The 72089-nt window shown below is 36.8% G+C and overlaps 5 protein-coding genes across 6 annotated transcripts; 3 read left to right on the plus strand and 2 right to left on the minus strand.

The window, feature by feature from the left end:
- The first annotated feature begins 18014 nt into the window (after positions 1-18014).
- On the plus strand, positions 18015-19025 carry LOC141680676 (uncharacterized). Its single transcript, XM_074486838.1, has 2 exons — positions 18015-18362; positions 18435-19025. Exons 1-2 carry the CDS (start codon positions 18015-18017, stop codon positions 19023-19025), a joined length of 939 nt encoding a protein of 312 aa, XP_074342939.1.
- Positions 19026-21870: 2845 nt separating this feature from the next.
- On the plus strand, positions 21871-23294 carry LOC141678009 (1,4-dihydroxy-2-naphthoyl-CoA thioesterase 1-like). The gene is made up of 3 exons (XM_074484188.1): positions 21871-22097; positions 22192-22383; positions 22834-23294. Exons 1-3 carry the CDS (start codon positions 21966-21968, stop codon positions 22987-22989), a joined length of 480 nt encoding a protein of 159 aa, XP_074340289.1. The 5' UTR covers positions 21871-21965; the 3' UTR covers positions 22990-23294.
- Positions 23295-23856: 562 nt separating this feature from the next.
- On the plus strand, positions 23857-39681 carry LOC141677182 (uncharacterized). 2 transcript variants are annotated; one of them, XM_074482955.1, is made up of 24 exons: positions 23857-24109; positions 24992-25055; positions 25155-25246; positions 25335-25390; positions 25677-25752; positions 25919-25985; positions 26256-26322; positions 26465-26531; positions 27639-27722; positions 27811-27852; positions 28101-28256; positions 32195-32272; positions 32553-32621; positions 32711-32776; positions 32879-33007; positions 34159-34215; positions 35521-35610; positions 36444-36509; positions 37643-37711; positions 37797-37901; positions 38067-38192; positions 38907-38965; positions 39056-39092; positions 39293-39681. In XM_074482955.1, the coding sequence occupies exons 1-24, from the start codon at positions 23975-23977 to the stop codon at positions 39479-39481; spliced, it is 2046 nt and encodes a 681-aa protein (XP_074339056.1). In that variant the 5' UTR covers positions 23857-23974; the 3' UTR covers positions 39482-39681. The 2 variants fall into 2 exon arrangements, with proteins under 2 accessions (XP_074339056.1, XP_074339057.1); XM_074482956.1 differs by having other exon boundaries at positions 25158-25246.
- A 22756-nt stretch (positions 39682-62437) lies between these two features.
- LOC141680677 (uncharacterized) lies at positions 62438-63746 on the minus strand. The gene is made up of 2 exons (XM_074486839.1): positions 63222-63746; positions 62438-62629 (listed from the first exon to the last, which is right to left on the minus strand). The coding sequence occupies exons 1-2, from the start codon at positions 63744-63746 to the stop codon at positions 62438-62440; spliced, it is 717 nt and encodes a 238-aa protein (XP_074342940.1).
- Positions 63747-65089: 1343 nt separating this feature from the next.
- On the minus strand, positions 65090-65530 carry LOC141680678 (uncharacterized). Its single transcript, XM_074486840.1, has one exon. It carries the CDS (start codon positions 65528-65530, stop codon positions 65090-65092), a length of 441 nt encoding a protein of 146 aa, XP_074342941.1.
- Positions 65531-72089: the final 6559 nt, after the last annotated feature.

Here is a 72089-nt window from a genome sequence, read left to right on the forward strand (position 1 = left end):
AGCCCTTTGGGATTGGACTTTGGTTTGGCACCGAATAAGATCAAATCTTTACCTTGCCTATCCACTTTCCTTTCCCATTTGCATTCCATGTGTACATCATCAATATGGACGTAATTCATGCCTTTACCGTGTTATTTTCAGCAGTTCTAAACATGCTTAACAACTCAGTAAATGTTCTGTCTATCTCATTCCTTTTGTTCTTAACAAACTGAGAATATAATTTGTTCAAAGATCGTTTGATCAAATCAAGCTGAGTCTCTAGACCATTCTTGAAACCCAAAATATCAAGGTACATATGCCTATCACCTTTAGAACATATGGTCCAACCGGATATGATTCTCCCATTAATGCAAAATTATGATGTCTTATTATTGTTAAATCTTTCTAACGAGCCTATCCTTCAAACATCTTTTGAAGGTGCTCAATCATATCATAATCATCATTATGCTCTTGTTGCTTCTAAAGCTCAGCACTCATAATTACAAGCATGAGACATGAAACATCAGTTGCATAATCAATTTGCTTCTGGTAAGCATTTTGTTCAGCACATGTTTCATTCTCAGCTAGAAGAAATAAGGGAGAGGTTTGAGTGGCATCCTTGAACCTGAGGACAATCCTCAAGTTTCCATGTCAATTGAGGAAATTATTTCATGTCAGCTTGTCTTTTTCAAGTACTATTACATAGAGAAGTTATTTGTGTTATTTGTCACTTGATATGTACATTATTAAAGTGCATAAAAATGACTTAGTCTACAGATGATCATTAAATTATGTTCAAGTGATTATTCATATATATATATTCATAATATATATCTCCCACTATTTTTATCAAATCAATAGACCTAACTATTAATTCGGAAAGAATATCTTCTATATCCTTTCTAGTGAGCCAAGATCCATATTTCACCATGCGTTAGGTCAGCTTTGGCTTTTCTCCTAAAACATGATTATTTAGGTAGACAACATTTGTCAATTATATCAACTATATAACTCGTGGATAGCTTGGTGAAACAATTTTTGTTCATATTTATCTAATAAATCTCGCCAAACTCTATGCCTCTAAGTTCACAATCCTATTGTGGTAACTTAGTTAAGTCAAACCCAATAGTCAAAAATATCAATATACTTCAACACATCTCCTACGATAGATGAGAGTACTTCACTTTGGCGAACCCACTCCTTATCGATCTAGGGTTAACGCATTAGACTTATTGGAAGGCATCCGATCAACTTAATATTAACTTTAAGGTTTTGTTAGTTTTAAAACGATCATGATCCCATCATAAAGAGATTCCCAATTTTTCCTTGAATAAAATACTTCAAATCAATATTCATCAATGGTTTGATTTCCAGATAGTGTGGGAGTCACAACGGTCTCGTTTAAAACCCACAACCTTACAAGTTTAATGAACTCGCTTTTGACAAAATTACCGCATGTCAGAAACAAAGAAAATTTGTATTTTATTCCGTTTTTCATAGACACGAGAATCCCATAATCGTTTTTTCACTTTAAAAACTTAAGTATGTTAGATATATTTGATAATGTCATGGCTAATATGATTTATGTTTAGTTTTCAGATCTTACTTAACAGGACAAATCAGTACTTATACTGGAAGTCAGGACTTAAGGATATCAGTACTTATATTATCAGGAGATAATCATCAGAAGTTGGATATCAGAACTTAAGTGCTGAAGGACGATCAGATAAGGACAGTAGCTGATTAAAGGAAGAAGATCGAGATAAACATAAGAAGAGATATGCATGAAGAAGGAGCTCCGTGAAGAATGGAATACTTGGAAGAAAAGATATCTGATTGATATATTTTGGGAAGCAGAATTATATTCCATATCAATTAGCGATTATCTTGTAACTGTGTAGTATATAAACACAGACATAGGGTTTACACTATAAGTGTTATCATATTCGAGAAGATTATTCATTATAACCCTAGCAACTCTCGTGATATTTGTTTATCACTGAGAGGTAACAGTTCCATACTGTAACAGAGTTTATTATTTTAATAAAGTTTGTTTTCTGTTACTTAAGATTTTAAAGTTCGATTTGATTGTATTTTACACTGTATTCACCCCCTCTACAGTGTGTGTGACCTAACAAGTGGTATCAGAGCCTATCTGTTAACACACATACAGTTAAAGATCCAAACACAATCATGTCTGACACAGAAACTCCAACTAAGCCTACCAAAACTGAAGAACCTCCAAAGACACAAATCCAAAGTCGGTATGAAACCATCACAGTTCCCATACTGAGACCATCTGAATACGCCATATGGAAGGTGAGGATGATCATGTTTCTGGAAGCTACAGATCCAGAATATCTTGATAGAATCAAGGAAGGACCTCACAAACCAACCAAGCTCGCAGTTGCAGTTGCAGGTGAAGCAGCAAAGACCGTACCAAAGGAGAAGAGTGATTATACTGCTGAAGATCTAGCATCAATTGCTAAGGATGCTAAGGTACGACACTTACTGCATAGTGCCATTGATAATGTAATGTCAAACAGGGTAATTAACTGCAAGACTGCTAAGGAGATATGGGATGCTCTGGAAACAAGGTGTCAGGGAACTGATACAATTAAGAAGAACATGAAGACAATACTCACTCAAGAGTATGAACACTTTGACTCAAAGGCTAATGAGTCATTGACTGATTTATATGATAGATTTGTCAAACTCTTGAATGATCTGTCACTGGTTAATAAGAAGTATGATCTTGAAGATTCAAACCTTAAATTCCTGTTAGCTTTTCCTGAATGTTGGGATTTGAAGGCAACAACAATAAGAGACAACTACAGTCTTGATGAAACAACTCTTGATGAAATTTATGGAATGCTCAAGACTCATGAACTTGAGATGGAACAAAGAAGCAAGAGGAAAGGAGGAAAGTCAAGGACAGTTGCTCTTAAGGCTGAAGAAGAATCCCCCAAGGAAGCTACCTCAAGGAAAGATAAGGGTAAAGCTCTTTTCACAAAGTCTGATACTGAGTCATCAAGTTCTGAAAGTGATGATGACTCAGATTCTGAAAGCTTGCATGAGACTGATGCTGATGAGGAGATGATGAAGCTGTGTGCTCTTATGGTGAAAGGGATCACAAAGATTGCATACAGGAAGTTCAGGAAGGGAAAGAAGCTTTCCAGAAAAGGCATAAGTTCTGATAAGAAGAATTTCAGAAGATCTGAAGGCAGAGGAGGAAAGTCTGATAGAGGAGATTATACTAATGTCAAATGCTATAACTGTGGTGAGAAAGGCCACATATCTCCTGATTGCAAGAAGGTAAAGGGTGACAAAGGCAAGGTTCTTGTCATAAAGCAGAAAAGCTGGACAAACACCTCAGACTCTGAAAGTGAGGAGAACTATGCGTTGATGGTAAATGCTGATAAAGAAAGTGCTGAGAGCAGTTCTGAAGCTACTGAAACAAAGGTACCTCAGACTACTTATGCTTTTCATACTGATGATATTAATGAGTTGAGAAGATATCTTAAAACCATGTTTGTTAGTTATAGAGATCAAACTATAACTTGTGAAAGATTAACTTCTGAAAATCTTGCTTTTAAGAAAAGAAATGATTTCTTAGAAAAAGAGTTAGTTATGTTCCATCAAACTCAGAAGGATAGAGATGATGCCTTTTATGTTAGGGATGAAGTGCTAAAAATGAATGAATCTCTAAAAACTGAGTTAGAAAAGGAAAGAGAGATAATCCGGACTTGGACTAACTCTGGCAGAACAACTCAAAATTTGCTAAGTAGTGAAAATTGGAAAGAGGACTTAGGTTATGGAGAGGATAATAATGATAAAGGAACTGTAGAAATTAAGCCTGTTGTTAAGCAAAAGCCAAAGTTAAAACCTGTTAAGTTTGTAACTGTAAAGTCTGATAATGATAAATCAGAAGTTAGAGAGGGATTAACTTCTGACAAACTAAAACAGGAAAAGACAGCTGAAGTAAACATAGGCTTAATGACTAAGAAGCAGCTTAAGCATAAGCTGAAAGATGTTAAGAATGTAAACAAGGTAAAATCACCTAGGAAAAATAGGAATGGAAAGGAAGGTGTGAATAAAAGCAATGATTATAGACCTGTTCATGATGCTCCTAGGAAAACATGTCATAACTGTGGAAGTTCTAACCATCTGGTTTCTTTTTGCAGGAAGAATAAGAACATTAACTCCTTACCTTCAAAATCAGGAGTTAAGAGTCAGTCTGTTAGATATAAACCACAGAATCTTTGTTTTCATTGTGGTAGTTTATGGCATTCCATTTATACTTGTAAGGAATATCATAGCTTGTACTATAATTATTATCAATTAAAACCTTCTTTGAAGAAAGTTTCCATTGTTCCTTCTAGTGTAAATTCTGATTCAAAGTCTGATAGTGTAAGTTCTGATAAGAAAAATGTTAACATAAACTCTGATGCTAAATCCGCTGCAAATATTAACAAACTTGATAAGGCCAAAGGATCCAAGCAAGTTTGGGTCATTAAAACTAATCATTAGTGGTCTTTGTGATTGCAGGGCAACAGGAAAACTATTCTAGTTCTGGACAGTGGATGTTCAGGACATATGACTGGAAATAAAGCCCTGCTATCAGACTTTGTGGAGAAAGCTGGCCCAAGTGTTTCTTATGGAGATGGCAATATTGGAAAAACATTGGGATATGGCAATATCAATCTTGGGAATGTCATCATTAAAGAAGTAGCTCTGGTCTCAGGACTTAAATATAATCTGCTGAGTATTAGTCAAATCTGTGACAGAGGTTATCATGTTGATTTCTTTGAAGAACACTGTGAAGTTGTGAGTAAATCTAAAGGCAAAGTTGTTCTGAAAGGATACAGGCGTGGTAACATTTATGAAGCTAAGCTTTCAACAAGTACTGATGGTTCTGCAATCTGTCTGATGAGTAGAGCATCAATTGAAGAAAGCTGGAATTGGCACAAGAAACTCTCTCATTTAAATTTCAACAATATAAATGAGCTGGTCAAGAAAGATCTTGTGAGAGGACTGCCAAAGTCAGTATTCGCTCCTGATGGCCTTTGTGATTCTTGTCAGAAGGCCAAACAGAGAAAATCTTCATTCAAGAGCAAGACTGAATCATCAATTCTTGAGCCTTATCATTTACTACATGTTGATCTATTTGGTCCAGTAAATGTCATGTCTATTGCAAAGAAGAAATATGCATTGGTCATAGTGGATGAGTTCACTAGATACACATGGGTGTATTTCTTGCACACAAAAAGTGAAACTGCATCTATCTTGATTGATCATGTCAAACATCTGGATAAATTGGTCAAAGATTCTGTGAAAACCTTAAGGAGTGATAATGGCACTGAGTTCAAGAATTTGATAATGGAAGAGTTCTGCAAAAACCATGGAATAAAGCAGGAATTTTCTGCTCCTAGAACTCCACAGCAAAATAGAGTTGTTGAAAGGAAGAATAGAACTCTCATTGAAGCTGCACGTACAATGCTTGAAGAAGCAAAGCTTCCAACCTATTTCTGGGCTGAAGCTGTGCAGACTGCTTGTTTTACTCAAAATGCAACACTCATTAACAAGCAAGGAAAAACACCATATGAGATGGTGAAGAAAAAGAAGCCAAATCTGAAGTACTTTTATGTATTTGGATGCAAGTGTTTTATTCTCAAGACTCATCCTGAACAGCTATCCAAGTTTGATCTAAAAGCTGATGAAGGAATCTTTGTTGGATATCCACTTTCCACAAAAGCCTTCAGAGTCTATAATTTGAGAACAAAAGTGGTCATGGAATCTATCAATGTCTCCTTTGATGACAAGAAGATTATTGGTCTTGAAGATTTTATTGACCATGATCAGCTGAGATTTGAAAATGAAGACTCAAATTCTGATACTGAAAATCCTGACAGTCTAAGTCCTGATACTATAAACTCTGATGGATTAAACTCTGATGTTATTGAAACTGTGGTGACTACGCCAAAGGAAGATGCACCTATGCAGGGGGGGCATACTCAAGTTCTTACCACATCTCAAGAAACATCAGAACATACATCTGGCTCTTCAAGTTCTGATTCGTCAAGTTCTGATAATCAAGTTCTGATAGTGCTGAAAATCTAAATTCTGAAGAATCCAACTCAGAGAGCATAGTTTCAGGGGGAGCATCAGAAAATGAAAATGAAGACAACATGGATCATGGGGGAGCATCCAGTTCTAGAGAAAACCTTCCATCTGCAAGGAAGTGGACTAAATCACATACACCTGATTTGATAATTGGAAATCCTGATGCAGGTGTCAGAACTAGAACAGGTACTTCAAACGAATGTCTTTACAATTCTTTTCTCTCTCAGACTGAGCCAAAGAAAGTGGAAGAAGCTCTTCAAGATGCTGATTGGGTGCAAGCAATGCAGGAAGAGTTAAATGAATTTGAAAGAAACAATGTCTAGATCCTAGTTACAAGACCAAAAAATAGATCTGTTGTTGGTACAAAGTGGGTATTCAGAAACAAAACTGACAGTGATGGCATAATTACAAGGAATAAGGCAAGGCTGGTTGCAAAAGGGTATTCTCAATATGAGGGAATTGATTATGATGAAACATTTGCACCAGTTGCTAGGTTAGAAGCCATAAGAATATTTTTGGCTTATGCTGCTGACAAAAAAGTTTACTGTCTTTCAAATGGATGTGAAAAGTGCTTTTCTCAATGGAGAATTAGAGGAGGAAGTATATGTTGAACAACCTCCAGGTTTTGTAGATTCCAAACATCCAGATTATGTCTAAAGGCTTGATAAAGCACTTTATAGACTTAAGCAAGCTCCTAGAGTATGGTATGAGACTTTAGCTCAGTTTCTTCTGGAAAGTAGATTCAACAGAGGAACAATAGACAAAACATTGTTCTACCTCAACCATGGAAAGGACTTACTTCTGGTCCAGATTTATGTTGATGATATCATTTTTGGGTCTACAAATGACAGACTTTGCAAGAAGTTTGCCAAACTGATGCAGTCAAGGTATCAGATGAGTATGATGGGGGAACTTAGCTATTTTCTGGGCCTTCAAGTCAAGCAGAATGAAGAAGGCACTTTTATTTGTCAAACTAAGTACACCAGAAACTTGCTGAAAAAATTTGGAATGCAAGATTGTTCAAGTGCATCCACTCCCATGCCCACTGCAACAAAACTGGATAAGGATACTGGTAAATCAGTAGATATTACTGATTACAGAGGTATGATTGGCTCTCTACTCTATCTAACTGCTAGTAGACCTGATATCATGTATGCTACCTGTCTTTGTGCAAGATTTCAAGCAGATCCAAGAGAACCTCACTTAACAGCTGTGAAAAGAATTTTCAAGTATCTTAAGGGAACAGTTGATTTGGGATTGTGGTATCCTAGAGAATCATATTTTAAACTAATAGGTTACTCAGATGCAGATTTTGCAGATTGCAAAATTGACAGGAAAAACACGAGTGGAAGCTGCCAATTTCTTGGAGGCAGATTGGTTTCTTGGTTCAGCAAGAAACAAAAGTCAATTTCCACATTAACTGCAGAAGCAGAGTATATTGCTGCAGGAAGCTGTTGTGCACAGATTCTTTGGATGAAGAATCAGTTACTGGATTATGGGTTAACATATTTCAAAATCCCTATTTACTGTGATAATCAAAGTGCTATTGCTATGACAGGTAATCCAGTTCAACACTCTATGACAAAGCACATCAGTATCAGGTACCACTTCATAAGGGAACATGTGGATGAAGGTACAGTGGAATTGCACTTTATTCCAACAGATCAACAACTAGCAGATATCTTCACAAAACCATTGTGTGAAGCCACTTTTATAAGATTGGTAAATGAACTTGGAATGGTTTCAGGTTCTTTCTCTAAATCTGCTTAGTTTTGCTCTGTTATATCAGACTTTATGATCAGTATTTACAGAATTTAATCTCTTTGTGTATTCTGTGCTTAATTGACAAATGTGTTTAAGTACTGACTGTTGTCTGATATATGGTTCTAAACTCTGATAAGTGATATGTCTGTTTAAGTAACTATTCAATCCTATGACAAAAACTGTGCTAGATGCTGACCCAGTAGTCTTCAATAAACAAGGGATCCCATGTAAGAAGTAATTATTTCTGTGGAAATCTATTGACACAAGCAAATTCTGATAATTGAGCTTAGATGAGTTTACTTTGTCTATCTTATTACTAAGTCACAAATTAGAATAATGCTACTCATCTGTTAAGTTCTGATACTAGTAAATCTGTTGAATGCACTAAGTGCTGATAAACATCACTTATCAAAAGAAAAAGCAAAAGGATCAAAGAATAAAATCATGTACTCCTTTGAGATCTAGAGTAAAAATATGGAAGGGACGACCCAAGTGCATTGCTGGTATTAAGTAAATATGCATTAGAAAAGCAAAATATTTTCTTGGTGACTTTTCACACTCTATGATTACTGGAGAAATACTCTGATAATAGCATAAATTCTGATAAGCAGTCGTGACTCACTTACACTGAGAAGCCACTGTGAAATGGAATTTAAAAAGATGCATAAAATTAGCACAAAATAGTTGAGGTGGACTCAAGCATGAACTCATTCAACAGTAGGTTTCAGAATAATGACAGCTCTTTAGCAAAGTTTTAGTTATGCCTTATTTCTAAGATGTACTGAAGTGAATCAGACATTACTCTGTATCTGACATTTAGCTTTATGCACACACTAATCACTCCATATGAATGATGAAAATTACTGTGGTGATCTATGTTATTTTAGATGAACAGTCATTGTGTCACATTGCACAAATTCTGAGGACAATTTCTGGATGCATGTTCTGATGATTAAGTTCTGAAGAATATAAATCAGAACTTATTTGCGGACTTACTAAGATAGGCATTCCTTTTTCGAGTTAAGAAATTATGTTCTGATGACCGTTAAGTTCTGATATAAGTCTAAGTTCTGATATTACAGTCTAATTCTTTACTTGACTTATCTGTGGATAAAATTTGATAACAGTCTCGGTTCAAACTAGAATATGTTGAAGTGGAAGATTAATAGTCACTATGGTTAGGGTTAGTGGTACTCGTACTTGAACAGTCAACTTTTACTTGCTTCTTGTGCGCATTAAACCATGTTTTCTCTTTCCAATGAATGTTTTTCTTTTTCCAAGTTTGGGGAGACGAGGTAGAATTAATTATACCTGTCAACATTAAATTTCTTTGCGTCTCCTGGCATTCTCTTGCCTATATAAGCAACCACTTCCCTTCAGCCTTCTCATCAAATCTTTTCTCACAAACTTACCTTCATACTTTTTCTTTCAAAAACACCATGGTCAGATACAACATGTTTTTGAACTACGAAACCTTCAATATGGAGCTAAGCTGTGCTGAGTGGCAGCAGGAATGGCACGTCACTGCCATTTCTGATGAGATATGGGACTCTGTCCCACAGGAGGTACTCACCCACCTCCTGTTCTTCTATATGGATTACCATCGCCATCTGGAGCGATTGGAGGAGGAAAGGCTGGAAGCTCTCTGCCAGCAAGAGCGAATCATTCAACTCGCCATTCTGTTTGTCGAGAGTAGGAAAAAGAAATGATTTATTTTCTTCTTCCTGTTTTTCTTCATCATCAGCCTTGCCCTGCTTCTTGAGCTAGGACTAAGGCTGTTGATGTTAGGTTTAGCAGCTTAGAGAAATCTTGTATAAATTCTGATGTAATTTCAATTTCATGAATGCATTCTCTTGATATATTAATGAAATTTGTTTTTGTTTCAAGATTTTATCTCTGAGATATTTTGTAAAGCATTGATAAATCCTGATAAATATTCATATTCTGATGACCATATAAATTCTGTTTTAATTTAAGTTCTGATTTTACTTTATCAGTACTTACTCATCTGATTTATTTTGGTCATTTTCACTTGATTTATTTTCAGAATATTAATATTGCAGTGAAAAATAATTAAATAAGTGGGAACAGTTTCAATTTTGAATTAAAACTATTTCACCTTGATTAATGGAATATTTGGGTAAGTGGAACGGTTTTTTCTTGAAAAACGGCAAGTGGGTAAGTAATGATTACTGTTTTCTCGAGCCCAGTAACTATCCGTTATTACTGCATGTCTGACAGGTGTCCAACGGTAACATTTTTTTTCAGAGTATAAGTAAGAGAGAGAGCGGATTTTTTTTATCTTTTATTTCCTTTCATACTTTTTCTCTACTTGCTTTTACTCTCTTTCTTCTTCTCACGTTGGTTTTTCATACAGACATTTTATCAAACACCTAACCGGCACTCTTAAATCTCAATTTTTCACATGGCACCTAAGGATTTAATCATTGATGGAGCTAAATTTGTTCCAAACAACTATGCTGCAATTCTTGCTCATGCTGATGCTCCATCTGAATTGCATTTTGTGCAAGATCTTCTTGCACACAGTGAGATTGGGTATGCATTGACCCAGCCTTCAGTCTTTTCGAGCCAACAAGTTCTGACATTTTGGCGGACTGGGCACTTTGATAATGGTGGTACACATGGCACTCCTAGTATTATTTTCGAAGTGGGTGATTCTTCATATGCAGTCACTCCTGGTACAATACGCAGGGCTCTACATCTCCCAGAAGGATGTACCTTTTCAATTCCAAAGGAATCAGCTCTTCAGGAGTTAATGGCCAATTTGGGGTATGAACAGAGTTTGGCAAAACTTGGGCAGTTGAAACGGGCTCATATCAGAAGAGAATGGAGCTTCTTCTTCGACTGCATCACTAAAGCTTTTGGGAACAAGTGTTCAAATTTTAATGTTCTTCCTATAATGAGTCAGCATATCGGGTATGCTATTATAAACCAAACTCATTTTGATTTTGCAACTGCTATAATTGGTTTTATTGGGGATAGGATGACAGAGGATAGGAATGTTGTGTACTTTGCTAGATTCTGTCAACTTATATATACTTTTTATACTGATGAACCTCACTTAGTCAGTTCCTCAACTCCACCTTTTAAGGTTGCAAAACGTTACTTTAATGACCTGATAAATGCTGACACTAAGAAATCAGTGGTTAGACCTTTACAGATTCCTCAATCTATAAAACAGATCTTAGTAAATGCTGATCCTGATACTTATAGATCTGTTTATTCTAATGTCCAACCAACAACAACCTCCCAAACACCACAATAACCATCAGCACCTACCACCCATTTTACTCAACCAACCCTCAGGCAATATATCAAATCCTATCTCTCCACTTCACAGACAGTTCAACCCTCAACCTCAGTACCTATTGTAAAGCCTTCATCTTCCAAGCCAAAGCGGACAAAGACTGTTCCTCAAATACCTCAAAAGAGAAGGAGGATTGCCTTGAGAGATGAATCTGATACTGAGGACCAGGTTCCTTCTTCAGAACCTGTTATTGCTGAAGCTGAGAAAGAGACTTCTCAGAAGGATTCTGGAATTGGGGGATCTAGGCTTCTCAAGAGGCTTAGAAGAATGACAGTTCCTGAAACTCCCAAGGAATCCAAATCTACAAAGAGATACAAGAAACAGAGGGCAAATAGGCCAGTTTCAGATGATGAAGAGGAAGCAGCTAAGGAAGGGGATCAGGAATCTCTGGTCTCACAAGCAAAGGAATTTGCTAAAGTCACTTCTTCTCCATCAACTCCATCTCAGGAAGCTGTTTCTGAAAAGGCCAACACACCATCTGTATCTCCTGTTGATCCAGGCACAAGTGCTGATATTGATGTTCAAAACTTGGTTGTGCCTGAAGTAATTCTCTTAGAAGCTCCAACATCAACTAATCCTTCACAAACACCTGTTACTGATGTTGTTCAAACTCCAGAGCTATCTACTACACCTTCTCTGCATCTAGATGGTGATGATCACAATTTAGGTGAGCATCAGGATATGGCTGTTGATCAGAACTTAGAACCAGATCAGCAATTAGAGGATGCTGAAGCCTCCATTGCTACTCATACTGTTGTTTTATCAGAAGATACTGATTCTGTAAGTTCTGATGCTGCAAATGCTGGAGATACTGGTGATGCTGCTCCAAATGCAGATGCTGATGTAGCAGGTCCTTCAGGACATGCTCCTCAACAAACTATTCTTAAATCTGAACTTGTTAAGAAGTTTGTTACCAGAGAAGCACCAGTGCCTTGGAGTGAAACTCCTGCAGGACAGGAGTGGACTAAGGAATGGAACTCAGTTTCCTGTGTTCCAACTGAGAAGCATCTTGCTGAGCACTTGACTAAAGCTGATGAAATGTTAAATTCTGATGATTTCAAAACCCAGCGTAGAGTCACTGCATTGAGTACTAAACATCTACAAGGTCTTCATTCAACTACTCATGCAGAGCTACACAAGATTCAGGAAGAATTTATCAAACAGGAACAAGTTCAAAAGATTGATAAGAAAAAGTTCTTCCAACCTACCTTTGACAGGATTGCTTATATTGAGAAGACTCAAGAGAAACAACAAGCTCAGATTAATGATATTCTGACAAATCAAGCTTCTCAGCAATCTCAACTTACTGAAATCCAAGCCTCAGTGGAATTGCTTGTCTCTCTTCTACTACCTGCTGATGCCAAAAAGGGGGAGAAAGTAATTAAGTCCAAATGCAAGACTGACAAGACACTGAAAGGGAAGGATGATGATCAAGGAAACTCTGGAACGGGTAGAGGTCATAGTCAAGGTAGAGGATTCACATCAAGAAAAGCTGAAATCACAAGTCACAGGACAAGTTCTGATACTGGAAAAAGAATTAGTTCTGCTACTGGTAAAAGAATAAGTTCTGATGAACTTTTAGATCTTGATGAAGAAATGTCAAGACAGTTATTTCTTCAGGAAAATCCAGGAATGGACTTGGAGAGTTTAATGGAAGAAGAAGCCAGACTTAAATCAGAGAAAGTCACATCTAAATCTGAAGCTTCTGGTAAAAAGCCACTTCCAAAACTCAAAGGCATTGTGATCAAAGAAAGGACACATACTGAAGCAACATTGGCTAAATCACAACCGCAGATAGATCCAAGATCCAAGGGTAAAGAAAAGGTTGGTGAACCTATCAAGATTTATGTGCCTCCTGAGGATGAAGAAATTACTGATGAAAAGGATGATCTTGCTCTGACTTCAAGAAAAGTTTTTAAGACAACCTCTGACATGACTCAAGTTGTTCAGAGTCAAGAGACAGTAAGTTCTGATATTTCGAAGAAGCAAGTAACCTCTGACATAGCTCAAGTTAACTTGATATCAGAAGATAGACCAAAGACACTCCTACCAGGATTCACTAAAGCAAAACAGACTCAACCTTTGAAGACTACTGCAAGTGGTTTTGAAGCTAGAGTAGTTACTAATAAGGAAGCAAGAGATAAAACTGGATTGGGAAGTGCTGATGAAAGGAGAATACAGAACACTACCAATGATCCAACTTCCTTGAGTGAACCAGGTATTGGAGCAACTCCTGAGAGATTGAATCAACTGGAATCTGTACAAATGGTTTACCATACCTACTTGAAAGAACACATCTTGTTGTACTTCATGACAGATGGTAGGGTTTATCATATAAGGCAAAATGCCATTCTATTGAAGTATTTTGAAGAATTGGAGCATGTACTATTCTTACTTCAAGTGGATGACAGATTGACAGGAACTCCTGCAAACTATTTGAAGGATCAGATTCAGAGACAGAAAAGGCTTTATTCTGTTAAGTCTGACAGCACATATGTTCCAAAGTACAGAGATCACAAGGGTGATATAGTTGAAATGAAGCCCAATTCTGCTCAAATTATAACTACCTTTCTAGGTTACAGGGTTGTGGAATTCAATCTTGAGTCTGATAAAGCTTATTTGATCAGACTGGATCAGGATATAAGAAAAGCAAAGATTAATGATCTCAGGGCTGCAATCTTTCAAATTGGTGAAGATACTGCAGAGCTTAAAGATGCTAAAAAGAGGATGATTGATGAACTTAGATATGCTGAGAGATGTTTGTTGAAGAACTATCTCTATTCAACTCCTGACATCAGAGAGATCAGAAGATGAAGCCAAGTCGAAGAACTACAACTGCTTAAATTCTGATATTTGTACAAACTGAAGTTGTTATCAGAAGTTAAATATCGGTAAAGCTTTAAGGACTGTAAGTTGTAGTTACCTAGTCTAATTCTCATGCATTTGTACTTAATGTTTTTGACATCATCAAATATCTGTTAAACTTGTATATTATGCTAATTTACAAGTTGGGGGAGATTGTTAGATATATTTGATAATGTCATGGCTAATATGATTTATGTTTAGTTTTCAGATCTTACTTAACAGGACAAATCAGTACTTATACTGGAAGTCAAGACTTAAGGATATCAGTACTTATATTATCAGGAGATAATCATCAGAAGTTGGATATCAGAACTTAAGTGCTGAAGGGACGATCAGATAAGGACAGTAGATGATTAAAGGAAAGAAGATCGAGATAAACATAAGAAGAGATATGCATGAAGAAGGAGTTCCGTGAAGAATGGAATACTTGGAAGAAAAGATATCTGATTGATATATTTTAGGAAGCGGAATTATATTCCATATCAATTAGCGATTATCTTGTAACTGTGTAGTATATAAACACAGACATAGGGTTTACACTATAAGTGTTATCATATTCGAGAAGATTATTCATTGTAACCCTAGCAGCTCTCGTGATATTTGTTCATCACTGAGAGGTAACAGTTCCATACTGTAACAGAGTTTATTGTTTCAATAAAGTTTGTTTTCTGTTACTTAAGATTTTAAAGTTCGATTTGATTGTATTTTACACTGTATTTACCCCCTCTACAGTATGTGTGACCTAACAAAGTCGTTACAGATTTTATCTTGTTTAGCAAGCATGACATGGGTGTCGTATCTAATACATACATCTTTAATATAATTAAGCATGCATCTAAATAAACTACTCTACACATACATTCATCATATGTGCATATATATGTAAAGTGCAATAAATAAACGTGGTTGGTTATGGCTTCATCCTATGTGATCTTTATCAAGCTAATGACAAAGATCTAGGTCAATCTAAGGTGGAAAATAAATACAGGCTAACTATTGCATGTCTTCTTTCTTGTATTGCTTCCTTGGATGGCCTGCATATGGGATTACCCTTGATCTTCAAATCTTAATCTCTTCATGTACATTATAAGAATGAAATATTAAACTAATCTAATAAACTTACAAGAAGAACTCGAGTTACATTCGAGATTTAATAATTACAAGATTAAACGACATACAAGCCGTATTTGAAAAACCAAAATCATTAACATAAGGTCATAAGCTATAACCATCCATCATGCTCAATTAACACAAAAGAACATGTTAAAATACATAATCTGATCTTAACATATCATACCCATCATTATTCTAATCATAAAAACCAAATATTGAAAAAATCAGAAAATTCGAAATTAATTTTGATAACATTAAATCGCAGGTTACAGGGCCTAAACAACGTCAAACGTCTTACAAATCAGTCACCAGACACCAGACACAGATTTCAGTATATATACAGATTATATAATCATCATATGATTATACAACTCTCATGAATATCATATATTCAAAACATATATATACATACACATATATAAACATAACAACATGTAAAATATAAAAAATCGCATACATAACAGTCATGAAATATTGTATACATGTTATCATCTAAAAGCAGTAAACACATAAACAAATTAAACATTTTTTGCAAGTAGCTCTGATGCCATTGTTGGATTTCAAGCACATAAACGCAACGGAAACAATAATTAAAAACGTAAAAAAATCAGAATTTTTCGAAACCCACCGCAGGATCCATGCGAAAAATATATATTTAATTCGTAGATCAGATTATTTACCTTAAGAAACTTTACCAATTGGTTGACTAATGGAGATCCAAAGCTTGTTCAATCACCACGCATCCCGCTCTCGTGATCTACGCTCTATCGGTATCCACACGAATGCTTGAACTTAAGGATTGAATGTGTACTAGCACAAACTCGTTTCTTCTTGCTCTCTCCATCTTCTCCCTTGGTGGCTAGGTTTTTTTTAGTAAAAGCCTTTTTCACACACAATCAGCCACAAAGAGATATTATATAGAGAGTACAATAAGAATTATAACTCTTAACTAATTAGGAGTTATTATTAATTCGAAATTTCTATTTGTATAATAATTAAGTCACACTTAATTATTTAACAAATGAATTTCATAATTAATATTAGTAAATTCGAATATCAATATTTATCTAATTAATTAAGTCATACTTAATTAATATTATAAATAATTCGAATTACTTTAATATAATTTAAATCCAATTTAAATTAAATAATCCTTCAAGCATTCTTAGTGTGTAACCCTATAGATTATTATTACATTGGCAACGAATTTTATATCTAATTTAAAATCGTAAACAGTGAGCGACATCTAGTAATACATCATTAATACCCAAGTAATAATAATTAAATCGGTGATCGATTAAACCTTTCGTGAATAATGTACAATGTAATATAATCCCTTTAACTACATATTATAGATTAAACTAGAGGCATATTATGTGTCATCCTCATCAATGTTTAATCAAGGTTTCCTTGATCAATGAGGAGACTATCATATCAAATCAATATTTGAGCGTGGCCATGCATTTCATACTCTAACTCACACAAGAGGCCCATAATATCACTCCTAAAATAGGAGGGTTAAATCCCATCTAGATCATTCATAATATACCCAATGTCCACTTTTATCATTACCCGGTCAAGGATAACTTTTAATTGAATCAATGTATATTAATTCTCGTATAGAAATATAACGACTTCAGGTCTAAGGACCATTACATCATTATCATTTTGAGAATTACTTATGACACGACAAACATGTAGAATCTCACATTGGGTCTGTCCAGCACCATATACATATACATCTGCCTGTGTTTTTGACTTTGATATCATCAATACCTATGATCAATGAGATGTGATCATCAGTCAACAAATATACCAGTTTTAATGCATTATTATTGTCCCTTAATAATAATACTCAACTAGGGACCTTTAGGAATATTGATACTATTTTCATAATCTCATTTTCACGTACTTAGAGATATAGAATTGCATATCATATTCCAAGGATATTTATTAATCTAACATTTATATCGCGGTAAATTAATAATTAATAAATTATAAAGGTAATAATCTATAGAACATAAACATTAATAATCCAAATGTCTTAAACTAAAACATTATAATGTTTCTCTAGGGCACAAACACTAACAGGAATCTGGAGCACAATCAGTTATGGTGATTGCGTGGATTTATACCGATGGTAATATATGACAAACTCAATTAGAGGGTTACGTATATGATAAACCGGTTTCTAAGCAAGCAAGTCTCGACTCTAGTATGAATTTTAATAATTTGTGCGACGTATTATTTTTGAAATTGAAAATTGATAGGAGTTTGTATAATTTTAAGTTGTGTTATCGATGGAAAAATGTCAATGATATGAAATTTGATATTATTCCGGTTGATGATGATGACGATGATGATGTTGAGATGATGTTTGGAATTATTATTTCGAATGGACCTCCTTTCTTTGTTGAAATTTATTTACAAAAAAATTTCAACTTGTGCATTGATTGAAACAAGTTTGAGAGTTGTTGAAACTAGTTCGAGAGTTTTCGAGAGGAGTGGGAGTAGGGGTTTTGATTGTCAAACTATGAGTACTATCTATATTGGTGGTGATACGGTTAGTAGTAGAAGATTGGATGCGTATGATGTTGTTGAGTCGGCTTTGAATACACGGGAGGAGACATTGGAGCCAATGGAGTTGAGGGATGGGATGATATTTGACTAAAAAAAAGTGTTGATGCATACGGTTAGAGATTTTCATATCCGGAATCATCAAGAGATTAAGGTGGTTAGATCAAGTGATGTGTATTGGATTGTGGTTTATAAGAATAAGGATAGTGGTTGTGAATGGAGTTTAAAAGCTAAGTTGCAAAACTCACTTGGAAAATTTCAAATTATGGAAACTTCGGGACCACACACATGTTTGCGCACCACCGTTACTCAAGACCATCCTAATTTGACATCTTATGATATTCTTGAACTAGTTAAGGATCAAATCGTAGTCGATCCCACGGTTGAGGAAAAAATGTTGATGGCCACGGTGAAAAGTATTTTTAGTTACCAACCCGGAAGAAAGAAAATTAGAGATGCGAAAAAGCTAGCAATGGATGAAAAATATGGATCTTGGGAAGGATCATATGAAGACCTCCCTTTTTTGATGGAAGCGTTGCAATGTTTTAATGTGGGAACCAAGGTTGATTGCGTTTTTAAGGAGGATGAGATGGAAGATCGTGGGAGCTTAGAGGTATTCTATCTTTTTATACTAGTATCAGATATATTTTTAAACGATTTTCCATATTTATGTAATGTTTTGTAGTTAACGAATATATTTTGTCTTTATTTGGAACATGAAGTGACATTCAAGATACTATTCTGGGCTTTCAAACCATGCATTGATAGATTTGAGCATTGTATGCCTGTCATACATATAGACGGGACTCACCAATACGGTCCATATCCGGGTGTACTATTGAGTGTTGTGGCAGTGGATGGGTTTAGTCATATTCTTCCACTTGCATTTGCTATTGTCGAATCCAAGAATGTTTCTAGTTGGGGGTGGTTCATGGATAGATTGAGGAGGTTTGTGGCAGGTAAGAGACATGAGATTTGTGTCATTTATGATAGACATGCTGGTATTATTGCTGCTATGCAACAGATAGGATGGTGCGAGCCCCTTAACCATCATAGGTTTTGCATTAGACATTTGGCTGCAAATTTTTGTACTGCACATAGGAGAAAGGGCTTGAAAAATAGGTTAGTTGAGTTGGCTTCTCAGGTGCAAGAGAAGAAGTTTGAATTTTTATGGGAACAATTGTTGATTGTGGAGCCTAGGACGACAGAATGGTTTGAGGATAAACCATTAAGTAAATGGTCTTTAGCATATGATGAGGGAAACGTTATGGCATGATGTCCCCCAACCATGCGGAAAGTTGGAACAACGCGATCCTTGATGCTAGAAAACTCTATATTAGTTCATTGGTTAGAGCATTATTTCTGAAGACAATTGAGTATTTTGATGAAAGGCGTTTGGAAATTGCAACCGATATATCTAAAGGTCGATTGTTTACTAATCATGCGAGCAAGAGGTTGAGTCAGTCCATTGTGCGTGCTAGGGGTCATAGTATTAAAGTTTATGATCGAAATTCTTTGTTGTTTGAAGTAGTCACTAGGAAAGTTGACCAAAATGGGGGGGGGGAATAAACATACCGTTAGGATTACCGAGTACTTGTGTTCTTGTGGGAAATGACAAACGTATCGTATTCCTTGTTCTCATGTTATAGCATGTTGCACGCATTTAAAATTGAGTCATGAATCGTTGGTTGACGAAATCTATAGGTTAGAGAATGTATCAATGGTTTACAATGGTGTTTTCGAACCCATTCCGAGCAAAAGAGATTCTCGTTGGCCGACGGGTAGGGCTGTCAAAAAAATTCAAAAAATCCGATATTCGTCCGAAAAATCCGCATTCGTATCCGAAATAAAGCGGATATTATCCGTATCCGAAATAAAGCGGATATTATCCGTATTCGAATCCGACGATTGCGGATACGGATACAGATATAGACATATTCGTATTCGATAATATCCGTATCCGAATAAATATATTTTATATTTAAATATTTAAATAATTTAAAAATATATTATATTAAATTTATAGTGTGTTTATGTGTTATATATACATATATATTATGTTTATAAAATTTTATAGACATATTGGAAAAAATCATTTGAGTTCAACAATTTAAGGATAACTATTATATTGAAAAGATAAATAAAATTAATTTTTTCAAAAATTAAAATATGATTAAATCACTTTATCTCTTATTTTAATTTTTTAAAATGAATTTTTAATTTTTACATTTTTTAATAATTTTCCATTTTTTTTAATTTTTAATATTAAATAAAAAATCTGATTGAAAATCGGATTCGGATACGGATATCCGGATAATATCCGTCGGATCCGGATTCAGATGTTATTCTTTATATATTTCCGGATTCGGATACGGATATGGATTTTCGGATTCGAATCCGGATACGGATATAGGCAGATCCGTATCCGAATTATCCATTTGACAGCCCTACCGACGGGTATTAACTTTCCAATCGTGATCCATGATAAAGATTTTGAGAAAAAGAAAGGAAGAAGGAAGTCGACAAGATATCAAAATGCGATGGATTTTGTGGAAAAAATGTGTTGTATTAGTGATTTGTTTAGGAATAATGTTTCCAAAAAAATGTATTGAATTTGAAATTTTTTATTAATTATTTTAATGTATTTGTGTGTTATGTTATTGTCAATTTAATTATATGGTTTAATTCCTAAAAAAATGAGTTGTTTTATAATGTTTTGATGTATTTTAGTAAAAAATTTAAAAAATTCCAAGTAGATGGTGAAAAGAACAGAGGCTACTGAAGTTCAGCAGGCAAAACAGAACTTTAAATAACGTTTAGCCTCAAACGACACATCGTGTTTCGTTCTGTGTCTAAAATATTCGATAAAAATGTTTCTTCAATTCCCGTTTTACATTATTATTTTTTTTTTTAAAAAGAAAAACGTTTATAATCGATCGTTTAAACGCTTTTTAAACCGCGTTTAACTTTTTAAAATACAAGAAAATGATATTTTAACCTTCGTTTTAGTCTAAGTATTCCAATTATGTTTTCTCTTTTATTTTATTAATATCATCAGCATAACGGTGTATTAAGTTCCGTTTAACGTATTGATAATTTTTTTAAAAACACAAAACGGTGTCGATACCACGTTTTACTTCCTTTCTTGTAAGCCTAATGGTTCAAGAAGTTTCATTTTACTTTTTTTTTTTAAAAAATTCAAAACGGTAGACGAACTTCTGTTATGAAAGTGACAGATAAAGCCTTATTTTTCAGAAATGACAATTTGGACCATTTTTTTTACCTTAAAGTGACATATAAGGCCACCACCCTTTTTTCATTGGATGTTCAAAGAAAGAAAAAGCCAACCCAAACTTCAAGCTTTCTATAATGTTGAACCGTATATAACTTCAACAACTATAATTATATCGATTGCTGCTAGTTGTTGCAACAATATGTGATTAAGTTTGAATTTCAACAAATATAATCGTATCGATTGCTAAAATTATATTGATATAATTATAATTATAAGCTTCTAACAACTATAATCATATCAATTGCGCCATATAAATTTCTAACATTTATGATAAATATCGATTGCTGCCGGTTCTTACAACAGATATGCGATTAACTTCAAGTTTCTTCTAAGTTGTATCAGCTGGTGTTCTTTTTTACTTTCATTTTTAAAGTTTTCGTAGAAGCGTACGAAACAGAACCTAATGCTCTTTATTTTGGCTGGCATGCTGTCTGATCTTTATATTTGTATTTCTTTAGTTAAATTTGCCCTAATATAATACACGTTTATGTTTACTTTCGGAGAGAATGATACCTAAAGCCATGTATATTTCTGAAATGCATACCAAGAAATGATCTGCAAAAAGAAATTACACAGTGGAAGAACCACACAAAAGACCAGTCAGGTCTACTTTCTTCACCAGAAAATTAAAGAACAACTACCGAAAAAATAAATTAATACCTAGCTAGGCAAAATAAAATTAAACAAGAAATGGAGTATTAACTTACTAATTCTTTTGGTTTTATTTCCGCAATTCATTCAGTTTTTGTCTGAATTCTTTTCAATTTACATACATTTTTATAAAGTCAAGACTCGAGAATTTAACGGGAAAAGTCCAAGACTCGATAGGTCTAAAGGATAGGGATGGACCATTCAACATAACATCAAAGCAGTTGAAGTTTATGTAGGCTTTTTCTTTCTCTGAACATCCTAGGAAAAAAGATGGAGTCGACTTCACAAACATTCAAAACACAAGAATTAGATATACCTCTTCACGCATTTGGGTTCGAGTATCAAGAATTGTCGCCCGAAAAAGTCACCGGACGCCTTCATGTCACGCAAATATGTTGCCAGGCACGCCCTTTAACTTGTCTTTAATATGCAGTTCAGCTACATCCTTGGTTTCTCATTTGGGCTAACTTTTTTGTTTTGTTTTGTTTCTGATCAGCCATTTAAGGTGTTACATGGCGGAGTATTGGCAGTGATATCCGAGTCATTAGCAAGTGTCGGAGCCTACATGGCATCTGGTTTGATAAGGGTTGCTGGAATTCAACTCGATATCAACCATCTCCGACGTGCTGATCTCGGTGATCTTGTCTTTGCTCAGGCCACCCCTGTTTCTGTCGGGAAAAAAATTCAGGTACTTATTTAATTTGCACTGACAATATAATTCCCCCTCCCCCTGCGCGATTAAGGTGGAACCATGTAGAACACAAATGTTATTAAGGCGTGGTATGCTTAGGTTCAAACTCGTGAACTGCAGATAGCAAGTAGACAGTTGACTATCGCAGCATATGCATACTTCATGATCCATCTTTGTATTTGATCAATTCTTTAGTAATTATCTTTCAATTATTTGAACTGGGAGCAAATTTAGAAAGATAAGATAAGTGTTCTTTCTCCTGATATCGGATAAACAGATAAACCAAGTTGTACTTTCAGTGCTTAATATATTTGAATCTAGAACATGACATGACAACTACCAGCGTCCAGTTCTTAAAATTTGCCACATGCTTATTCCTAGTTGCATTTGATCCTGCTAATAAAGGTCAATAACAACGCAAGCTCTCTGTTTGACATTCTTGAGCAGGTGTGGGAGGTGAAACTCTGGAAGCTGGACGATCCCTCGGATTCTGAGAGCAAATCAACAATATCGTTATCACGTGTTACTCTTATATCAAACTTGCCTGTGCCGGAACATTCCAGGGATGTTGGTAAAAACCTAGCGAAGCTTGCAAAACTATGAACCTGTCAATTCTCTAATCCTGCACAATACCTACTCTAAGCGTTGCAAATTATTATTTCATGATTCAGTATATACCAAGTGTACTTATTTAACACAGTTAGAATGCTTCGTCACTATACAACAGCTCTGCATTTCAGTTTTTCACAGATGTGTGTGGTTATTATACGCGTAACCTGTTGGCTGTTGCAAAGACAATTTGATGAACATTTTTCGCACCAAAGTGTAAGTGTAGAACAGATTGTTAGCCAATGTAACCTAAATTTGTTGAATAAAGTTGATGTCCAAAATGCGAGCCGCAGAGACCAGAGAGTGTGTTATGTGATCTTTTGAGTTACAGTTTCTATTCAGTGATCCAGGTGAAAATAAATCATGGATTGAGTACCACTATAAATGAAAGAATTTGCAAACAAAGTGCAATGTGATTTGATGGCACCCACGTGGATCTTTACAAGGAATTGTTTTAGCAATGGTTGGCTAGATATTTTGGAAAGTTACCTTCTAAATAATTTTAAAATTTATTATTTTTTTCTAATTTTTCATTTTTAGGTACTTTTTAAAATATTAAATGTTTAATAAAATTTTAAAAATTATGTATATAAATGTACAAGATAATCGAATAATAAATGTCGGGTATTTAAATAACAGATTCCATTTTACGAAAATCATATTCCGCATTTCTGCCTAATATGCAATCTATATATTTATTATCTTTCTTTTTGTAACTCAACAAATTTAAAAAAATTCTATGATTTTTTTTCTAATTTTAAATTAAATCTATAATGTTATGCCCATAATAAATAGGCAATAAATTGGCATTATACTTATACCTATTAATTAATTCACGTAACACCCATTTTAGTTAGACATAAAAATATGAGAGAGAAAAGAAGAATGTTAAAGAGTAAAGTGTAAAACCCATTGTTCTCAAACAAAACAGAACCCTCGCAATCGAATTCAAATCCAAATTTCAAGAAAACATAATTCAATGGACGATTGGGATTTGAGTGCAGAAGATTTAGACAAACTCGAAAGAGACGCTTTTCAACAACTCGCTCAACGCCATCTCTCCTCCTCCTCCTCCTCCTCCTCTACTCCCCCAATTCCTCTTAACCACAACAAGGTCTGTTTTTATATAAATGACAGAGAGAGAGAGACAGAGAGAGAGAGAGAATGAGAGAGAGAGAGTGAGTTTATTCATTTTCTCTCGAAGCATCCCACATTAGTACAATTAATCATACACACAGGGAGGGAGGGAGGGAGGGGGAGAGAGAGAGAGAGAGAGAGAGAGAGAGAGAGAATATTCTCTTTTTTTATAATCTTGCAATATTGATGTTTTAATTTATTGTCTACTGTACATGCTGTGTGTTCATATGTACATATTACATAGATGTTAGTGATTTTTAGCCATCTATTTTCGATTACATAGATGTTAGTGATTTTTAGCCATGTATTTTCGATACATTCTAATTAATGCATTAGTTTTGAATGTAATTTATCTTGCCCTCCCGCGCTTTTTGTATGATTTAGTTTAATATATAGTTGTCCGTAGATTAGAATTATAAATTTTAAGTTACTTTGAAGTCCAATACATATAAAAAACGAGTTGAAGGTTTGGGGACAATAATATGGCGATGTTGAAGTTCTATTCGACGATTTACTTTTTTTTTCTGAGTTTACACACATGATTATGAGATCCCCTCAATTAAATGCTTTATAAAGTTTTTAGAGAATGTTGTGGTTAGACGTCTATTTTTATTATAGCAGTGTTGATTTATTTTGGAGTTTTATATATTAAGCGGATCGCATGTCGCTGGTTTGCAGCCACTATGATTCTTTTAAATAATCGATTTACCTTTTTTGTTTGATTATTACCTTAAGAATTTGAACACACTAGATGAAAATGAATCTAGCATCATTATGTCGTCAATGCCAATGGCATCGGTAGACCGATATCTTTAGTTAGCAAGGACCTCATTTCATACTTTTTTTCGATATAAATCAGATAGATGATTTGGCTACACCTACAACATACAGAAAATTACCCGAATCAGCATTGAAAGTTACTGGTGAGTCTTGTAACACTTTAAAGTCACCATTAGACATCTTTTTCCTTAGGTCTTTTTAATATGAATTTTTACACTCTAAAATTTTAATCCTTTATTAAGAAGGTGATGGTTCAAAACAACATACAAAGTTCTCTGTCAAATTTTTTCTACATGCTAGTGGGAATATCGCTGCCAAATTTGTGTATAATCAGGTATATATAAAATGTGCCTTGTTTCAGTTTTCTGCTAAAAATATCCGATTGCATCTTAGTTTATGCAGTGGAGTTGATTTTCACTCAGGTAATCGTTGATGCTTTCCGTAAAATTCCCCGAGCCAGCTGGAATGGCAGTGAAAGGTCCTTTCAACTTTGTCATCTCTCACATATTTTCGAAGTACACATGAAAATGCATTAAGTGGAAAAAAGCATAGATATTGTGGAACTTTATATTTTTTTCCCTTGAGCAACATAAGCTTTTTTTAATCTGCAAGCCTAGCCTAGCTAATAACCATCTTCTCTGGCTAATAAGAGGTCGAGGGTTCAAGTCTTAGTGGAGACGTGTGTGTCAGTATCTAAATTCTTGTAAATTACCATAACTAAAAGAACAAATACTGTCTTCTTATTTCTATCTGTTAATTTGCAGATTATGGATGTTCCCTGTTTCATCATTATCATCTGCAGAAAAAACACTCAGTGACATATCTGCTATGAACATTGAGGTGAAAGGATATGCTATTATAATTAAAAGCTTGCTCTTATTACCTTCATAAATCCTGTTTCTTGTTGAAAGTGCATATGGCTTGTCTAAAATTGCCTTTATAATTTTGAATTAAGTAATCTGTTTCTGGCTGACAAGACGATTTCAAAGTCACTTAAATGTTTCAGGTAGAAAACCTAGATCCTTTGGTGCGACGTGCTATGGCTGCAGCCTCTGCAGTTGCAGATCTCCGAGGTTAATTTATTTTGTAGAATTTACCGTCAAATGTTTGAATGATTAATTATACGATTTGCTACGTTTTGCTGTTATGAACTGCAATAAGTCTTCATCCAACCTTTATTTGGATTTAATCTATGGTATAAATACTAATTCAGTCTTCAGAGTACACATGTGATGCATGATCTGTCTTTTATATATGCTCCTTTTGTAGCGTTAATTGTGTAACTCCATGCCATGGTCAATTCATTTATTCAGATATCGTTGTTTCTTCAATTCTGTTACCAGATCAGTATAATTGCATTCCGAGTTATGTTGAGTCCAAGCTTCTACCTTTTCAGCGCGACGGAGTTAGGTATGTGACATAATAGTATAATAAATGTAAAGCTTTTTGTCTGAGATGAATTTAGTTTATGCAGCGGTCACTTTGTTTTATTAGATACAAACGTTGATTTCTTATTTACTTACTGTCGATATGATAACCTTATTCATTTCAGGTTTGCACTGCAGCATGGAGGACGTGTCCTTTTGGCTGATGAAATGGGGTTGGGAAAAACTCTGCAGGTAATTAAATATTTACACCTTTAAGCTTTGAAACTGTCAATTTGATGCCGAGTGCCTCTCTATTGACCATTTGTTAAATCTGAAAAAATATAGCTGAATAATTCATATTTCTGAATGATTAAAAAATCTGAATATGAATGAATAATATTGTTTGCTCAAATTACTGAACCATCCATAAATTGTTGTACAACTCCCATGTCCTAATTATGTATAATATATATCAAATTAAAGTTTGAACTCTAAATTTATTATTATTTAATATAAACAATTAATAAATTATTATGTATTTTTTACTTCTAAACATATTTGCGGAAAGTCAAGAAGTTATTATTAAGTACTGGAAGTAATATTTAATAACATATATTAAAATGAATTATTTTTTAAATGATATAAATTTACATAGTACTATGAAAAAATATAGTTGTACTCCTAGGCGCAAAGCGCACAAAAGCGCACTCAAAGCGCCTGGGAATGTATGAAGCACAGCGACTTTAAAGAAGCACGCACAGTCGAAGTGTTTGGCGCGCTTGCCTAATTATAAGTACTGTATAATTTAAATATGACAAACATAAAAAAATTGATTGGGATTGTTTTTTAAATTCGTACAACAAACCAAACTCAATTTTTATTTAAATATGAATGTGTAATATATTCAATTGTTTAAGCAAATATGGTATAGGTACATAAAGCAAAGAGTACATTTTGAGCATGAAATAACAGGGTAGTATTATTCATGACATCTCATGGACGATTCATCTGAAACCTTAAGCACAAACGATTCAGTTAAATATGGACCATTCAGAATAAAAAAGATTGCAAACAAATGGCCTGATAATGGGAATCGGTCAGACTACATCTGGTTAAATACTGTTCAGCTGTAAACAAATGACCCCAAGTCTAAAGAGAACATCTTTCCGCTGTGGAAGATAAGCGTCCCCTCTTCAAGGATGATCCATGTAACTTGTATGATGTTAAGAGAAGAGCTAGGATGTAGCCATATCTATCTATGTGTCCGTGAATCAGGAAAATGTGAATGGTCTAGTACTTGACAGATCTCCCTATCAATATACATTGAGCTCGGAATTATGGTCCTCGTCCTTGTTGCAGGCTATCGCTGTTACCACTTGTGTGCGTGATTCTTGGCCAGTTCTTGTTCTTACTCCATCTTCTTTAAGACTGCATTGGGCTTCTGTAAGACTTACTATATATATAAATATTTATGAAGTCACCTCTCATATCTGTTATGAATTCATATTTTCTTCCGAATATTGTGTTACAGATGATCCAACAATGGCTGAACCTCCCTTCATCAGATATACTGGTGTGTATATTTTAGTATTTTTCCCGAAGTACGCTTATTTTCTTGTAAATAATCTTTATCTATATTCCTATTAACTTTCTTTCCTTTAATTACTTATTGTAGATAAGTTTTTTGAGGCAGTGATTTTGTGTTTTATTTTTAGTGTCATATTTTTCATGTGAACTCAAACACTGAATGCAGGAGATGCCGTTGGTGTAATATTGACTAGTTTGTCCTATACATTTATTCACAAATGACATTCTTTCCAGGTGGTTTTATCTCAATGTTCTGGGTCAAATAAGGCTGGATTCACTATAATTCCCTCAAATAGGAAAGGAACTGTTCGTCTCGATGGCGTGTTCAATATTATTTCCTATGATATAGTACCAAAGCTGCAAGACACATTAATGTCATCTAATTTCAAGGCAAGTATGGCCAGTAGTTAATTTTCTTTGATATCCTTTTTACCATCTTGGAAATTTATCTTGAAAACTTGTGTTTTCTTATGTACCCTATCCTGGTGTATACATCGTTTATCCTTTGTAGTACTAAAGGCGGGGTCACAGGCCTGGTAGGCGTTCCTTAGGTCATCAGATGGTAATCTACAGTAATCATTATATTCAGTCATATCTGAATTCTCTTTTGCTATTAATTGGGTAATGCGAAGTGGGAAGTTGTTGGAGGGAAATTACTTTAAACAAAACTGCGTCCTCTCTGAAATTGTATGATTCATCCCAGGCTCCCAGCTTCTTTGGTGTATGTCTTTTATCTGTGGCTAGTGTATTTAGGGCGGCCAAAGCATGTTTCTGTTTTATTTGTTTTCCATTTTAAGTACAATGATGACTGTACTACTTTAGCAGTATTTAGGATGAAAAAGTTGGGTGCTTGATGAGGAACGAGAATAAAGAATTAATAAATATGTTATTAATTAGTTTATATTTATTTAGTGTAAATATAAGTAAAGTATTTATCTCTATATTTTATATGTGGGGCTAGTAGTATACTCCCTCCGTCCCAACCATTTCTTTACAGTTTCCTTTTTGGGATGCCCCATCCAATTCTTTACATTTCAAAACTTACCAAAAATAGTTAATGAGTCCCACCACTTTCTCACTTTTCCTTCCCTTTCACACTACTTTTACTTCACTATCTCCTTTTTATACATTAAAAATCAATGGGTCCCACCACTTCACCCAATTTTCTTTCTCTTTTTCACTACTTTATATATATTTCTTAACCTCCGTGCTCAAACCAAACGTAAAGAATTGGTTGAGACGGAGGGAGTATTAAATAAGAAGGTTATTTATAATAAATCCCAATCGGAACGGGCCTTAGTCCATTAGGTTATTTATTAGGGTTTCAATTTATTATATAAGCATTGTAATCCCCACATTATTACTTAGCTTTGATTATACACTTTCTTGGGAGTAATATTGATTAATTATTCTTGGGAATCGTATAGTTCATTGCTTTAATCACTTTGTTCTTGCTTTGTATTATAAATCCATCTTTTTGAAATCTTGTTGTACATCAAATTGGCATCAGAGCCGAACCTGAAGTTTTTCTATTCTTCGATCACTGTTCACAGCCGTCACAGCCGTTTTTACTGTTCACCTGTACCCTAATCAGTCCCCGGCCACTACAACACACCATCGCTAAAGCATTGTAAACATAACCCCAGACCACCGCGTTACCACTGCCGCACATCCATCATACCACTGCTGCAACCCTAATTACTAAGTACACAGAATCCTAGTTACATACCCGACCCGACTACGAACCCTAATTCTGAAATCAGTTACCCTAATTGCATACCAATACAACACCACAAATCAGAAATCATAACTGCTGATTGGAGTATCAATCTGCAACGAGAAGAAACAAGAAGAATCAGGTTGAGGTAGGGAAAAAACGCATCTGAACAGGCTTGAGTTTAGATATTTGTTGCTAGCCGCCGGTGTTAACGCAGCTTCCAGAGTCTCTCTGCTGCTGTTGCTTGCCGGAAACCGCATCTGTTTGCTGGAAATTAGTTCCTGTTAGCCGTTGTCAAAGGTCACGACATATCCTCTGAACATCAGCTGCTTTCCTACTGGTTTGCGGGAGAACCGAAGGTTTGTTCAGCTTCCAGAATACTTCAAACTAGTCCCTGATTTTCCAGGAATTTGAAATCTTGTTTCTGCAGTTTGCACATAATAAAAATCAGTCGCTGAACATTCCAGAAAGTGCAAATCAGCCCCTGAAATTTCAAAATCTGCTCATTCTGAGTTCTGATTTGTTCTTCAATTCCAACTATTTTTCCATGTTTAAAACATGTCAGCTTACATCAAGCGCCAAATTGATGTTGTGGAAGATAAAATCTATTTTCTTGAGCGTGAACGTGATGAGTTCTAATACGAAGTCTATGTTTGTCAGCGTGACCGTTGGTTACTTAAATATAAACTTACGGTGAAGGAGTTAAATAATAAACTTGATGAACTTGAAAGGTTGGAAAAAAGTACCATATTGAGTTGAGGAAAGAAAGGGACAAACGTGCAAATGAGGAACGCGAGAAACGAAAAAGATTTTTTGAAATTCCAACACCTAAGCTTCAACATCTTATACATTTGGAGGATGAGAACAAAGTCAAGAGATATGGAAATTGAACATGGTGAAGAAACTGTTATCGAAGATCCAACTGAGGAGGTTACAAAAGATCCAATTAACGAGGTTAACCAAGTTGAGACAGAGGTTGCTAGTAAGCAGCAAGTGGAAGAAACCAAGCCACAAACTGATTGCTTAAAAACTGTTGTGGATCATAAAGTGGTTAATGATATTATTGAGGTTGAGCGCATCGACTTCATTATTCCGGAGTACTTTCCTAAGCTCCCTTCGCCTGCTTGTCAATTTTCAGAGTTCTTTGCACCTCAACCACTTTTCCAGAAGAGCATGAAGTTCATCTTGGTTCCATCTCATCCTTGCTTGATTCTTGATTTTTACAAAACCCATGGTCGAGTTTTCTCTAACAAGGGGAGAATGACGAGGATTGAGAATAAACAATTAATATATATGTTATTAATTAGTTTATATATATTTAGTGTAAAGATAATCGATGTATTTATCTATATGTTTTATATGTGGGGCTAGGAGTATATTATTTAAGTTGTTCATTTATAATAAAACCCAATTGTTTATGGGCCTTAGTCCATTAGGTTTAATACTAGGGTTTTATAGTCTATATAAGTGATGTAATCCCCCACATTATTACTTAGTTTTGATTATACATTTTTCTTTAGAATAATATTGATTAATTATTCTTGGGAATCATATAATTCGTTGCTTTCATCTTTTGTTATCGTTTTGTTTAATAAATCGTTGTTTTCACAAATCTGTCCTGCATCAGTGCTGCTTTGAGATTTCCCTGGTTAAGATGCATGATTTATTTCATAGGCTTGCATCCTTCTCTTTAGCTTCCCACAAAACTGTAGTACTAGAAATATGTTGTGCACTTCCACAATACATCATAATTGGATTTTAAGAGGCTGAGGGTACGAGTGGCTAGTGCAGGGACACACGGATTCGCAAATATGATAATACGGGGATTTAATTAGGGGTCAAAAAACACATGTATACCGATTTAAGAGTTCTGCATATATGATAATAAAGGATTTAGTTGGGGGAAGTACAACATTTACAAAAATGGTATAAATATGTCAAATTGATGACATGTATGGAAGCCACCAACATAACTAAAACTTCATGCGTATTTAATCAAATGCAAAACCTAGTCATCGAAATCCAAGAATTTATGTTAGAAATTCCATTTTGAGAAAGTGAATACAAGCATCAATATTTTATCTTGTTGAAGTAGTTTACACCATTCTCAAGTACATTCTGGGAAAAGAAAAATTAGTATCCGATATGAGTATATGGTTATCAGGTACAGGGATACATAAAGCAAGTACTTTTGCTTCATAGGTGAATTTGCAGTACATGATTGTTTTCATTATGTTGTACAGTGTGTATGAAAGGCTTAAGTTATTAATAAATAAATAAAAACGTAACCACCAAAGTCTCATGTAGTCATGTAGACTAGAGTGTACAAATATGCTTATTCCAATAAAGAACCCACATAAACAATTAGAAACCTATCGAAAGTCCTTTACTATCCATCTACGGATAGTATTACTGAGTGAGAGATTGTGCACAATGTATCGTTATTATTTATAAATAATTTGAAATTAGATGTTCGTGTATTGTGCAGCTCTTGTACATTAACTTTCTCGGGTGCAGTTGACCAAATCTCAGGCCCAGCTAGTTAGCATACATACACTAAGCATGTGTTTTTTAATGTTTGGTTTTTTTCCTTAATGAAGTCTTTTCACAGGTTGTAATAGCAGATGAATCACACTTCTTGAAGAATGCTCAAGCCAAAAGGACCAGTGCTGCCGTTCCCATATTAAAGGTTCCTACTTCCATATAATATGAAATGGCAATATATATTAGGTTTAATGGGAAACAGGGTTCTCCCTACCTGGAGTCACTTGCATATGTTAATAACAATATGTATCAGTTTCTTTTTTCCTTCATATGTTACATAGGAATAGATTCTGGTGTTGTCATTTCACACTGAAGTGCGTGTAGGCATTAAGCAACATATCTAGGTTCTATTGTTTATCTTTGTAATATCTAGTCTGGTTGTCGAAATTTTATTGAATATGCTCACAATGTTGATTGAAAAACAGAAAGCTCAATATGCAATCTTGCTCACTGGAACTCCGGCTTTATCAAGGCCCATTGAACTACATAAACAGGTACCTTAAATGCCCGTTCGTAATGTTTTTTCTCATTGAGTGGTTTGTTGCAATTTATTTAAATTCTTAATACGACATGCACTCTACAGCTGGAAGCCTTGTATCCCGATGTGTATAAAAATGTTCATGAATATGGTAACCGGTACTGCAAGGGTGTAAGAAACTCTTTTTCCCTTTTCGTTTCAAGATTTTCCATTTAAATATATGCTATATTATGAGGAGGTTCGTGAATACTTGATCTAGCTGTATTTGTCCAGGGTGTATTTGGATTGTATCAAGGTGCAAGTAACCATGAAGAGCTTCACAATTTGATTAAAGCAACAGTAATGATTCGTAGACTCAAAAAGGACGTTCTTACTGAACTTCCTATGAAGCGGAGACAACAGGTATATACGTGACACAATATTGCTTCATGCTCTGGTGTAGTATGCCTGCACATGCTTATGACGGCACCACACTAATTGTATGATTTGTATCTCTTGATAGTGCCAATAACGTACTTTCGTGTGATGATATTCTTGGTGTTCTAAAAGTAAATATTGCAATTTTGAGATAAAGATTTAGGTGCACCACTTAAGATTAGGGTTGAAATTAGAGATGCACAAAATGCCGACCGGGCCGGGCTTTGACCGGGCCTTGAAAAGCCCGGGCTTTAACCGGGCCGGGCTTTTCAGGCTTTGACTTTGACCGGACCGGGCTTTCCGAAAATATCAGAGCCCGGTCCAGGCGTAACCGGGTTTTTTTTTTCCGGGCCAGATCGGATCGGGCCGGACTTTTTTCTAATTTAAATCGGATCGAGTTTTATTACAGATTTCGAAGACTACATATGTTAGCAACCAGATCATCGTAAAAATGTATTAGTTTATATGGAATATTTTATGAAAACATTACTTCGTTGAAAATATTTAAGTTCAGAAAAAAAAACATGTTTATAGAATAATATGTTTTATCATTGCTATCCAAATATATATAGTGTACTTACTATATCTTCTTTCATCATTTATGCAATAAAGTATATAAATAATATTATTAATCACAAATATGTAAATATATGTGTTTAAAGTATTATTTATATTTATAGTAAATGTGAATTCATAAATATATAAGAAAATATATTAGAATAATCATATTTTAACCGGGCTTTTTCGGGTTTTTAATCGGGCCGGTCCAAAGACCGGGCCGGGCCGAAGCCCGGGCTTTTAACCGGGCCGGGCCGGGCTTTGCCTTAAAATATAGGGCCCGTCGAGGCCCTAAGCCCGGGCCGGGACCGGGTTTTGACCGGGCCGGGCTTTTCCGGGCTTTGACCAGATCGGGCCGGGCCAGATTTTCGGGCCTGGGCTTTTTGTGCATCTCTAGTTGAAATAGGGTATTACAGACTACAGAGCCAGCATTCGTTTGTGCATTTATCACGGTTTTCTTAAATTGCAGTGTTTTTAGCATAAATTCTAGTTTGTTTCATGTAATTGAGTGTAGCTTTTGCCTTCCTGCTGCATTTATTGAATTTCTATCTCATTATTTTTTGTCTCATTGTTTGCAGGTGTTCCTTGATCTGTCTGAGAAAGATATGCGACAGATAAATGCCTTATTTCGCGAGGTGATATTCATTTTTCTATGTTTTTAAAAAAGTTACTTTATTATGGTTAATTAAATTACCTATATTCATCACTTGGCATATTTGTAATCCATTTACTGTATCTTCAGCTATACTGTATCTTCAGCTATCAGTTTTTTATTCCTTCTACCTGTTGGTTATATTCCAGCCTGTTTCTATGTAATATATTTCATCTATTCTATTGTGCAGCTATTGTTACATTGCTGGATTTCACTCTCTCTCTCTCTCTCTCTGTGTGTGTGTGTGTGTGTCCCCCCCTCTCTCTCTTGCTCCCTCTTCCTCTCTCCCGCTCTCTCTCAGACTCTCTTCTCTCTCACACTCACGCATAAACGTAAAATAATATCCTGAAATTCCATGGTTCTAACCAACTTCTAATCCAGCCTAGGAAGCATGGGTGTGGGGATACGCGTTATGGGGAAACCGGAATTCGGAAATTTAAAAATATGGGGATTTGGGGCGGCGGGATACGGAAAATATTTAAAACTATACATATATAATATAAATATAATCCAAGAATCGCATTTTAATTAAATAAAGTAGTTAAATAAATAATTTCAATATCTTTAATAACCGAATACATCCTAAAAATTATTTATTTTTAAAAAAGAATTATTTTATTAAAGAAAAAATCAAATAATTTTACAAAAAAAAGTGCTAATAGTTGGTGCCCAGCAGAAAGACACAAGACAGACCCAACACAAGAGTCAAACACACTATAGAAAGTAGTCAGACAAGTTATACATACATGACGATATATACACGCTATACATACAAAACTGAAAAACACAGATCGAAGATGGAGGTTGATAACAGATAACAAGGAATCGAAGATGGAGATGAAGACACGACGATGAATAATTCGCCTCAGTAGTCTCGTCTCCCTCTCTTCTTAGTCTTTTCAACTGGGTAATTATAGTCAGTCAAAAGATTACAATTTATGCCACTCCCGTACCCCCTTCCCGCACCCCCACAAATCTGATCTGTGAAATACGGCGACACGCCACGGTGGCGCACCCCGTACGTTTCCGCACCCCCGCTCACCCGAACGTATCCGTAGGCCAGGGGGTGACGCACCCATGCTTTCCAGAATCCAGCCCTGTATTTGTGTGTGATATATTATTAAAATTTCTGATACATTGCCTTCGTTTTTGCTTTTAGATGTTGGAATATATTAATTGCATTTTGAATCAGCAATTTAGCATGTAATTGTTACTTATTTCTTGACTTTGTAGCTGGAAGTGGTTAAAATGAAAGCTTGTAATTGTTACTAATTTCTTGACTTTGTAGCTGGAAGTGGTTAAAATGAAAGCTAAAGCCTGCCAATCCAAAGAGGAAGCTGACTCTCTAAAGTTTACTGAGAAACATCTAATTAACAAGGTATAGATGTAAGTTTTAGATTTGTCTTTCTTGGTTGTATTTGTTGGACTTATATTTTAAAATGTGAATCAGTAATAATACCAGTTCCAGTAGATACCGTGACTGTAAAACGAACATTTGTCTCGATTTCGTTTAATGGAAATCTTACATGTTTTTTTATGTTTAAATTATTTAGTTTAAGATTTCCTAGGAATATGAATTATATATGTGTCTTATGAGCAACTCGAAAAGCGTAGCTATATGATGTCTTAAGCTAAAATTTAGGGATGCTTGTAAAAATTTGTGCTCCAACAATGTACTAAGGGTACATTAAAAAGTTAGGATCTTTCTCCCACGCCTTATTTATGAGGAACCAAAAGGCATTCCCTTATCTTGTTTTTATTAATAAAATATTCATTTACCCCTTTCTCCACTTCAACCACCTAGTTATGTCCTAAATCACTAGGATTCATTATTTTTATATTCTTTGTAAGGAATATGCTAAGACTCTATTGGAGTTGCTCTAATATATGAACTGCACATATGCCTGATGTAATTTAATTTTAAAAAAGCAGCCGAAAAACTTGTGGAACAACTAGAAGTCAAATGCTTTATAGCTTGATGAGAATAATCTTACTAGTTAGTAACTGTTAACTTGTTTGAACGTTTATTTCATTTCTGACACACACAGTTAGATATACACACTCGAATGTGACAGAGTTGCTTTAATGGATAAATATTTATACATATGTATGTATGTGTGTGTTTGATGTGTATTTTCTTTAACTTACTATTATAAAAGATGGTTTATGTATGTCAAATTACTGTGAGATAATTTTATATACTCTCTGCAGATTTACACCGACTCTGCAGAAGCGAAGATCCCAGCTGTTTTAGATTACCTTGGAACTGTCATTGAGGTTTGTTTCTGTTTATTGTTCATCTATGTGGAGGTTTTGTTTTTATGTCAGATTAGGTTTTCTTTACCGGTAAACCTATACCCTGCATATAACTTGGAGGCCTTTTCATTTTATACACAACTTTTAACTAGTTTGCAATAATTCAAAAAGCGTTTTGCAATAATTGTTATTTTTTCTCTAATTTTTGTTGCTAATATATGATTTTTAAATAGTGTTTGCAGAAGTATGACTTTGCAACCAATGCAACTAAAAGACAAAACTTTTCAACTAGAATCAACCAAATGCAACTGCAACTATTTTTTAGAATAACATAAAACATTAATTTCGGTTGCAATTGGTTGCCAACCGTATTTTTGCAACTATCTTTGAGGATTTAGCCAAGTTGCAAAAAAATTACTACTATGTAATGTTTTATCAATGTTGACCACTCTCAGTTTTATTCTATCACTTGAGCAATCCGCCAGATCCTTGTCAGGTACTGATTCTCAAGTAAACAGTAGTTCTTAAGGGCTATACATAAAGAATTAGTGATGTCCCCGCATTAGAAAACAAAGATATAAAATAGTACACACTTGACATAGTTAGGAGAAGCATACAATCATATTTAAATTGGAAATCTGAAAAACTACTGCCAAAATTACATCTCTCTCTCTCTCTCTCTCTCCCTCCCTCCCTCTCTCTCTCACACACACACGCACAAGTACACAGATTTGTATATTTTATATAATTAGAATACCAAGGTCAACGTGTGTGGGAGAGGAGGGGGGGTGCAGTTTTCAAACAAGAACAAATGTCGTGACTCATAAAAGGTCAGAGTCAGACAGAGGCAATAGAGTATTTCCTGGTTTATCGGAGGCGTACTGTTCTGAGACTTTTGTTTGCAACTCTGTTTTGTACAATTGTACACAGCATATATTAATATTCATCCTATCCGGAGAGAGGAAATGATGAGGTAGTAGCTGTTAAACTATTTTTAAATTGCTTATTAGTTCTGTTTAATATGTAATCTAATGGAAAATAGCAGTGCAAATTTTCCTGCAAGACAATTTTAGTTCGATTGAATTATTAGTTGATTTAGTTTTACATATGTACCTTGTTCAGTGAAAACATGTTATGCTTGCAACTTGTCTCAGGCGGGCTGTAAGTTCTTAATATTTGCACACCATCAGCCGATGATTGATGCAATACACCAATTTCTTCTGGTAAGATTACATCATGCGTTCATGTAAAACACAATTTTTTTTTTAAAATAATTGGTAAAGACCTGTTGGAAATGATTAACTTCAGAAGAAAAAAGTTGGTTGCATTCGCATTGATGGTGGAACACCAGCAGCATCAAGGCAAGCGCTGGTTACAGAGTTTCAGGAAAAAGATTCTATTAGTGCAGCAGTGGTATTGCACTTACCTTGCCAATATGTTACCTTGTCAATATGTTATCCTTGCACGACTTTTTCCATAATTTAAATCATATGTTCTACTAGTCCTATATTTTTGTTCATAGTTAGCGGACTTAATTTTCCTTTTTGTTTTTGTGTTTCATGAACATCTGGCCTTCAGCTATCAATTAGAGCTGCGGGTGTTGGGTTAACCCTAACAGCAGCAAGTACAGTGATATTTGCGGAGCTGTCATGGACACCGGGGGACATTATTCAAGCTGAAGACCGTGCTCACAGGATTGGGCAGGTACAATCTTAACTTCAAGAACTTCTTACCTCACTAAGATCACCATATTTCTTGTATTGAATTTATTATTGTTGGATAAGTTACTTTGTTTGATGCAGCATTCTACCTACATCCTTTCTTAAGGCGACTTTGTATTCTGGTTCTTAAGCCACACTTGCCTGATTAGTTGGTTTGGCATATGCTTTAGCTTGTGTGATGTTATGAAGTATTTTGTGATCGGCTTGAGATTTCTTGCAGATTCAGCACTATAGCTTATATGACGCAACTTATATAAGTTGTTCTTACTGATGTGGAGAACGAACTTAGGAGTTACTGCATGTCCTTCTGTGTTGCTAATCATTTTATTTGTTAAATCTTCTAGATGGTAGATACACACATGTTAAAAGATACATAATCCGATAGACATACAATCTTATACTTGCTCTGATGGCTGATAGCTGATAGCTGAGATCATTAGTAGGTCCCCATTTGTAATGAACATCCCTTCTTCCTTCACATTCGAGGGCCAATCTCCATCCAGCCCAAGTATACTGCCCTAATCCCTGTGCAAGCCTCTAATCTCCTTAGTCCCTTTCTGTATATTTCAGCCTCTGATGTAGAAATATTGTTATGGTTCTTGTTTCATTCTTTTAAGATTTATCAAACTATTATGTAATATTTTCTTGTCTTTTTCATCTTACTAGTGCTCTCATGGTTTTTGTTTCGTTCTGTCAGCTTTCATCAGTCAACATATATTATCTGCTAGCTAATGACACAGTTGATGACATAATATGGTATGCTTCATAGCATCTCTATCAGCTAAATAAACTGAAGAATGAGTTAAGGATAATAGAACTAAGTTAATTTCTTTTATTTCTTCTCAGGGATGTTCTTCAGAGCAAGCTGGATAATCTAGGACAGGTAACTTCACATATTGTTATTATTATTTCTAGAATCGAGAATAATGATAGAAGCAACTTTGTTTATAGTATTTTAAAAGGACAAATTGATTACGAAATGGTTCTGCAAGGGAGTGTAATATGTGGATTAATTTATTTTGCAATTATGAACTTCTCTTTTTTGCTGAGAGATGTATTACTGTTTGGTCAATGAACATGCAGATGCTTGATGGAAATGAGAATTCATTGGAGGTTTCTGTTAGTGAATTAAAAAACAGCCCTTCAAAACAGGGAGGAGGTATCCCCTCGAGCAGTCCCGGAAAGCAGAAAACATTGGACTCCTTTATGAAACGGTGTAATAACATCAAGCACGAAGAGGAGTCTAATGCGAAACAAGCAAGACACTTTTAAAATAATCAGATGCATCTGCCAAAATTCTAGTCCTTAGTTTTAGGCGTGGAGTTGTAGTTGCAACTCGCAAATCGGTCAATAGATTATGTATAGAGAGAAATCAGCCAAATTGTAAATAGCTAAACTTGCTTTTGATTGATCCGGTAAGAATTTATGTAGTTTAAAAACAGAGCCATATAATGCCAGTTTCCTTTTTCTCATTCTTTTGTTGCAGAAAAGATATATGAAGAATTAAATTACTGTTTTTTCCGGGACGGTAGTTGTGTGTTAAAAATAACTAAATATACAGAAAAAAGAAACCTATCTTCAACTTCTTTTGATAAAAAATATTGCAATTTTTTGATGTGTACATGAAGTCTCGTGCCAAGTATGATTGAATGTATTTAAAAATAAATTACTAGTATTTGTGAAAGTTATACATATTCATTAACAAATTTACTTTATATCACACACCGCCACAATTGACTTGGCTTAGAAAAATTAATTCAAAATTTTGTTATGATTGCGTGTATATACAATATTCCAATATCTAATTATTTCCCGTCCAAAAAAGTAAAATATTTACGCATTACTAACTTTTGCGTAATTTTTAATGTTTGTGTACGAGCGAAGAAAATGCATATTCAAATTTGACAAAGTATCATTAGGTGATGGGATTCTCTGTTGAACACCATCTTTATTGAACTTTCCTTTGCTATATTCTGCATGAGAAAATTAATGAGTAATTAGATTTTGAAAGAAAATGAGTACAACAAGAAATAAGTATACACAAGAAACAAGTATAAACAATGAATTATGTTTTAATTAGAATTTTAAGAGGTGTTTTCTAATTTTTTTTACAATTTTTTTTTAAATTTAAAAATTTGCATTATTACATAAAATATGTTAAAGTTACGTTTAGATTAATCATTGTCGTTTCTTTTCATTACAGAATGGGTTAGTTGTTTTATTCTCTACTAAAACTTCAACAATTCTGTATCAATTTTTTTTCTAAATTTTTTGATTCGAAGTGAAAATGTATGTCCTAATCAATTAATAGTAACTTCAAATTCAATTCCAACATGCGTATATGTTGAATTCAATATTCCAGGAACTACTTTTATTTTTAGTTGCAAAATTTGGTTTGAATATTAAATTACTAATCTCGCAGTGTATATTGTGTAAACGTAAAGATTTTTTTTTTGAATTAGTATTAATATGCAAACATTTGTATAGTTTAAGTTATTTGGGTGATTTTGGTACCAAATCTAATTATGCCAAGTATTATTTCGCTTATACAAAATAAGTAATAATTTGTGAATTTATTGTGAAAAAGTTGAAGGCTCGTATTTTGAAATCTGACTATATTTCTCGCGGTAGGAGATTTTATATGTGATTTATCTTGATTTACGTGATTTGCAGGCTATTGCGTGAGCCTGTAGGGTTTATTCAGTGCGTACCCGAATGGTGGTTTGCAGGCTATTACGTGAGTCCGTAGGGTTTATCCAGTGTGTAACCGAATGGTAGCGACTGCGAGTTAACTACGATAAAAAAAATCTGACTATATTATATTGTTCTGATTTGTATACAGTTGATTTCGAATTGTAAGGAAATTATCGAGGTTTATTTGTGATGCCTTTTCGTGTATATGAAATGTGTTGTAAATTTGGAAATTTGTGAAAAATACAGAGCCTAATATTTTGAAACCAGTCTAAACATTGATGTAATTTGTATGAAGTTATTTTGAATTGCAAGGTTGATATGTGATGTCTTTCTAGTGTTGAGTAGTTTTAGATATATATTTTTCAAAAAAAATTAAATTTATTTTGTTTAGAGTGGTATAATAATGGTTGTTTTTGGTGTTTTAACTTGATTTCGGTAACAAATGTAGCTGTGCATAGAGTTTTTCCTATAAACAAAACGTGCAGTCCTTTGTTTGTTTTAGGCGTGGGAGTAGTCGTAATTGCAACTTGTAAATTGATCAATAATAATTTTTTTTGCCGGGACGGTAGTCGTACATTAAAAGAACTAAAAATACAAAAAAGAAACATATTTTCCAATATTTTAGATCACAATCAATTTGCAATTTTTAATATGTATATGAAGTCTCGTGCCAAGTATGATTAAATGTTATTTAAAAATAAATTACTAGTGTTTGTGAAAGTTATATATTCATTAACAAATTTACTTCCAATCTTTTACTAAAATACACCCGTATAATTACAATTTAGCTTAGAAAAGTTAATTCAAAATTTTGTTATAATTGTGTGTATATACAGTGGTCTAATATTTACAAGTTATTAGCATTTACGTGATTTTTAATGTTTGTGTACGAGTCATATTTAAATTTCACAAGTATCATTAGGTGATCGGAGAACACTATCTTTATTGAATTTCCTTACTATCTATTGCATGAGAATATTAACGAGTAACTAGATTTTGAAAAGACAAGTACAAACAAAAAATAAATACAAACAGTGAATTGTGTTTGAAGTAAAATTGTAATCGTTTGTCTCGTCACATTCTGTAATCATATGGGTATGTATTCTAACCCTAAATTCACTACAAGAAAAAAGGCTAAATTCGACCGAAAAAAATCGGTCGAATTTAGCTTAATTCGATCGTCCACGGTTGAATTTACTTAATTTCGACCGATTTTGAATCGGTTGTAATAAAGGGAGACGAATTTAGAACTTCAGTCGTATTTAACTAAATTCAACCGACTAATTATGACCGGATAAATACAACCGCTTAAATTCGTCCGGCCAAATTCGACCGAAGGCGGTCGAATTCAAATTTTCAATTGAAATTTAAAAATCCCGCACAAAAATTTGAATTTTCTGAAAAATTTAAAAGTCCCCCCAAAAGTTAAATTCGACCGTATATGGTTGAAAATACGATTCAAAATTCGACTGTATTCAGCTGAAATAACAAAAACCAGATTTAAAAAAAAAAACTCGCCCGAAACTTGAAAATTTCCAGATTTCGGTGAGCTTCAAGTATCAGGCCACTTTCCGACAGCTCTAAACTCGACCAAAACAACATTACAAACAACTGATAATAACAAGATTATCTTGTGTTGTTATGTTTTTATTACCGAGAGGGACAAGAAGTAGGGGATTAAATTTGCCAGTAAGATTCATCTGAGAATCTGTTTGGAGGGTGGTTATCATGTTCTGGATGGATCTACGCATTATAGTAGCGATCTTAGACCGACTGCAAAACAGGTGTGAAAGTCCACCATCGGGATTCTTGAGGTGGGGACTTTGAATGCGCTGGGACTATCACCAATGAAAACAAAAGATGGCAGAGCAACAACTGATGCTTACTGTGTTGCCAAGTACGGGAAGAAGTGGGTTCGCACAAGGACAATCATAGATACTTTTGTAACGTCAAGGTCATTCCGGTAGATATTTGCGTACTTGGTCCAGCTCAGTCGTCTACCAAGGCTCCACAGCATGAATAACAGCTCAACAACACGCAAAGAAGAAGAAAATGCATTCGACAACATATAAGAAGCAAAATAACATAATGTCTCCGCCTCCCAGGCAAGTATACCAGCGTCATCTTGTCCACCACCACCTCCACCTCCTTCCATCTTCCATAAGATGTTCCGAAAAGCAACTAGAGCAAAGCGTATTCACTCTGAAGCTTCCGGACGCTGGATTGATTTTAAGAATGATTATAAGACTATGGATTTGAAGTTTGTGGAGTCCGTTTAGTGGGTTTTCTCCCGGTTGCATAAGAAAGGGCTTGTTTATAGCGGGTTTAAGGTGTGTTTTGTTAGTAAGGTTTTATACAAACATGTTGTATTGATGTATTGATGAAAACTAAATCAGCAGCTTGATAAATTACACAGAGGAGGAAGGGGGCTGCGTGAGTGAGGGAAGGGAAGGGATGGGGGGTTTGGTCTAAAAGTTTTTTAATTTCTTTTTGCTTTGATTCAACATGTTTTATAAAATATAAATTCTAACCATTTTATTGTTTCAGTGATTTTGGTGTTTGAATCTGCTCCGTCAAATTTAATTGACGCAGATCGATGACATGACACTAAATTCAATTGTATTAGGTCGAATTTAGGAGTGTTAATTTTTTAATTTCCAAAATTTCATGTTACAAAAATTGAAATACTTTATAATTTCTATGACATAAATAGTATAATTATTTAATCCTTTTCTTAAAATATTCTAAATTTATACATTTTATTTTAACAACTCATTATTTTAACAACTCATTATAAATTTAAAATAGTATAATTATTTGACTAATCTATTTTTACTATATTATAATAGACGAAACATTAAAAGTTTGGTAGTTGTCGGTCGGTATTTTCTGAAATTACTTAATTATTCTAATTCTAATTATTGGGTCGATCAATTCTAATTGATATTAAAGTGAACTTCCTCTATTACTAATAGATATTTATATTAGTGATATAACAAAAAATTCAGATCAAAACAATTTTATTTGGTTTGCCATTTTAAAAGTCAAGGATCAGTTTGACAAATACAACTAACTAGTGTTTAGTCCTGAATTGGTATTTCGATTTTTTTAAAAATATGTTTTATCGATCCAACCATATGGATGTCCATAGATATATATTAGTGATATAACCAAAGTTTCAGATCAAAATAATTTTATTTGGTTTGTCATTTTAAAAGTCAAGCATTAGTTTGACTAGTACTACTAACTAGTGTTTAGTAATGAATTGGTATTTCGATTTTTTTAAAAATATTTTTCGTCAAATTAATTTAATATTATTATTTTATGCTAGAACTAAAATTTTACAAAATCTTATTTTTAACAATATATTACTTTAATAGAAAAAGAATGGAATCATGATTTTGGCTGATTTTATCATAAATTCCACCAATATTAGTGTGTAGTGAAATTTAGTATAAATTTTTATATTTTATTGGTGAAAATATTCAAGGTCTGATAATTAAAAAATCTTTAAAAAGTTCATATATTATTTTTCAGAATTTATTTTAATATCCGTACGGTTGGACTTTTTAATATTTATTTTGAATATATGGAACATTCTAGGTTTGGAAACCCCTAAATTCGATTTTGTAAACATAATTTAAATTTAATTATTTAAATAAATATGGATGTCAATATATATATATATTAGTGATATAACTGTATAGATTTCAATATATATATATATTAGTGATATATATATATATATATATTAGTTTAACTAGTACAACTACCTAGTGTTTGGTCCTGAATTGGTGTTTAGATTTTAAAAAAAATATTTTTCATCAATCCAACCTTATGGATGTCGATAGGTAGACATATTAATGGTATAACCAAAGTTTCGGATCAAAACAACTTTTATTTGGTTTGCCATTTTAAAAGTCAAACATCAGTTTGACTAACACAACTACCTAATGTTTGATCCTGAATTGGTGTTTCAATTTTTTTTCAAAAAGTATTCATCGATCCAACCGTACGGATATCAATAGATATACATATTACTGATATAACCAAAGTTTCAGATCAAAATAATTTTATTTGGTTTGCCATTTTAAAAGTCAAACATCAGTTTGACTACCACAACTACCTAGTGTTTGGTCCTGAATTGGTGTTTCGATTTTTTTTCAAAAAGTATTCATCGATCCAACCGTACGGATATCAATAGATATACATATTAGTGATATAACCAAAGTTTCAGATCAAAATAATTTTATTTGGTTTGCCATTTTAAAAGTCAAACATCAGTTTGACTAACAAAACTACCTAGTGTTTGGTCATGAATTGGTGTTTCGATTTTTTTAAAAAGGTATTCATCGATCTAACCGTACAGATATCAATAGATATACATATTAATGATGTAACCAAAGTTTTAGATCAAAATGTATTTATTTGGTTTGTCATTTTAACAGTCAAACATCAGTTTGACTAGTACAACTACCTAGTGTTTGGTCCTGAATTGGTGTTTCGATTTTTTTTAAAAAGTATTCATCGATCCAACCGTACGGATATTAATAGATATACATATTAATGATATAACCAAAGTTTCAGATCAAAATAATTTTATTTGGTTTGTCATTTTAACAGTCAAACATCAGTTTGACTAGTACAACTACCTAGTGTTTGGTCCTGAATTGGTGTTTCGATTTTTTTAAAAAAATTATTCATCGATCTAACCGTACGGATATCAATAGATATACATATTAATGATATAACCAAAGTTTCAGATCAAAATAATATTATTTGGTTTGTCATTTTAACAATCAAATATCAGTTTGACTAGTACAACTACCTACTGTTTGGTCCTGAATTGGTGTTTCGATTTTTTAAAAAAAAGTATTCATCGATCCAACCGTACGGATATCAATAGATATACATATTAATGATATAACCAAAGTTTCAGATTAAAATAATTTTATTTGGTTTGTCATTTTAACAGTCAAACATCAGTTTGACTAGTACAACTACCTAGTGTTTGGTCCTGAATTGGTGTTTCGATTTTTTTTAAAAAAGTATTCATCGATCCAACCATACGAATATCAATACATATACATATTAATGATATAACCAAATTTTTAGATCAAAATAATTTTATTTGGTTTGCAATTTTAAAAGTCAAGTATCAGTACAACTAACTAGCATCAATTTTATTTTTTTAAAAAATAAAGAAATTTGAAAATTCTTATAGCGCATAATTATTTTTTTCAGAAATAATTTTTTTATTTGGTAAACTTTAATTCTCTCCCATATTCATAATTTCAAAATATTCATTAACAATTGAATAAAGTTTTAATTAAAAAATAAAATTCTGAAAAATCCTAAATACAACCGAATTCTATTGAAATATAACTTCGAAAAGGGCGGGAAATTTCCCTCACTTTCTTTTGAAAATTTTAAAAGTATGGGTAAATTTCCCGCCATTTTTAAATATAAAATTTGACCGAAATCGGTTGAATTTAGGAGTGCCAAATAAATTACTTTATGGAAAAATTCCCTCCACTTTTTTACTGTGGCTAAATTCGACTGAAAAAGAAATTGGTCGAATTTAAGGGTTAAATTCGACCGGTTTAATTTCGAACGTTTTAATTTCGACCCTTTTCGGTTAAAATTGGTTGTAAATACAACCGTTTAAATACGCCCATTTGAATTCGACCGAAGCCGGTCGAATTTAGCCGTGTCCAAAGGATTTGACTGCGTGCGGTCGAATTTAACCCCAGTCGAATTTAAATCAGTTGTATTTAACCTTGTTTTCTTGTAGTGATTGGATGTTTGGTTAAAAAAATTTGATATCCATTTCTCGAACCCCCAAGATATCTTGGTTTTTCGTACCCAAGAGAAGGTTGGTATGAGGGAGGGGTTTAATTTAAATGTAAATTCTATAATTTTAATTTATTTTTAGACAATCAAGTGTAAATGTTTAATACCAAAATGGATCTATGAACTAAAAATATTTTAATACATTTTTTGATATATTTAATTAAATTAAAATTATTGACTTAAACTATTTTAAATTAAGAAAATTTATTTGAACACTGAACTAAAGGCATGATATCAGATATGACACCTCATCACCATACCACTCTAATCCGATTCTTGATTTCAATCTGATATCACATCTTGAAACAAACGACCCTTAAAAGATTTTGTAATATATATATGATAAAAAGTAAAATTATACAATTTTACTTTAACTTTTTTTAAAGGATTGTATGATTTTAGTTAGAAATTTAAAATAATATGTGAAACATAGTAAAGTTACGTTGAGTTTAGTTGTTGTTTCTTTAACTATTGAATGAGTTGGTTGTTTTATCCTCAATTAAAACTTCGACCAACTCTACATCAATTCTTCTTCAATTTTTTCCGATTCGATTAAAGCAGTGAAAAGATATGTTCTAATCAATTAATATAACTTAATAATAAATTCAAACATTTATATATGTCGAATTCAACAATTCCATGAACTACTTTTATTTTTAGTTGCAAAATTTGGTATGAATTTTTAATTATTAACCTCGTAGTGTATATTATGTAATTATAATGAATTTCGTTTTTGAATTTGTACTATTATGCAAATATTTATATAGTTTAGGTTGCTTTATTTGTTTTGAGTTGATTTTGGTTAGGTTTTGTTTGGGAGTGCTATTGAAAACTGCTGTGCTGTGAGAAAAAGTGCTGGTGGTGAAAGTGGTGTCTAGAAAATTAGATGACTGTTTGGTAATTTTTTTAATTTATGCATATTTTGAGATATAATATATAAAAATAATATTTTTGAGAAGGTTTGATGGTGAAACTGATAGTTACTTCCTACAAAAGCTGAAAACGGTTTTTTCCGAAAGCATGAGGATATATTTTTACTAACAACAACTTTTACACCAAAAGCGCTTTTCTAAATAGCAGCTTTTAAAATTACCAAACACCTTTCTGACAGTTTTTTAGCAAAAAGCTGTTATAGCTACAGTAATACCAAACATGACCTAAATATAGTTGTGCACATTGTTTTTTTCGCGTCAATAAAATGAGTAGTAATTTATCATATTTTGGTGAAAAGTTGGAGGCTCGTATTTTGAATCTGACTAGTTTATGTTGTTTTGTTTTGTATATAGTTGATTTCGAATTGTAATGAAGTTCTCGAGGTTTATTTGTGAGGTATTTCTAATGTGGAGTAGTCTTAGAAGTTCCCGATTGATTTTAGTAGCAAATCTGGTTGTGCATAAGGTTTTCTTGTGTCTACAAAATATGTTGTAAATGTGGATTTTTTTATTTTAAAATTTTACAATAAACTAGAGCTGACAATTCGTTTCGTATCGTGTACCTTCGCGTTACATATGCTTAATCTGAAAATTCAACAAAATAAATTCGTGTATAGTTCTGTAAAATGAATGAAATAAAATTTTTGATGTTAACACGAAACGAACAAAAACTACACGAAATTTTCATCATTTTTAGAAGCTTTTATTGTTGATAGTTGTACTGTACTTGTCGTGCATCGCCTACAATTGTTATAAAATACTGGCTATAGTAACAATAAAAGAGCACAATAAAAGAGCTACTAAAAGAACTACTATATTTTTATCGGAGAGAGCTGAGGAGGAGAAAGAGCAGAGAAGATGCTCGGGGTGCATTTTGCTTCTTACTGAATGTGGCTATTTATAGCCAAAGGAGGGAACAAGTACATTAAATGAATTGCAAGTTTTCTACTCCTACATGTAGCTTTACTATTTAAACTTTGAATATAACAATCAATTCATAACACTCCCCTTTGATTTTTATTATATAGTGGATCATAGACTGCCTCGTTAAAACCTTGGCAAAAAACCCAGTGGGATAAAAATTTGATAAAGGAAAAAGAGTAAAATCTCCCCTTGGAAAAACTAATCATTCTCTGAAGTTTTGTTGTAACAAATCCTTAAGTCTCCGCATTCCAATGTTATGTCGTAACTTCCCAAATGTTGAATTCGGTAATGATTTCGTGAATAAATCAGCAAGGTTGTCAGATGACCGAATTTATTGTACATCAATTTCACCATTCTTTTGAAGCTCATGAGTGTAGAAGAATTTTGGTGAAATGTGCTTCATCCCGTCCCCTTTGATATATCCTTCCTTAAGTTGATCAATGCATGCAGTTTTGTCCTCAAACATGACAGTATGACTTCTTGTGATGTCTGGTAATCCACATGATTCTTGAATATTCTTGATGATAGACCGCAACCAAATACATTCTCTACTGGCTTCATGAATTGCAATGAGTTCTGAGTGATTTGTTGAGGTTGCCACTGTAGTTTGCTTCGTGGATTTCTAGGAAATGACTACACCGCAATATGTAAATACACATTCCAGTATGTGATTTGCCAAAATAAGGATCTGACAAGTATCCAGCGTCTACATATCCGATCAACTGAGATGTTGAGTTTTTCGGGAAGAATAATCCAAAATCTGTTGTTCCCCGAAGATAACGGAGTATATGTTTAATCCCATTCCAATGTCTGTCCATTGGAGCAGAGCTAAATCTAGCCAATAAATTCACAGCAAATGCAATATTTGGCCTTGTATTATTTGTAAGATACATAAGTGCATCAATTGCACCTAGATATGGGATTTCAGGACCAAGAACCTCTTCATCATCTTCTCGTGGTCGAAATGGATCTTTATGAGGCTCTAAAGATCTAACCACCATTGGAGTAGTCAATGGATGAGATTTATCCATGTAAAATCTGTTCAAAACCTTTTCTGTATATGTAGATTAGTGGAGGAAAATTCCCGATGACAAGTGCTCGACTTGTATACCAAAGCAATATTTTGTCCTTCCAAGATCTTTCATTTCAAACTCTGTCTTTAGGTATATGACAGCTTCATCAACCTCTGTAGCTTTTCCTACAAGGTTTAAATTATCCACATATACAACAATAATCACAAAACCAGATTGTGATTTTTTGATAAAAAACACATGGAGAAATTTGGTTACCAATATACCCATTCTGTTGTAAATAACAACTAAGTCTGTTATACCACATACGACCAGATTGTTTAAGTCCATACAATGATCGTTGAAGTTTGATGGAGTATTTATGATGAGGTTTCTTGAACTCATCCATTTTTAACCCTTCTGGGATTTTCATAAAAAATTCACTATCAAGTAAACCATACAGGTATGCAGTAACGACGTCCATAAGACGTGTTTCCAATTTTTCTTTAGATGCCATACCTAATTTAAAACAAAAAGTAATTCGATCCATCACTGGCGAGTATGTCTCTTGATAATCAATGCCAGGCCTTTGAGAAAACCCCTGTGCTACAAGTCGGGCTTTATATCTCATAATTTCATTCTTTTCATTTTGTTTTCTTATGAATACCCATTTATTTCTGATTGGTGTGTGGACAACAGGTCAAAATACTTCTCTTTTATGCAATGAATTTAATTCTGTTTGGATTGCGTCTTTCCATTTTGGCCAGTCTTTTCTTCGACGACATTCATCCACACTTTGTGGTTCAGGATCAAAATTTATGTCTACATCCAATGCTGCGGAATACATAAATATATCATCGATTATGGCTTTACTTCGATCCCATAATTTCATATCATGCACATAATTTATTGAAATTTCATGATTGTTTAATCCCGTATCTTCGGGGACTGAAATCTCTTCAGGAGATAATAACACTTTAGGGGTATTTGCCTCTTCTGGAGCATGAGCCACTTCAGGGGCAATTTTCTTTATTTTTCTTTTTCGTAGTGCACCATCTTTTGCACCGACCGGTCTACCATGCTTCAGGCATGACTTTGATTCTGTAACCAATTTTTTTGTATCTGATTTTTGAATTTGTATATCTATTCTAGCTGGAGTATTTACTGCAACTATTTGAGATTTAGTTATATTTCTAGAATCGTTAAATGCGTCAGGCATTTGGTTTGCGATGTTTTGCATATGAATAATTCTTTTAACTTCAAGTTCGCATTGACCGGTACGTAGATCTAGAAAATATAATCCTGATGCATTCCATGTTATGTCAGGATTAACCTTGTTTGAATGCTTATCCCCCCCTAAGAGATGAAACATAGACTCGTCAAAATGACAATTTGCATATCTTGCGATAAATAAGTCTCCGGTTAGAGGCTCCAGATATCTAATTATAGATGTGGAATCAAAATCAACGTAGATGCCTATTCTTCTTTGAGCTCCCATCTTCGATCTTTGTGGTGGCGCAATCGGCACATATACAGCACTTCTGAAAATTTTGAAGTGAGAAATATTAAGAACTTGACCAAGTACCATTTGTAGCGGAGAATGTTGGTTGTAGGAAGTTGGTCTAATCCTAATAATATTAGCAGCATGAAGTATTGCGTGACCCCGAATAGATGTAGGTAATTTTTCTTTCAACAACAACGGTCTTGCAATAAGTTGGAGTCTTTTGATAAAAGACTCGGCTAACCCATTTTATGTATGTACATGAGGAACTGGGTGTTCAACTAAGATTCCTACAGACATGCAATAGTCGACAAAAGTTGCAGATGTGAATTCGCCGATATTATCTAAACGAATTGACTTAAAGCAATGATCTGGGAATTGAGCTCGTAATTTGATTATTTGGGCAAGTAGTTTTGCAAAAGCATCATTACGAGTTGAGAGAAGACAAACATGAGACCATCTAGTTGAGGCATCAATTAATACCATGAAGTACCTAAATGGGCCAGATGATGGGTGTATAGATCCACATATTTCCCCTTAAATCCTTTCTAAAAAAATCGGGCTTTCAAGCTAGACTTTAGTAGGGGATGGTCGAGTAATCAATTTTCCTAAAGAACATGCTGAACATGGAAGGTCATTGTTGGAAAGAACTTTAAAATCTTTAAGAGGATGACCAGTAGAATTTTCTATAATATGACGCATCATAGAGACGCCAGGATGACCTAATCTTTCATACCAAAGTGTAAAAGATTTTGGATCTATGAGTTTGGAAGCAACGACATTTTGTGACTCAATAGTTCAAATTTTTATCATATATAATCCCGAGGAAAGTGAGTGAAACTTTTCTAAGATTTTGTTGTTTCTAGGATTAACGAAAGTAATAAGAAGATATTCTCTATCAGCCTCGGAGGTAGTTTCGATGTGAAAATTGTTGAGTCGGATATGTTCAAAACTAAGAAGATTTCTAGTAGACTTACTAGAATATAATGCATTTGAAATGTGTATGTGGGTACCATTAGGTAGGACGAAACTAGCTTTTCCAAAACCTTCGATTATATTAGATACGCCGGAAATCGTTCCGACTTGAGCTTTGGTTTTGGTTATTTGGGTAAAATACTTTCGGTTATGTAGAATCGTATGAGTTGTACCACAATCAGCAATGCATATATATTAAGAATCCATTCTTCTCAGTTTCGGCAGGGCTTCGTGCTGATAACGTGTTATAAAATACTGGCTATAGTAACAATAAAAGAGCACAATAAAAGAGCTACTAAAAGAGCTACTAAAAGAACTACTATATTTTTATTGGAGAGAGCTGAGGAGGAGAAAGAGCAGAGAAGATGCTCAGGGTGCATTTTACTTCTTACTAAACGTGGCTATTTATAGACAAAGGAGGGAACAAGTACATTAAATGAATTGCAAGTAATCTACTCCTACATATAGCTTTACTATTTAATCTTTGAATATAACAATCAATTCATAACAACAATAGATTTGATTTGTATATTTTATATATACACACCAAAAATCAGTAATATGGTGAAGAGAGTGAATGTTATCAAAATATTAAAGTTTGTTTCTTTATCACAAATCAAGTTTAGAAGAGTAATCTCAATACTTACTAGCGACGCCTTGGATCTGAAAGAGGGAGAAAGAGCGGGAAGATAAAGAAAGGGGCGAAAAGAAAATCTAAAGCTACTGAGTTAATATACTTTTCCATTGGCCGTTAAAAATTATGACCCAATTTTATATCTCTTTCCATTTATTTTGTTTAAATATTATATATCAAATTTTTTCATCCCAATATTTATACAATTTTAAAATATTTATTAATCATTAATTTATTTCGTGTCGCGTACCTAAGGGTAAAACCAAAACCAACACTAAATTAATTTGTGTAATTTCGTGTTCGTGTACTTTCGAGTTCGTGTACGGAAAAGGCGATCCCAATCCCATAATTTCCGGGTCATTTTTGTATCTTATTTTCGGGTCATGTACGAGATTCTCGGCTATACATGGAGCATATTAAACTTACGTTTAGGTTAGTTGTTGTCGTTACTTTTCATTACCGAATGAGTTAGTTGTTTTATCCACAACTAAAACTTCGATTTCAACAACTCTACATCACATCTTCTTTAATTTTTTTTCCTGATTCAATAAAGCAGTGAAAAGATATGTTCTAATCACTTAATATAATAACTTCATATTAAATTCAAAACATTCATATCTGTCAAATTCAAAAATTTCATGAAGTACATTTATTTTTAGTTGCAAAATTTGGTTTGAATATTTAATTATTAATCTCGTACTGTATATTATGTAGTTATAAGGAATTTTGTTTTAGAACTAGTATTAATATGTAAAGATTTTATAGTTCAGGTCTCTTTGGTTGTTCAAAGTTGATTTTGATACCAAATCTAGTTGTGCAGAGTGTTTTTTCGTTCGACAAAATTATTAGTAATTTATGAAATTTTTGTGAAAAAGTTGGAGGCTCGTATTTTGAAATCTAAATAGATTATGTTATTGTAGTTTGTAAACAGTTGATTTCGAATTGTAAGGAAGCTCTCGAGGTTTATTTGTGAGGTTTTTCTAATGTGAAGTAGTCTTTGAAGTTCCCAGTGTATTTTGTTACAAAATTTAGCTGTGTAGAGTATTTTCTTGTGTCTGCAAAATATTTTGTAAATTTATATTTTTTTTAATAAAAATTTACAATAATACGTGAAACTAGAGCTGGAAATTTGTGTCGTGTCGTGTACTTTCATTTCGTGTACTTTCGTATTTTGTGTCACACAAGTTAATCCTAAATGAAACGAAATTTATTCGTGTACCAATTTTCCAAAATGAAAATGAAACAAAACATTCCGTGTCAACACAAAATGAACAAAAAGTACAAGAAATTTTCATCATCTTTGAAAAAATCTTTCGTTGTTGCTGGTTGTACTGTACTTGTCGTGTATATCTCGCCTTCAACATTTCAATTAAGTGATTTTTAACGTATAACAATATCACAATATATTTGATTTGTATATTTTATTTATACTCACCAAAAATCATTGATATGGTAAAGAGAGTGAATGTTACCGAAATATTAATGTTTGTTTCTTCATCACAAATCAAGTTCAGAAGAGTAATCTCAATACTTACTAGCGGCGCCTTAGATTTAAAAGAAGGAGAAAGACCAGGAAGATAAAGAAAGATGCGAAAAGAAAACCTAAAGCTACTAAGTTAATAAACTTGTCCATAGGCCGTTAAAAAATTGTGGCCCAATTTTACATTACCTTATATTTATTTTGTATAAATATTATATATCATTTTTTTTATCTCAATCCTTATACAATTTTAATATATTTATTAATCATTGATTTTAATTTGTGTACTTTCGTTTTCTGTGGTTTACCTATGGGTAAAATGAAAACCAACACTAAATTATTTCATATAATTTCATGTTTGTGTACTTTCGTGTTCGTGTACCGAAAAAGTGAACCCAAATCTGTAATTTTCATGTCATTCTTGTGACGTATACGAGATTGCCAGCTCTACGTGAAGCAAGTAAGGTTACGTTTAGGTTAGTTGTTGTCGCTGCTTTTCATTACCAAATGAGTTAGTTGTTTTATCCACAACTAAAACTTCGATTTCAACAACTCTGCATCACATCTTCTTCAAAATATTTTTGATTCGATAAAAATAAATCAAATTGATTTTGGTAACCAAGTTTCCTTGAGTCCTGTTTTGTTAGCCCTTTTCCTAGGTTTATTAGACCTTTCCTCAATTGACTTAGGTATCTGGTTTTCATCCTTAGTCATTTGAGTAGAATCTTTGAAATCATTCATCATTGCAGAATTATCATGCACAGGCTGATTAACATGGAAAGGCATATTCTGTGTAAACATGTTATTCCAGCATGGCATGCTAAATGGTATTTGTGGCATACTAAATGCAGCATAGTAAGGATTTTATGCAAATGGCATATTAGCAAACCGTGCATTCAAATTATGTGCATGCATAACATTCACAGGCATTGTAGGCATACTGGGAAATGAAGGAGGTGCAGACATGGGAGCAGTCATAACAAGTTTGCAATTAACAGATAAATGATTAACACCACCACACTTAACACAGGTTTTTTTTGGAGCATATTTACCAGGTATGTAGTTATTATGTTTGTTAATTCCTACTTTCCCATTCCTGTTCTTTTACCTTTTAGACTCTTCTTTCACTTCAATTTTCTCCAATCTGTCATTTAATTGCTTAATAGACAGATGCCCTACATTGACTCTCTTGTACTTTTTCACTTGACTTGTTTCTCATGTAACAAAGTTTTTGGAAACTGATCCATATTTCTCATTTAACTTAGCTAGTTGGGATTTGCTAACCGGCTTTCTTTCAGTCAACGAATGTGGTTCCTTGTCTTTCGACGGATAATCCTTATGATCATTCGACGGATAACATTCATCATTCGTCGAATCCACATTCATTGAAGGTCCTTCTTCCAAGTTGAAATTCATTTTCTCCTTGCTCTTTTTCCAGGCTGCATCACAGAAGGATTCCATACCTTGAACTTTAGTAAATTGAGCATGGACATCTCTAGATGATTTCCATGCTTTGATTACTTCCTGTTCTCGTTCAAGCTGCTTTCTTAAAATTTCCTCTTTCTTTAAGGATTCAGTTAGTTCATCTTTGGCAACCTTGCACTCTATCTTCAGTTTCTCAAACTCAATAAATTGAGTTTATACCACATTATTTCTTTAACTTAAAAACAAATTGTTCTCTTTAATTTTAGAGTTTTCTTTAGTGAGAGATTTGAGTGTAACACACAGATGAAATACTTCAGTAGACATGTCATTTATGGCATATTACACTCAACTTTAGATAATTATGCTAGATTAGTGGTGATTACCTGATTACTTGAAGAACTAACCTCTGCTTCATCTGATTTGGCCATTAGGGCTAGATTGACATAGCTTGTATCCTCACCTTCATCCAATCCATCAGCAGCCCAGTCATTTTCTTGAGTTAGAAAGGCTCTTTCCTTTTGCTTGAGCAAATCAAAATATTTCCTTTTGCAATCTACAGGCTCAAACTTCTTTCTATCAGAATCAGGCTTTCTACATTCATTGGCAAAATGACCACTCAAGCCACACTTGAAACATTTGAACTTAGATTTATCAACCATATTTCTGTTTGACTTGGCTGCTCCAAAATTCTTCTTGAATTTGAGCTTGGTAAACCTCCTGGATAGAAAAGCCAGATGCTCATCTATGTCTGTTGTTGTGATCTTTAAACTCTTTGTTCTTCAAGAGCTTGCTCTGATACCAATTGTTATTTCCTAACAATTTAACAAAGAATTACATAAGGGGGGTTGAATGTAATTCTGACTAAATTTTCAATTTTAAGAACAATTCTACTGTGAATATATAACTGTGTTTGATTTGGATATGGTGCGTGTTATAGGGAGAATTTCCTATAACAGTGTTGTGGAGGTTGATAGGCGGAACAAGAATCAAGGACGGTGTTTGAGGGCGGAGGAAGGTTATGTATGGTGGTGGCTGAGCTTGTATATTGACTCCTTAAGAAAGAATAGGGTTTGTTATTCTCTATCAAGTGTCGACTCATGTCTCATACAAGTGCCTACGTATCCTATTTATTGGGATCAAGCCTCACGTAGTTCTTGGGGAACAAGTCACGTAGGCTAGGGTTAGGGTTCTCCAACCCATGCAGCCCAAACCCACGATAAAGTCAGGCCTTCAGCCAATTAGTCACGTGAATCTCGATCGGCTCCACACGCTTCCTACAATCTTGCGGCATCTCCGCATTTCTTCCCGTAATTGTAGGAATAACCCGTGTCGGCCCCGAAATCTACGAGCAACTCAGTCATTTAAGAGTCACTTTCCATGTTGCACACAAAGTCCTTCGATGCAGGCCGGCCTGGTCACCTCGGCCCGCACCACCTTTCTTTTCGAGTACTACAATATTACCTCTATTTTCATAAGATGTGGGCTCATGGGTCCAGCCCGCATATGGGCACCTGAGCCCAGCCCGCGTGTGGGCTACCGAGCCCAACTCGAGTAATGTCACCTGAGCCCATCTCGCATGAAGTCACCTGAGCCCATGACGTGCGGACACCTAAGCCCACCTCGCGTGTGGACACCAGATGGCAAGTGTGAGCCTTCGTTACAAGTGTGAGCCCAGCTCATATGTCATGAGCCCAGCTCGCATGTCACGAGCCCAGCCCGTATATGCTGGCCCAAGTCACATTAATCCATGATTGTAGCCCACACATGAGAGTCCAGCTATTCAATGCACCCATGGGGACCTGTTTAGGGCCCATGACCGAAAGCGGGCATAACAACTACCCCCCAAAATTCCTAGTCGCATCCTGAGGCTAGGAATTTTTCCAGCATTAGCTTTTTATGGCCACAAAAGTACGAGCCCACGAGGTCACACCAAACCGCCTCGCGTGCCTCACCTCGCATGCCTTTCAACGATCATGTGTTTGATCACATGACAGCTGTTGGACAACCGACATTGGGATTCGTGTCATCATCTGAGATGGTGACACGTGTCGCTTCCCCTTTCTCTCTCCTATCCCCTATAAATATGTGAGTTTTTAATTCATTTCCAACATTTCCAAGAACACTTCTCGAATTGCTGCTCATTTTGCTCAAGGATCTACCACGGCGAAAACCATCATCACCACAAGAATCGTCAACTGGCGGCGATATTCTCCGGAAACAGATTCATGAGGATCATCTTACACTTCACCCACAGGTACCCCATTGATCCTTAATCATCCATATTCATTGATATTTGTTCATATGCACAATGCGAGCACACACCACCTGTTCGATGCGAGCTCACACACAACCACAACACGCGATGCGAGCCCGTCTGCTCGTATAGATACCTATATGCGATCCTGTGTGAGATGTGAGGATACTTAGGTGCGATCCCATACTTGTTTTTGCTTTCTTTTTAGGGCCACACACTAATTTTCACCATCTTTTATAGATTTCAAGTGCGTTTTCATCCCGCTCTTATGGATCGTCTCGCTATTCCTCGAGCCCGGCTCGCACCTCTGCCAGCCCGGTTCGTTCTTCAGCCACTCCGTCTCCACTAAATTAATATCCACCCGAGCAGTGAGGCTCGAAGGACTTTCAACGCGAGCTGACTTCACTCTCTTGCCTTCTCAGCCAACCCATTTCCCCTGGCTCTGCTATCACCCCCCAAGGGGCCCTGAATATTGCCAGAGTTGAGAACTCGATGCAAGCAGGAGGCTCCAGCTTGCTTAATATTCACCTCGACCCGAACCCTGAGGATTACACCAGGGAGAAGAACATTTATGATTGGAGAAACAGGCCTATGGATCTCTCCAATATACTAGCTTCCCTTGGGGTGGAGGAGCTGTTAAACCGTGAGCCCGCTCCCTTGAATAAAGAATGAGCTGAGGAGATTCTAAGAGGTATGGCTGAAGAGAGGGCAGCCCGCCTGAGGCAAGCTGCAGCCAACAACCTCAACCCCATTCACCTCGACTCAGAGTCCACTGACAGCGACCTGGGAAATGCATACTACGACACCAAGAAGAAGGGAAAGGAGCCCGTAACTGCAGAATATCCCATCTTGGGGCTCGAGGGTGAAGAGGACGGCTCGCATTGGTCCTATGATTCTCCTCAGAGTGAGGAGGTGGCAGATGTTACAAGTCAATTTAAGATTTGTAACTATAACTACGTCCCCGCGGCTTCTCCTGAACCCTATGTGCCTCCTGCCCAGCCTGAGCTCGAAGGTGAAATAATTATTAAAAAGCAGATTATTCCTGATGGGGAGGAGAGCTCAACTGCAACCGAGGAGGTTAAGGTGCTCGCTTGCCGCGATCTGCCCACCTCGCTTACTCAGAAACATCTGGCCGAGCACATTGAGCAGTTCCAGCTCGAGGGCCACGTTGTCACATATAATAGATGCTACAGATTTAACCATCCGGGGAATGGAGGCAGGGTGCCTCTCATGGTCTTGTCTACCTTCCTTCTAAGGCAAGAAATCTCCTCTCCCCTTCATCCCTTCATCAAGGATGTCTGAGAGTACTACTAGCTCGCACCCTTGCAGATCAACCCAAATGGATAACGGGCCGCCCTCGCATTGTACATCATATATAATAGATGCGGGTTTCCTCCTTTAACAGTGAGGCAGCTGTGTTATTTCCTCAATTTAAAGCATTCTCCCAACGTCTTGGGGTATTTCTACTTCTCTGTCTGGCCGTGCTTCAACAAGAAGAACCTCATTCACAAGGGGCCGAGCAACTCAGGAAAATGGAAGTGCCCCTATTTTTATGTCCACGAGGTGCCTCGAGTCCAGACCCACTTTTATTATAATCCATGTAAGTCCTCCCTAGACGCTCTCCTTTCCTTCACCATAGTTCTTTCTTTTAACAAAAAATGTTTTTTAATCTCCAGCCACCCCGCCTCGCACTGTCCTTGTGGGACAAGAAAAAATAAACGCGGACAGCCTTCTAAATCTTTCTAAGGCAGACAGGGATATTTGAAAGCTCATAACGACCTCAAATCTGGTCGCGTGTGGGTTTTTGAAGGAAGGAGTGAGGCTGACCCCTCAAAAGAAGAAATCTAAGAAGAGGGACATAAAGGGTAAGAACGTCAGGCCCGCTTATGCGGGCCTGTCTACTCGCATGTGCGAGCTCGTGTGCTCGTATATTTACATTTTCTACATACATCCCACTTCACATTGCACTTCAATTCTCTGCATTTATCTGCTCGCATTTTCTTTTTTTCATTATATCTCATTGTGACTAATATATCACTTTATTGTTTTCTTTTTTCAGAAATGGCCATCTCCCCTATCCCCTTTATGGAAGAAGCTGAGCAAGTTGCGGCCTCGGGCCCAGTTCAGTCCGCTGCTGCGACCACAAGGGCTCGCTCTCAGGCCAACCCTCCAGCCCGCATGACTACTCTTTCCGAGCATCTCAAGGACTCAGGGCCTTCTCCTCGGCTGAAAAGGCATAGAGGCCATAAGAAGGGAAAAACTGGCGAGCCTGACCCAAAGAAGGCTGCTCCATCTGATGCCCCTCTTCCAACTTCTTCTTCACTCAACACGGTCGTGACCACGTTTGGCCGGCTTGCTCAAGCTAACATCAACGACTAGGATGTGAAGAATTAGTCCTCTTCTTCTCTTGAGGCCAACCAGGACGCACTATCTCAGGCCGCAGCTGAGGTGCATTACCGTCAGCTGTCTAAGGCTCGAGAGATGCGAGCCCTCAGCTAAAATAACACAAAGCTCAACTCTAAGGTCAAATCTCTTCAGAGTAAGGTCGCTGTGCATGGGCAAGAGAAAGTTACGCTGGTGAACAGCTATAATTAGAAGATGCTTAACCTGAATGCTGCTCATGAGAAGGCTTAAAGAGAGCAGAAGGAGGCTCATGACCTGGCCGTAAAAGCGTGGAAGAAGGAGAAGGATAGCCTCGAGGAGAGGGTGCTCGAGCTGGAGGGGTCAGTTTCTGCCCTGACCGAGGGCCGTGAGGCCGCCCTCGCTGATGCCAGGAACCTAGGGGCCAGGAACTTCATGAAAATCTTCATCCGTAAGGTTCCTGACTTCGATTGGGCGGCTCTGGGTGTGAGCACAGCTAGGCACGCTGAGAAGATGAAGCTGGAGATGGAAAGGGATGCCCAAATTGCTGAGGAGGCCCGGCTCACAGCCGAGCAGGTCCGGGTCACTGATGATGAAGTTCATAGGGAGGCAGAGGCTGATAAGCCTTAGTGTAATTTTATTTTAGAACTAGAATTTTGACTGGGTAAGAGGGCACCCTTCTCGCCTCACATTTGTATTTCAAATATTATGCCTTGAGCCATAACCTATTTATCTCTTGTTTGTATAAAATTACAAGTCTTTTGTGCCCGCATTTGTCTTTACTATGCTAGATGGTTTTCTTTATTTTGTGTAAACTTACCATGCCCCTACTGACGAAAAGCTATCATAGCCCTAGTCGCGTATGGCGGGTATTACACCTTCATAGCGAGCCAAGCTCATCAGCTCGCATTCATGTTCAATTAAAAATCAGTGATAATTTAAGTAGAGCATGCTCGCATCATTACTAACTCACAAATGTTGTAGGTATACTCACATTAGCGGGCCGGGCCTAGGGGCTCGCATCTTATTCCTGCATCTTCTTCTAGTATAATGCGACCCCGGGCCATGTACGCATGACAGGGGGCTGGTCTGCCCGGCTCGCCTTGATATCATGACAGCGGGCTGGTTTGCCCGACTCGCCTTGATACAGGCTCGCATTGCAGCTATCCTTAACTCTTAAGTTAGATTGCGGTCACCTCTCACTATCGTTATCTTAAATCCGCTTTGTGCTCATTATTTTTCCAAGCGGGCTGGAGCCCAGCTCGTTCCATAGATTTGTTGTGAAGCGGGCTGGGGCCCGACTTAACTTGTAATTTTAACATGTTAATAAAACAACTGTTTTGTCCTCGCATGGGCTCCCAAGGATGGGCTCCCCTGCTGGGTACTTTAATCTATTAACAGGAGTTAAAATATCAAGGGCACAAATAGATATCAATCGTTTATTCATAGATAATGGAAAGTGAAAGGAGTACATGCTTGTGGTCTCAAGGAGGCACCTATATGGCACTACCCCCCGAGACTTAGGAATATTTTAAGATAATACTAAGTCTGAGAAGAAATAATATTACTGATAATACTTGCGGAGGTGTTCCGCGTTCCAGGCTCTCGGGATCAACTTGTCTTGCATATCATTGAGGTGGTAGGTTCCCTCCCAGAGCACTGAATTTATCTTGTAGGGGCATTCCCAATTTGCCCCAAAGACTCCGTGGTTCACCACCTTGGTGTTTGGCATGACCCGGTACATAAACAAGTCTCCCACCTTAAAAGTCCAAGCTCGCACCTTACTGTTATAGTGCCTAGCTGTCCTCTACTGATATGCTGCTATTTTGATCTAAGCATCTTCCCCAGTTTCTTCAATCATATCCAAATAGAGCCGATGGTTGACCTCATTTGCCTCTGAGTCATAGTTGTCCCTCCGAAAAGATCTTGCCCCTACTTTAACGGGCACCATAACTTCACACCCATACACCAGAGAAAAAGGGGTCTCTCCAGTTATAGTTCGGGGAGTCGTGTTGTAAGATCACAGGACCTGGGCGAGCTCCTCCGGCCATGTCCCTTTCTTCTCTTCAAGCTTTGCCTTCAAGGTGTGCTTAATGATTTTATTAACAGCCTCCGTCTGCCCGTTACTTTAGGGGTGGAAAACTGCACTAAAACTCTTCTGAATCCCCAGCTGCTCACAAAATTCTCACATTTCCTTGCTATTTAACTGTTTCCTGTTGTCAGATATCAACTTATAAGGGATGCCATAGCGACACACAATAGTCCTGTGCACAAATACCTTGAATTTTTTTGCTGTAATAGTGGCTAGAGGCTCGGCCTCTGCCCACTTAGTGCAGTAATCTACCGTAACACCCGCATACTTGACTCCTCCCTTGGCCTTTGAAATTCTCCAATCAGATCAATTCCCCACATAGCGAAGGGCCAAGGGCTCATGAGGGATGTGAGGGGAGCCACGGGCCTGTTATAGTAATTGGCATATCACTGAAACTTATCATAGGCCCGTGAGAATTCAAAGGCATCTTTTTTCATCGTTGGCCAGTAATAACCTTGACGGAGGATTTTATGAGCTAGAGAACTACCCCCGAGTGATTGCCACAAATGCCCTCGTCTACTCCCCTTAGTATATAATTGCATTCATCCCCCTCTATGCACTTGAGGAGGGGCACACCGAACCCTCTTCTATATATGACCCCATCATATATCACATAGCGGGCTGCTTTGTATCTTATCCTCCTTGCCTCATTCTTTTCATCCAGGAGTGAACCTTCTTTTATGTAGGCTAAGATATGTGTCATTCACATGGGGCCGAGGTTATTATTGAGGCTACCCACCTCGTGCTCAGGCACACTAGGCTGCCTCTGTATATCAAGGAGCACGACCCACAACAGAGTGGCCTCGCGGCGTGAGGCGAGCTTAGCTAGCTCGTCCTCGCCTTCATTCTACCCGCACGGGATTAGTTCCAACCTCACCTCATTGAACCTCGTGATTATCCTCTGCGCACACTTCAGGTAAAGCTCCGTTCTCGGCCCCTTATCTTGATACCCCCCATTTATCTGATATACCACAATCATGGAGTCACTAAACACATTCAAATTCTTCACCTTCATTTCCATAGCTAGCTTGAGACCGTTGATCAGGGCTTCATATTCAGCATCATTGTTGGTTGCATGAAAGGCCAGATGAGTCGCGCGTCTGATCTTGTGCGCCTCCGAACTGATTAACTCAATTCCAGCTCCTGCACCATCACCATTAGAGGCTCCATCCATAAATAGGCTCCACCACGGGGCACTATTTTCGCTCTCCAGCCCGACTTCTTCTGTGCTAGGTATGAAAACAAGGGCTCCCGACTCCACTTCTTGATGTGGAGGAAATTCTAACATAAAATCGACCAGGGCTTGGCCTTTGATTGTGGTCCTTGGCTTATAATCCACCTCGAATTGGCCGAGCTTAACCGTCCACTTCAGCATTCGACCAGAAGACTCCGGTTTGTGCATTACTTGCCTGAGGGGGTAGGAGGTTCGCACTTCTATCCTGTGCGCCTGAAAATAGGGCCTGAGCTTTCAGGAGGCCAGGATCAGAGCATATGCTAATTTCTCGAGGCTCGTGTACCGAGTCTCCGCGTCAATCGACCTTTTACTCATATAATATACCGGGAGCTGGATACCATCCTCCTCTCGAACCAATACCGCACTTACTGCAAAGTCAGAGATGGCCAAGTATAGGACCAAAGTCTCTCCTTCCTTTGGGTTGGACAGCATTGGAGGGCTGCTGAGAAGCTTCTTTATGTTCTGAAAGGCTTCTTCACACTTTTCTGTCCACTCAAAATTCCTCCTCATTCCTTTAATTGCTTTGAAGAACTCCTAGCATTTGTTAGAGGACTTTGAGACGAAGCGGTTTAAGGCAGCCACTCGCCCCATTAAGCTTTGGATATCCTTCACCCGTCGGGGGGATCTTATCTCGAGTAGGGCTTGTACCTTGGCGGGGTTGGCCTCAATGCCCCTATGGTTGATAATAAATCCCAAAAATTTCCTTGACTCGACCTCGAACACACATTTCTGTGGGTTGAGCTTCATCCTGTACTCTCTTAGGATCTGGAACATATTCGATAGGTGACGAACATGATCCTTTGCTTCCTTTGACTTTACAAGCATGTCATCTAATAGGTCTCCATGGTCTTCCCTAACTGATGTTTGAACATCTTATTCACCAGCCTTTGATAGGTTGCCCCCGCATTAAGGCACCCGAAAGGCATCCCGATATAATAATAGAGGCCCCGATCAGTGATAAAAGAGGTGTGCTCCTGATCTGGCCCATACATTAGGATTTGGTTATATCCCCAATAAGCATCCATGAAGCTAAGTAGTGCATGCCCAGCTGTAGAGTCAACCAGCTGGTCGATTCGGGGTAAAGGAAAACTATCCTTCGGGTAAGCTTTGTTCAGGTCGGTGAAGTCCACACATGTCCTCCACTTGCTATTGGACTTCTTGAAAAGCACGGGATTGGCCAGCCATATGGGGTAGAAGGCTTCCCTTATAAGCCCTGCCTCCATTAGTCTATCTACTTCTTCTCTGAGGGCTTCTGCCCTTTCTCCACTAATCGACCGCCTCTTCTGTCTGACCCCCTTCTTTTTTGAGTCCAAGTTGAGCTGGTGGCACATGACATTCGGGTCAATCCCTATCATATCAGAGTGTGACCATGCAAAGACGTCCAAATTTCTCCTCAAGAATTGGGCCAGATCCTCCCTCAAGTCGGGGCTTAAATTAGAGCCTATTTTGAGTACCTTGGAAGGATCATTCATGGGGTAAGATATCCGTTCCCGCGGATATCTGAGCCTATTCTACCCGCGCGGGATTAGTTCCATCCTCACCTCGTTGAACCTCACGATTATCCTCTGCGCACACTTCAGGTAAATCTCCGTTCTCGGCCCCTTAGCTTGATATCCCCCATTTATCTGATATACCACAATCATGGAGTCACTAAACACATTCAAATTCTCCACCTTCGTTTCCACAGTTAGCTTGAGACCGTTGATCAGGGCCTCATATTCAGCATCATTGTTGGTTGCATGAAAGGCCGGATGAGTCCCGCGTCTGATCTTGTGCGCCTCAAAACTGATTAACTCAATTCCAGCTCCTGCACCATCACTATTAGAGGCTCCATCCACAAATAGGCTCCACCACGGGGCACTATTTTGGCTCTCCAGCCCGACTTCTTTTGTGCTAGGTATGACAACAAGGGCTCCCGGCTCCACTTCTTGATGTGGAGGAAATTCTAACATAAAATTGGCCAGGGCTTGGCCTTTGATTATGGTCCTTGGCTTAAAATCCACCTCGAATTAGACGAGCTCAACCGTCCACTTCAGCATTCGACCAGAAGACTCCGATTTGTGCATTACTTGCCTGAGGGGGTAGGAGGTTCGCACTTCTATCCTGTGCGCCTGAAAATAGGGCCTGAGCTTTCGGTAGGCCAGGATCAGAGCATATGCTAATTTCTCGAGGCTCGTGTACCAAATCTTCGCATCAGCCAGCCTTTTACTCACATAATATACCGGGAGCTGGATACCATCCTCCTCTCGAACCAATACTGCACTTACTGCAAAGTCAGAGATGGCCAAGTATAGGACCAAAATCTCTCCTTCCTTTGGGTTGGACAGCATTTGAGGGCTGCTGAGAAGCTTTTTTATGTTCTGAAAGGCTTCTTCACACTTTTTTGTCCACTCAAAATTCCTCCTCGTTCCTTTAATTGCCTTGAAGAACTCCTGGCATTTGTCGGAGGACTTTGAGACGAAGCGGTTTAAGGCAGCCACTCGCCCCGTTAAGCTTTGGACGTCCTTCACCCGTCGGGGGGATCTCATCTCGAGTAGGGCTCGTATCTTGGCGGGGTTGACCTCAATGCCCTAATGATTGACAGTAAATCCAAAAAATTTCCCTGACTCGACCTCGAACACACATTTCTGTGGGTTGAGCTTCATCCTGTACTCCCTTAGGATCTGGAACATATCCGATAGGTGACGAACATGATCCTTTGCTTCCTTTGACTTTATAAGCATGTCATCTACATAGGCTTCCATGGTCTTCCCTAACTGATGTTTGAACATCTTATTCACCAGCCTTTGATAGGTTGCCCCTGCATTAAGGAGCCCGAAAGGCATTCCAATATAACAATAGAGGCCCCGATCAGTGATAAAGGAGGTGTGCTCCTGATATGGCCCATACATTGGGATTTGATTATATCCCGAATAAGCATCCATGAAGTTAAGTATTGCGTGCCCAACTCTAGAGTCAACCAGCTGGTCGATTCAGGGTAGAGAAAAACTATCCTTCGAGCAAGATTTGTTCATGTCGGTGAAGTCCACACATGTCCTCCACTTACCATTGGGCTTCTTGACAAGCACGGGGTTGGCCAACCACATGGGGTAGAAGGCTTCCCTTATAAGCCCTGCCTCCATTAGTCTATCTACTTCTTCTCTGAGGGCTTCCGCCCTCTCTCCACTAATCAACCGCCTCTTCTGTTTGACCCCCTTCTTTTTTGGGTCCAAGTTGAGCCGGTGGCACATGACATTCGGGTCAATCCCTATCATATCAGAGTGTGACCATGCAAAGACGTCCAAATTTCTCCTCAAGAATTGGGCCAGATCCTCCCTCAAGTCGGCGCTTAAATTAGAGCCTATTCTGAGTACCTTGGAAGGATCATTTAGGTCTACCAGGATTGGAATCGTATCATTTGCGGCTCCAGCCCTCTCAACCATCGGGGGCATTCTCGGGTCTAAGTCTGCTCGAGCCTCACTAGATTCCCCCACTTCTGTGATCGCCAAATCTTCTGTGTCCTCGAGCTTGGGCTGATGAGCTCGGGACAGATTTACCTAGCTTTCAGAGGTCATAGTGACCGTACGAGTGATTCCGTTCGGCAGATCCATAGTTGTGGTTGTTTCTTCGCACACCCACTTCCTTTTCCTGAGTCTTACAGCGATTTGTTCTGGGCTCTCTTCTTCATCACTTGCCTCTTCTACAATCCCTTCTTGTATCAGCATGATGGGCTGAGAGGCTTCCATCAGAAAGGCCCCTGGGCGTGGTTCCACCTGAATCCCCATGTGTTCGAAATAGTTCTCGGGTAACTCCTCGATTGAAATCAGGTTACAAGTCTCATGTCCCTCAGGACGTACTCTCTTTTTGCCCTCCGCCTCTTCCATGGGGACATCGTCTTCACCCGGTTGGACCATCTCCTTTGATGTATTTTCTGACTCAGCCACCCTGAGTGCCTGGTTGTAGCAGACCCTCGATTCATATTGATAGCTCTTCAAGAAGCCTACCCCCGTGGGGTTTGGGAATTTTACCGTCATGTGATGGATCGAGGTCACCATCCTCATTGCCCTCATAAGGGGTCTACCCATTATAATATTGTAGGCACAAGGCTGATCTACAATCGTGAACATAACGATCTGGGTGGCCACATATGGCTCTTCTCCTATGATCACCGGGAGCCGAATTGTCCCTTTCACTCTGATCGAGTTCCCCGTGAACCCGTATAGGTGTCCACCTGTCGAAGTTAATTCTCTATCCAACAATCCCAGCTTCTTGTAGGCATCATAAGTCAAAATGTTAGCCGAGCTCCCGGTATCCACCATTACTCGGTGAACATTCACCGTCCCAATTTTCATTTTAATAACCAGGGCATCTGTATGAGGGTAATGCACCCATTTGGCATGGTTCTCCCTAAACACGATCTCATCAGCCTCCCTTTCAAAGAGCTCCGGGGGCCTTTGGCTCAGATGGTTGACGTTGGTGAGGGGCTTGTCCTTTGCTTTCGGGCATACCTGTCCATCACCTTCTGGCTGTCTCCGCCAAGGTGAGACCGACCTAGAATAATATGAATGCTTCCGGCCCGAGGTACCCTCTCTTCATCCTCTGGGCGTGGAGAAGGGACGGTATGATAATCAGTTCTGTGCTTTTGAACCTCCTTAAAAACCAATTCTGTAGGCTTTCTTTTGCCTTATCAATGTCTCGATTTCATCCTTCAATTGTCTGCAATCAGTTGTATCGTATCCCGTGGCCTCATGGTATGCGCAATAATTCGAAGTGTCCCTCTTGTTATGGTCTGTGAGAGGGGCTTCCTTCCAGAATACCCCCTTCTCAGCATAGGTAGCATATATGTGGTCGATAGAGGATACTAGAGGGGTGTACGTCTGCTATTTGCTTGTATAAGGTCTCCTCGAATCTTTGTTTATCTCTTTACCTCGGGCAGACTTTTTGGGGCTTGAAATGTCGATACGTCTTTCTCCTCTCGTCAGGGATGGAAGACCGGTCTCTCTTATCTCGATAGTTCTCACAGATCTTCAGCTCCCTTATCAACTTCTCTACCCTCTTAAAGGGTTCAGCTTGCTCATAGATTTCGGCCAAGGTTCTTGGCTCACTCGCCTGGAGGCTCTTCCAGAATTTCGAGCCCTCTTTCAACCCTGCAATCAAGAAATTCTTGATGGTATCCTCACTGGCTCCCCTCACCTTGGGAACTTCGGCGTTGAACGGACGAAAGTATTCTGCCAGGGGCTCCCCCTCCCTTTCCTTGATGCTGGCTAATGTGGCCACATGAGGTGAGTAGTTGAAGGTGGACTGAAATTTTCTGACGAACAGGTTTTCCAATAGCCGCCATATCCTTATGCTATCAGGCCCCAACTTGGAGAACCATTGTTGGGCATTATTCCTTAGTGATGTCGCGAAGAGTCTGCAGCGGGTCATCTCCGGCACCTGATAGACTTCCATCTCAGTGTTAAATTGTATAAGGTATTCCGACGGGTCAGCTTCACTGTTTAATAGAAGGTCGGGGTTATGCCTAAATACTCGAGGCATGGGGGATGATCGGATGGCAGCCGTGAACGGAGAAGGGGCAGCCGAGCTTAGGGGTCCCCTCTTCTCTCGCTCCATCTTATCTAAGATCCTCCTCAAGTCTCTAACTCTAACAACTTCTCCTTCTCTGTCACCACCCGCGTTACTCGAATGGTGTGAGCCTTGAGGTCACTCGCGGCGTCCTCCTCCACCAGCTCGCACTTGTAACTCCTCTTCATGATTGTCTCTGCGTCTACGTCGCACCTCTCTCCGGGGCAAGGTGCGCTGACATTTTTCGGGAGGGGTCTCCGCGCTCTCTCTTTTTGAGCCTCTCTGATCCATGGGCTCTTTTTCTTCTCTCTCTTTCTTGCAATTCTCTAACTTGAGCCTGAGGTCGTGCTCGCTTAGCTTTTTACCCACACGGTCTAGCACGCTAGTCGACCTTGCCTCAGATGAAGCTGGCTTCTGCCCCGATCTCTTAGAGATATGGCTACCCCGCTCATCATGACCTTGGGGTATATCTTCCTCTTCATGCGATGCCTCTTTCTTCTGCTTGGTCTCAGTTGCCGTGTCATCAAAATCGTGGATCAGCCTCTTTTGAGGACCTTTGCCCTTCTAGCTACGCTGAGAGACCTTGAGGCGGCGGGCCTTACGCTTGGCATTCTGGACCGAGCTTCTCTCTACCCTTGACATCCGGGCATTGATCTGATTCATCTGATCGGCTATCCCTTCGAGATACATCATGACCGCCTGCCCATCCACGGTTGCGATTGGTGGAGGTGGCGCCTGATTCTCTGGGGGCGTGTGCTCGACCTCGTTCTAGTCCTTCTTCTTGCCTACGTACCCTATTTACAGGGATCAACCCTCACATAGTTCTTGGAGAACAAGTCACGTAGGCTAGGGTTAGGGTTCTTAAACTTATGCATCCCAAGCCCACGATAAAGTCAGACCTTCAGCCAATTAGTCACGTAAATCTCGACCGGCTCCACACGCATCCTACAATCTTGCGGCATCTCCGCATTTCTTCCCGTAATTGTAGGAATAACCCGTGTCGGCCCCAAAATCTATGAGCAACTCAGTCATCTATGAGTCACTTTCCATGTTGCACAAAGTCCTTCGATGCGGGCCGGCCTGGTCACCTCGGCCCGCACCACCTTTCTTTTCGAGTACTACAATGTTACCTCTATTTTCATAAGATGTGGGCTCATGGGTACAGCCCGTGTATGGGCACCTGAGCCCAGCCCGCGTGTGGGAAACCGAGCCCAGCTCGAGTACTGTCACCTGAGTCCATCTCGCGTAAAGTCACCTGAGCCCACCTCGTGTGTGGACACCTAAGCCCACCTCGCGTGTGGACACCAGATGGCAAGTGTGAGCCTTCCTTACAAGTGTGAGCCCAGCTCGTATGTCATGAGCCCAACTCACATATCACCAACCCAGCCCGTATGTGCTGGCCCAAGTCACATTAATTCATGATTTTAGCCCACACATGAGAGTCCAGCTATTCAATCCACCCATGGGGACCTGTTTAGGGCCCATGACCAAAAGCGGGCATAACAGTGCGGAATAAAAGTCTTGATGAAATCAAAACACAAAGTAATCAAATACAAGTATTTAAAAACTTTCTGGTGGATTGAATTTTTCCATCAGAGATATATATTAATATGAGAACTCTGTGATGCAATGTTTGCTCACAGCTATTTACAAGTTCAACTTACAAAGAACAGAGAAATTCTTTACAGATGTAGCTTTATCTATTTCTCTGGTAATTGCTTACTAACTTGGATTATTTTCAACTTGCTACACTTGATTATATTTCACTAAGTTACATGATAAAGAGACAAAATAAATAAGACAAAATGTTTCTAGTCTAATCTTATGCTGCTTCATTTCTCAATCCAACATCTTTGAATATCTTCAGTTTAGCATGGAAATGGAAATTATTCTTTGTTCTCTAAAACCTGAATTAGGCTGCCACCTTCCATTTGCATACAACCAACGCATGAGACTGTCAAGTCACTATCAACTGCTCTTTTGAATTTGTTCATCCGTTGAACATCCGTTGAGGATCTGGTTAAACATCCATTGAGACTCTAGATGATCATCCGTTGAAGCTTTGTGAATCATCCATTGAGACTATTTTCTTGGTAGTTGACTCTATTTCATTTAAACAAGATTACAAGGCATCTAATATTTACATTTAACCAAACTATCTTGCATATCAATCTAGTAGTCAACATGACTAAAACATTCTGCAACATCTAGATTACTAAAGCATTATTATATGCAGGAATGTGCTACTAATATTATTGTTACATAAGCTACTCTTTCAATAGATGTTGAATTGATCATCCGTTGAAAGCTACAAAGTCTCTGAATTAAATCTACTAAGTGTTTTGTTCAACATATCAAGTGCACAACATATTTCTAACAGCCTTCACTTGCAGAAATACAGAATATGACAACATATCAAGTATATTCCATAAGATGGTATTTTCCATAGCTCACAACAGACACTTGAATGTGGGCTTATTAATCCTGGAGGAACTTAGCACCCGGCTCACAATGCCCCTAACTACAAGAGGTAAGGAATTTTTTTTCCTAGGTTTATAATGTCCACTTTAAATCATAAATTTAAGGATATTTATTTACTTAATGGTATAAATAGAACACTACTAGGAAATTGTAAGCAAGTGTCCAAAGTTCAACTTGGCTCACTTACTACAAAGAACAGGGTGCATGTAGGTCTCAAAATGACTCCATTCATAATTGATAAATTTAGGACCTATCCTTACCCTATGCCTGACATGAGGTCTAGTGCTATAACATCTAGTACAGTGATGGCTCCTGTCCCTGTGGAAGAACAAACACAGGACAACCAACAAGGGTCTTCCCAAACTGAGACCCTTCTTTCTGTACCACTAAAAACTAGGAAACCAACCACTTCATCCTCTCAAAAGGCTGAAGTGAGTAAAAAGAAGAGAAAGTATGCACCTATCACTATAACAAATGAGAGTGGTG

Source organism: Apium graveolens, chromosome 8, assembly GCF_009905375.1.
Source record: "Apium graveolens cultivar Ventura chromosome 8, ASM990537v1, whole genome shotgun sequence".
NCBI lineage: Eukaryota > Viridiplantae > Streptophyta > Magnoliopsida > Apiales > Apiaceae > Apium > Apium graveolens.

Coding starts and splice junctions, on each gene's coding strand:
- LOC141677182 (XM_074482955.1), top strand. CDS start 23,975: ATGGACGATTGGGATTTGAGTGCAGAAGATTTAGACAAACTCGAAAGA. Junction 25,391..25,676: donor AGCTGGAATGGCAGTGAAAG/GTCCTTTCAACT, acceptor GTTAATTTGCAG/ATTATGGATGTTCCCTGTTT. Junction 34,216..35,520: donor TAAATGCCTTATTTCGCGAG/GTGATATTCATT, acceptor TTGACTTTGTAG/CTGGAAGTGGTTAAAATGAA.
- LOC141678009 (XM_074484188.1), top strand. CDS start 21,966: ATGGAGTCGACTTCACAAACATTCAAAACACAAGAATTAGATATACCT. Junction 22,098..22,191: donor TCACGCAAATATGTTGCCAG/GCACGCCCTTTA, acceptor GTTTCTGATCAG/CCATTTAAGGTGTTACATGG. Junction 22,384..22,833: donor CTGTCGGGAAAAAAATTCAG/GTACTTATTTAA, acceptor ATTCTTGAGCAG/GTGTGGGAGGTGAAACTCTG.
- LOC141680676 (XM_074486838.1), top strand. CDS start 18,015: ATGGAAACTTCGGGACCACACACATGTTTGCGCACCACCGTTACTCAA. Junction 18,363..18,434: donor AAGATCGTGGGAGCTTAGAG/GTATTCTATCTT, acceptor AATGTTTTGTAG/TTAACGAATATATTTTGTCT.
- LOC141680678 (XM_074486840.1), bottom strand. CDS start 65,530: ATGTTAGAATTTCCTCCACATCAAGAAGTGGAGCCGGGAGCCCTTGTT.
- LOC141680677 (XM_074486839.1), bottom strand. CDS start 63,746: ATGCACAAACCGGAGTCTTCTGGTCGAATGCTGAAGTGGACGGTTAAG. Junction 62,630..63,221: donor TAATCACGAGGTTCAATGAG/GTGAGGTTGGAA, acceptor AGAATTTCAAAG/GCCAAGGGAGGAGTCAAGTA.